Source organism: Ipomoea triloba, chromosome 1, assembly GCF_003576645.1.
Source record: "Ipomoea triloba cultivar NCNSP0323 chromosome 1, ASM357664v1".
NCBI classification, from domain to species: domain Eukaryota; kingdom Viridiplantae; phylum Streptophyta; class Magnoliopsida; order Solanales; family Convolvulaceae; genus Ipomoea; species Ipomoea triloba.
The window spans coordinates 24,853,802-24,925,890 of record NC_044916.1 but is presented as its reverse complement, the minus strand read 5'-3'; the positions used below and the strand labels follow the sequence as shown (position 1 = coordinate 24,925,890).

General features: G+C 35.1%; 6 protein-coding genes, 1 long non-coding RNA gene and 1 pseudogene across 8 annotated transcripts; 4 read left to right on the top strand and 4 right to left on the bottom strand.

The window, feature by feature from the left end:
- Positions 1-5,035: 5,035 nt before the first annotated feature.
- LOC116011045 (transcription factor MUTE-like) lies at positions 5,036-6,316 on the top strand. The gene is made up of 3 exons (XM_031250554.1): positions 5,036-5,163; positions 5,550-5,930; positions 6,215-6,316. Exons 1-3 carry the CDS (start codon positions 5,068-5,070, stop codon positions 6,314-6,316), a joined length of 579 nt encoding a protein of 192 aa, XP_031106414.1. The 5' UTR covers positions 5,036-5,067.
- Positions 6,317-14,778: 8,462 nt separating this feature from the next.
- On the bottom strand, positions 14,779-16,856 carry LOC116000977. Of its 2 annotated transcripts, none has more exons than XR_004094200.1 (3): positions 15,455-16,856; positions 14,960-15,217; positions 14,779-14,886 (listed from the first exon to the last, which is right to left on the bottom strand). XR_004094200.1 is itself a non-coding variant. In XM_031240859.1 (3 exons), exons 1-3 carry the CDS (start codon positions 15,474-15,476, stop codon positions 14,814-14,816), a joined length of 363 nt encoding a protein of 120 aa, XP_031096719.1. In that variant the 5' UTR covers positions 15,477-16,856; the 3' UTR covers positions 14,779-14,813. The 2 variants fall into 2 exon arrangements, 1 of the variants encoding a protein (XP_031096719.1); XM_031240859.1 differs by having other exon boundaries at positions 14,960-15,227.
- Positions 16,857-19,129: 2,273 nt separating this feature from the next.
- On the bottom strand, positions 19,130-20,739 carry LOC116011040 (uncharacterized protein At2g29880-like). Its single transcript, XM_031250543.1, has 3 exons — positions 20,404-20,739; positions 20,099-20,317; positions 19,130-19,159 (listed from the first exon to the last, which is right to left on the bottom strand). The coding sequence occupies exons 1-3, from the start codon at positions 20,737-20,739 to the stop codon at positions 19,130-19,132; spliced, it is 585 nt and encodes a 194-aa protein (XP_031106403.1).
- Positions 20,740-26,956: 6,217 nt separating this feature from the next.
- On the bottom strand, positions 26,957-29,208 carry LOC116011029 (annotated as a pseudogene).
- Positions 29,209-41,751: 12,543 nt separating this feature from the next.
- On the bottom strand, positions 41,752-42,655 carry LOC116010807. Its single transcript, XR_004096959.1, has 3 exons — positions 42,437-42,655; positions 42,003-42,233; positions 41,752-41,837 (listed from the first exon to the last, which is right to left on the bottom strand). It is a non-coding gene; the product is annotated as an uncharacterized LOC116010807 (long non-coding RNA).
- A 7,215-nt stretch (positions 42,656-49,870) lies between these two features.
- On the top strand, positions 49,871-50,560 carry LOC116011022. The gene has a single exon (XM_031250519.1). It carries the CDS (start codon positions 49,871-49,873, stop codon positions 50,558-50,560), a length of 690 nt encoding a protein of 229 aa, XP_031106379.1.
- Positions 50,561-58,565: 8,005 nt separating this feature from the next.
- LOC115998840 (heavy metal-associated isoprenylated plant protein 32-like) lies at positions 58,566-60,318 on the top strand. The gene is made up of 3 exons (XM_031238503.1): positions 58,566-58,852; positions 58,993-59,068; positions 59,158-60,318. The coding sequence occupies exons 1-3, from the start codon at positions 58,823-58,825 to the stop codon at positions 60,132-60,134; spliced, it is 1,083 nt and encodes a 360-aa protein (XP_031094363.1). The 5' UTR covers positions 58,566-58,822; the 3' UTR covers positions 60,135-60,318.
- Positions 60,319-65,000: 4,682 nt separating this feature from the next.
- Positions 65,001-68,216, top strand: LOC116011005. The gene is made up of 5 exons (XM_031250497.1): positions 65,001-65,075; positions 66,566-66,946; positions 67,051-67,344; positions 67,393-67,678; positions 67,837-68,216. Exons 1-5 carry the CDS (start codon positions 65,001-65,003, stop codon positions 68,214-68,216), a joined length of 1,416 nt encoding a protein of 471 aa, XP_031106357.1.
- Positions 68,217-72,089: the final 3,873 nt, after the last annotated feature.

Here is a 72,089-nt window from a genome sequence, read left to right as displayed (position 1 = left end):
ATGAGCACAAACATCATCACACAATACTTAATATTTAATAATCTCACAAATATACTTGATACAATTGTTTAACAAAACATAAACATAAGTTAATAATAATAAGGATAATGTTTAAACCAAACCAAGTTAGACGCACTCTTCTATGAAATATTGTGCCCACAACTCTCGAACTTCATCTATTTCGTTCATGGAGTAGGGTGTTACTTCAAATACCTATAAAATAATTAATTAATCAAATTAGTAAACATGCTAATTGATAAATTATAATATAATTTAGGCTAAACTGTCATCCGGCACCATGAACTATATCCGATTGTTCATGCCGCACCATGATCTTTCATAACTGCTGTTTCGATCCACAAACTATTATTTTTTGGTCTAGCATATTTCACAGGTCCAACATGTAACCGGTCATAATACGCTGACATGTAATTTTTTATTTATTTCTTATTTTTGTAAATAGCTGCTTCAATAGTTCAATCTGTTGCGTCGCTGGACGAGTGGAGCTGAGAGACCAACTTCCATCATCGCATCTCAGCCTGCAGGAGGAGAAGATCAGCTACCGGAGGGAGATTGCCGGAAGAGCTGTTGTCCACCGGAGTTCGCCACCTGTTGTCCGCCGTTTGCTCGGCTCGTCCGCTTTGCTGTGTCAGAGAAGGTGGTGGCCGGCTAAATGTGATAGAGAGTAAGAGAGAGAGTTTTACGTAGAGAGAGAGCGCCAAGAAGACAAAGAAGATGATGACTTTCTGGTTCGGTGCTCCTCCACATTTTCATCATAATTTTTTTTATTCCACCTATTGACATGGACATTTCTTGGCCATTCTTCACAGTTTGAGTAATTAATTTAGTTTATTGGCATGGAGTTGAAGACTTGATTAGCTCTGATGCAGTGGATCAGACTCTCATCGTTTTGAATATATATATATATATACTTGTTGTAAATACTCAGCGTACTCTATAGAGGAAAGTTGTAATTTTACCGTTAATACAATTTGCAGACATTTCAACTTTCACATTTGTTGATCCCAAAACTATAATGGGAATCGAGGAGAAGTTTTGCGTTTGTGTAAAGAAATTCTTTCCATGGTTGCGTTGATCATGGCCTGAGCGTATTGCGCATGAAAGTTCAAGCTCTTTGATCAATTCTTCAACTGCCCATCTCTCTTCATCATCAATATCATCATTACCATATAATCATCTCATCCTCATCCATTATCATATTCTTCCTCCATCATAATCATCCTCATCAACTCGTCATCTTCATCACTCAACAAGAATATCATTTTCAATTGTCAGCAGACATCAACAGCTCACCATCATCAACTTTGCCAGCCACCAACAACCACACCACCGAAGAAAAACCAGTGCAGGAAGAGGAGTCCTACTGTTTCGCCAGAGGATGCTTCGTCACTGCACTGGTACGCCGGAGGAGAAGCAGAGTCGCCAAGTTCACCGCCGACTTCCAGAACTTGCTGTCAACACCTGCGAGAGAAGAGGTGGGAACATGGTGGAGGCTGTTGCTGTTCTCGGTGCGGTGCTGCCATCGACGAAAACACTGGTTTGAATTGAGACATCCAACTCGGTGTCTCGCTGGCTCGCTGCTTCCGGACGGAGAGGTTTTTCCGTATTTGGGTCTATCCCGGAACTTCAACAGCATCGTTTTTTAGTTATTTAACATAAAAGAAGTCCACATCAGCATGTAAACACAAAATAAGGTCCACATCAGCACATTACCGGTGCCATGTCATCTCATGACTGGAAAACCTGTGAAAAATGCTAGATGAAAAAAAAATAGTTTGTGAATCGAAACAGCAGTTATGAAAGATCATGGTGCGGCATGAACAATCGGATATAGTTCATGGTGTCGGATGGCACTTTAGCCTATAATTTACTATACATATAGTTGTACTTAAATTACTTACATCATCTAAAGATTCAAGCATTGAGTACTTAGTAATAATGTCGAACATGTATCGGAATACATAGTATCCACATTCGAATCCCCCCGGTCGTTGAGGACACTACAAAAATCATATCATATCATATTAAAACAATAAATAAAAACTAAGGTTAATATAAAATTAAAACTTTAATATAACTTTAACTTCATACTTTGCATTCCGTCCAATTAATATTTCTAGTTGCTCGCCCATTAGTAGGAATTGATCGAAATGCCCTATATAAATAATAAACATTTATATCAATTTATAAATAACATAATAACATTTAAAAATACATATATTAGTAGTAAAGTTTTTACTTACATATTCACAAAAGTTTTGACTTCAATGGTACGCTGAGTTTTCATAGGATCAAACACATACACCGCTTTTAAAGGTGTACAAATCACAATCAACAACCAATGATTGCTATATTTACAAAACATATATATATATATATATATATATATATATAAATTAAAATTCTAATATCAAACATTACAAATAAAGTTATAAAGTAATATAAATTAGCAAAGTAAAAGACTTACTCTTCATGATACGGTGCGAATATGAATTCTTGATCCTTGTGTTCGTCCATAACATGAATTAGATATGATGTAACATTAGAACTATTGATGTTAACCATATTTGCTGAAATTTGGGTTGGCCATGCAAAACCGGTAGATGTAACTCCAAGTTGCTTACACAGCTTATTCAAAAACCTGAAAAATAACAAATAAGAATTTCAGTAAACATAAAAAGTAAATGTATATAAAAGACATGCACAATTTGAAACTTACAGCATAAACACTTGTATAATCGAGACATTGAGCTACTTCATTGTCAACATATCCTGTATATCCTCGATCATCACAAAAACACCATTCACGTTTCCGTGATGGAAGACTGTCGGATCTAAATCCAAATCAATGTACTCTTTTTCAACAGGAAATTATTCCAACGCTTTGACAAGCTTCTTACAGTATTTTCCCAAAAGCAAAAAGACATTCTCACCAACAATTGGAGGTCGTATAGGAGTACCAGATAGCTCAGCACTTAGGTCTCTCATTTGTTTTTTTTTTTGTTTTGGTGAACTTATTTTAACATTTTCCTACACACTCTTAGATAATTATTGTGGCTTTCTCTCATAACAAAAAAGTAACTATTTTTAGTTTGATAAGCTTTTTCTATTTTCCCAATTTCAATTTTCTACATTTTTTATTTAAAAAAAAAACTCTTTTTTTATTCCTCAAAATTTGATTTGTATTCTCCAAAAAGCCTGACTCCGGCTGCCTGAAAGGAAAAAACTGCTAAATTGGAAAAAAAAGTTTATTTTTTATTTTTGTTTTTCAACATTTTCAACTTTGTTTACCAAAACATGTTGTCAATTTTCCATTTTTTAAAAAATATATGTTGTGGGCACGGGAATCAATATAGGCTATTAGAATATTTTAGAATTGTTAATTAATTAGGATGATTATTTTAAATTATTTTAGATTTAATTTGTTAGAATTATATTATTATTAATGCTTATCTTAGTTTGTTGGTTAGGATATGATTAGTTTTTAATGCTTATCTTAGTTTGTTGGTTAGGATATGATTAGTTTAACTTATTCTTAATAACTATCTGGTTAGGATATGATTAGTTTAACTTATTCTTAATAACTATCCCATTCAAGTGGCTGTAATCTATTTGTAAATGGCTATTTAAGGTCATTGCATGCCAAATAAAATATATTGAGATACAGAATCTTTGAGATAGAAAACTGAGTGTTTTCTGGAACTCGGAATGAGTTCGGCCGTGATGCGTGGATCATGGCAAACCTGACTTATCAAGGAAATTACCATCCTTGTGGTGTCATCCCCGGCGGTTTTTATCGTTCTACAGCCGAACGTGGCAAACCGTTATACATTAAAATCCAAAAACAACCCTTTACCCAACCTAAATTAAACCTTCCAAATCAAACTCACCCAACCGAATAAATCATTTTAAAATCCTTTTTAAATTATAGTGTGAAGAACAGATCGGTGCAACCAGATTCGCATCATTTGGTATCAGAGCACACGGTTGTCTCTTCACGAAGACTCATGAAGCTTCAACGGTGCCTGGAACGTGGATTCGAGGACACACCAACCGTGCCTGGAACATGGATTCGAGGACGAATCCCTCTAAAGTGAGAGGGAATGTTGTGGGCACGGGAATCAATATAGGCTATTAGAATATTTTAGAATTGTTTAGGATGATTATTTTAAATTATTTTAGATTTAATTTGTTAGAATTATATTATTATTAATGCTTATCTTAGTTTGTTGGTTAGGATATGATTAGTTTAACTTATTCTTAATAACTATCTCATTCAAGTGGCTGTAATCTATTTGTAAATGGCTATTTAAGGCCATTGCATGCCAAATAAAATATATTGAGATACAGAATCTTTGAGATAGAAAACTGAGTGTTTTCTGGAACTCGGAATGAGTTCGGCCGTGATGCGTGGATCATGGCAAACCTGACTTATCAAGGAAATTACCATCCTTGTGGCGTCATCCCCGGCGGCTTTTATCGTTCTACAGCCGAACGTGGCAAACCGTTATACATTAAAATCCAAAAACAACCCTTTACCCAATCTAAATTAAACCTTCCAAATCAAACTCACCCAACCGAATAAATCATTTTAAAATCCTTTTTAAATTAGAGTGTGAAAAGAAGATCGGGCCAACCAGATTCGCGCAAGTAAAATGCATGACAATAACAAGATTACCCTCATATCTTTTATCTCACATGGGCAACGTAACTGATGTAGGTTAATAAGCGTGAGAATGTAACACATGCATGGTAGATGTTCTGAGAGAGAGAGAATATGCATATATATATATATATATATATATATATATATATTGGTTTGTGAGTATAGTAAAAACTACAATTAACAGTTTCACGGGAGAGCAGCAAGAGGCATTAAATAACACCAGATCAGATAGACAGATACTATGCTTTTAGGTATAGGGCTTTCCCCCACCCCACACACACATTCCATCTTTCTATAAACAGACAACGCTTTTAGGACCACTTTGTCAACCTTGTCAAAGGGCAGGAACTGAATGAATCTGCAAGCTAAGCTAAGCTAAGATGTCTCATATCGCTGTAGAGAGAAACCGGAGAAGACAGATGAACGAACATCTCAAGATCCTCCGCTCCTTAACCCCTTGTTTCTACATCAAACGGGTATTCAATCTACTCTTTTCTTTTGATCTATCTGTTAGATATCTATGCAGTCTAACACTGATTCAACTCAGTTTTAATTACAAGAAACCTAACCTCTTAATAGCAGAACCGGTGGTAATGTTAATCACCAATCATAGTCGATGTCCTCTCCTTTGTGTTGCTTATTGAACAATAAACCTGCAGAATCATGTTAACCATTTTGTCTCATACTTTAAATGGTATATTGGTATTATTGTGAGCCGTAAAAACTTCTAGTTATTGAGTCTAACCAAACTATACAACTTGCACCACATAATTAATTAAGGCCTTAATATTATACAGAAAAGTATTACATTTATTCCCTTGAATTTATAATTTTTATTGATTTATTGATTGAGATGGTGTAGGGAGATCAAGCATCCATAATAGGGGGAGTGGTTGAATTCATCAAGGAATTGCACCAGGTTGAACAATCACTGGAGGCCAAGAAACGAAGGAAGAGTTTAAGCCCTAGCCCCGTCCCAAGCCCTAGGCTGCCCGAAACTCCATTATTTCTCAACAATAATAATTTGAATAGCTTCAAAGAGGTGGGAGCCTGCTGCAACTCTCCGGTGGCCGACGTTGAGGCAAGGATATCCGGCACCAACGTCATTTTAAGGACGGTTTCTCGGCGAATTCCTGGGCAGATTGTCAGGATAATCACCGTCTTGGAGAGGCTTTCCTTTGAGATCCTTCACCTGAACATCAGCAGCATGGAGGACACTGTTCTCTACTCCTTTGTTGTTAAGGTACATAATAGCAAATTTGCCGATTCGAGTTCCAGCTTCAGGCCAAGTCCACCCATATCTTGTGGAGGGCTTGAGGCTCGAACCCACTCCCATCATCCATGTAAGAGTGTTAACTGGGACACCAGATGCACTAGACCACAAGATCTTTGGCAAATATTTTAAGTTGTGCTTATAAAAAATTGTGAAGAATTCTCATCACCACATTGACAATTCACTTAAAACGATCAAAATAGATATTTTGATTGTGGAGTATATCATTGTTGATATGATGACATGTTACACAGATTGGGCTGGAATGTCAACTCAGTGTGGAGGAGCTTGCACTTGAAGTTCAACAAAGCTTTCGCTCTGAATCCACAGCGTTTATCAAGGAGATGGAAAATTAGAGTTCAAGCACTTGATCCAAATACATTTCAATATAATAATAATAATTATTATTATTATTATTAAAACAAGTTTAAGAAACTAATATTGAAATATTAAGTAATTTCATATACTTATTTTCCCTTTCAAGAATTTTAAATTCTTAATCAGGTTTTTTTTTTTTTTTTTGTTGGTTTGTATGTTAAGTGTGAGGAGTTAACTTTCGAGAAAATATGTAAAATTATAGAAGCAAAAATTAATTATTACATGCAATCTTGCACTTCAATATAATAGCTTCTTTGTTTATTTATTTATTACCAAAGTTGTGAGACTAATCTTTGTATATATATTTACAAAATGCAATTATAGGGAGAATTAGCATTCTTTTCTCCCTCATCAATTGTGGTTATAATGTAGATTTAGTTTCCTCTTTTATTATTAAAATAATAATTCAGTCTTTTAGGGATCAACTTGACCACTAATATGCCACTAAATAAAGTGGTATTTTTTATTTTTTTTTTAAATCATAAAGTGGTATATTTAGTCATACTATTATTATAATTGAGAGAGTAAAAGTGTTGATTTCTCTAATATGAATGCCCCTTTAAAGGTGGTGAACATGTGAAGTATCGTTTATAAAAGATTAATTGAATGAAAAGGTGAATAATGAAAATGATTGATTCTGTTTAGCATACCTAGTTTATAATAACCTATTTTTGTTGGGGGAATAAGTCGATTTTACAAAATAATATATATATATATATATATATATATATATATATATATATATATATATGTATGTATGTATGTATCTATGTATGTATGTATGTATGTATGTATGTATATATATATATATATATATATATATATAGATGTATGTATGTATGTATGTATGTATGTATATATATATATATATATATATATATATAGATGTATGTATGTATGTATGTATGTATGTATATATATATATATATATATATATATATAGATGTATGTATGTATGTATGTATGTATGTATATATATATATATATATATATATATATAGATGTATGTATGTATGTATGTATGTATGTATATATATATATATATATATATATATATAGATGTATGTATGTATGTATGTATGTATGTATATATATATATATATATATATATATATAGATGTATGTATGTATGTATGTATGTATGTATATATATATATATATATATATATATATACATACATACATACATACATACATACATACATACATACATACATACATACATACATACATATATATATATATATATATATATATATATATATAGATGTATGTACAAAATATATATACATAACGGAAATAGGGATTTATAATCTTGCGAAAATAATCCCAACAAACATATATAAATATATAAACAAAGGGATTTAAATTTATAAATAATCTCACAAACCAAAGAACCGAAAAACAAAAAGAAAAGGGATCCAAGTCGTGTGATACTCAGACTTTCATTAAAACCGATTCGCTACCTCCCGGGGATGCTAGGAGTATTGTAGTGTCAATCTCACAGGATAAAATGGATCAACGATACTATAGTTTAAGCATTCAAACTATGGTACGCTCAGCAAACTAGAACAAATAGACTTGACACAGAAGCTTTTTCAAGAATGTATGGACAGAGTTTAATTTTGGGAACAAGACAACGTAGGAGTAGAGAAAAAAAAAATTGTAGCTTTAAAATTCTGCCCAAACACAAGATAATGAGGTATATATAGGGGATGAATTAAACCTTAAGTATTAATAGGCGCATAAATCCAATTTAATAATCGGATTATAACATTTGAAACGATTATACTTAATATTAAAAATAATATTTACGTTTATGAAATTATTATCCAATTAATTCGAACCGACAATTAATAACGTGTTTCAAAAACACTTGATGGCCAAGAAGTCACTCAGCCATCTTTTTCTGGAAAAAAATATTTTGTACTAAATAAATGTAATATGCTAGCTTAAAAAGTTACAGTATTATTTTCAAGTATATTTATTTTATAAATAGAAAATAAATCACATATAAATATTCAATTAATCTTTAAAGTAGGTAAGTTATTTATTATTTTCAATGACAAACTGTGGCCATAGAATTATCAAAGCCATGCATGCATTTAAAATGTTTATTAATAAGACCATCTTGTTCTCATTGATGAACGAACACACTTTCCTACTTGTATATAGAAAAAGCAAATAGATTGAAATGGGTAATAAACAAACGGAGAAACAAATAATAAATTTGAAGTTACATTTTTCATTAAAGTTGTTCATAGGTTATAACGCAATAAAGCTTGATGGATTTAATTAACCCGGGGTGTTGTTGGTACGTCCAAAAAGTAAACAACCTTTCTAACATTTCGGAATTAACCGAACAGTCACATTATGCACTCTTCGAAGTGCAGCCACCTACACTCTTCGAAGTGCATTAGAGTCATAGTGCATGATATGCACTTTACTCTTCAGACATTAGTGTACTCTCCGTATAAAAGCACCACACCACAGGGTGCTTAATTACGCCATTACATAGTGCATTTTGAGCCAATATTGCCACCTCTGAGGCTTGAACCCACCACCTTCCGTATAAAGGAAAGGGTTTGATGCCATTGGACCACAAGGTCCTTAGCAATAACATTACTAATTTGCAGCCTCGAAGATTCATTACATAGTGCATTAAAGCACCAAACGATGCTTTGTTTTAATAAGCACCGGATAGATCAGAGCTAATTCACCAAGCACCACCAAAGAGAATTTTACAATCATCTTTTTGACTTCACTTAAATAGGTTTATTTTAAGAATCAATTTTTCATTTACTTATTACCCATTTTAAGCATACAATATATCAATTTTTCGTTTGAATACAAAGAAACCGAATCCACTTTAACCCAACTCAAATCAAAAGTGAATCCCACATATATTTGTACTACAAAATAGCCACTTAAAATTATCATTTTAGTTAAAATTTTCAACAATTTTAAAGCTAAAAGATTAAAAGCTAGTATCTAATAGCTTATTTTAAAACGCTACCCTAAGTAGCGTTTCAAAATAAGCTATTATTTTAAACTTTTATGTTTTATCAAACAAAAATTATTGTTTATTTGTAATTTAAAATAAGTTATAAGCTAAACTCCACCAATTCATTATCTAAGTTATTGGAATGCTTCTGTGACTTAACTGTTTTTTTGCTATTTCAATGAGTGGGAGTGACAGACGTGTCAACTCCGAGCTCTTAGCTGTTAGAGGTAGTGTTTAAGTTCAGTTATAAAGAAGTCATGGAATACAGTTAGCATTATCCTAACATTAAGAGATCTCTACTTAAGGCATGCTTTTAAGGATTTTAGAGATCATACTGTTGTTTGGATGGTTTCTTCTCTTCAGTTGTGCACATAATATATATTTTGAGAAACATCCCTTAAGTTACCGAGAATAAACATTGGGTTTGTTCATGAGGGGCCTAAGTTGGAGAATTAAAATGCATGTGACCATAATGGATACTACTCTGATTTATAAATAGAGGACATATCATTATGATTCGTGTGTTTTGTTCTTTGATGAGGGTTGTGCTAATACTTGCACCAAGTGGGAGAATGTGAGATTTTCCCTAAATAATATATACCACATATTATATTAAGGCCTTAATTTAAGTGGTGCAAGTTAATTAGGCTTATTAAGAAATCTGATTGGACTAAATAACTAAGAGTTGTTATCCAATCAGACTCTGTGCCTATATAAACCTGGATTGATGGGATACAAGATTATTCATTATATAGCACATACAGTCACGGTACTCATACTGCTCAGTAAACACCAATAGACCATCTAGGGTTCTGAGTCAAGTATGAGCCAAATATGGCTGACGGTCTACCGTCAAAAGATGTTTTGCTTCCGCTACTACAAACAGTCCGCTACTACAAACAGTCCAGGGCATTTGATTAAGAGCTACGGTTAGAGGTTAGTACGGTCCTGTTTATTGCATATTATATATTATGTGATAAATTGAGTCTAACAAAAATGACTAGACAGGTAATGTACATCTTTCTTAAATGGTGTGGCTCTTAGAAATTTAGGAACTTGAATATTGATTTTGTTTAACGCTATAATAGAATTTATATATCACAAGATGAAACTAATCTCTAAACGAAACTCAATTTTACTTTTTTAATTTTGCCCACAGCATTTTACCATTCTTGTGAAGAACTCAACCTCGAGTTGCCATGGAGTATAGTGGAGTGACATATGAGTTAATTCCAGAAATGAGTAAATTGCACTTTTGGTCCTCTGACTATAGCACCTCTATTAATTTCAACACTTGACTTTTAAAAGTAACGAATTGATCATTTAACTATGCGTTTTTTAACGAATTTGGTCCTTCCAGCCAAATCAGAGGCCAAATGCCGCCGGAAAGTTGCAATTCATTTTAATTTATTTTAAAAGGAGGGCAGTTTGGTCTTTTCACCAGCCTATGCTCTTCTTCTCCCTTTAGTCGCCGGAAATGGAGAACGCCGCCGTCAGGTCATCATTATGAATATGTTGTTCATCAGGAATATGTCGCGCTGGGTCGGATCGCGGTATAGCGTTGATTTTGTTTGTAGATTTGCGTCCAGGAGGTCCATGACGGTGACGATCTGGATTGAAAATGGAGTTTCGTCGGTTTCTGCAGGTTCGGTGCCCTGTGATTGTTGATCTGGCTTGGAGTTTTTTCTGGAAAATGTGCTCCAGGGTGTCTTTGTATTCGAAGGCGTATTCTAGGTAGTTCATGATGTAGCGCGTGAGCGGGTGAACTGCTCCGCCTGGGACCGGAATTCTCGCGGTGTCGTTACGGATTGAGCTCTCCAGATCTGAGAATACGCTCACCACTGCTTCTCCGATTCTGTCTCCCACGGCGGCGATCTCGTGTTTGATCTCGTTCCGGCAGACGTCCAGCTGTATGCTCTTGAATGTGCACTCTTAGGAAGCATGACCCTGATTCCCTGAATGCTGTTTGAAATTCATTGCTTCAAATGCAATTTCTGAGTATGGACTTCAAAACTAAACTATTTTTATTATTCATTTACCCTTTCTTCTCCCTCTTCCTAGCTTATTTCTATTTTTAAATTTCTTTTCCTTTCTTCTTGGGCATTCATGGAGTTAAGATGGAACCTTGCATCATCAACGTAATGATTTTTTATGTTCAGATTTGCTTGATGCTGTTCAGGATTTTAAGGTTCCTCGACATGTTCTGGTATGTCAAGGATGAATTTCCCAACTTGGTGTATTGTTCTCTGCTGCTTCCAGAGTTGCCGGCGAGCAGGTGCAAGAAAGGAGAAGACTCAATGAAATGACCGTTTTACCCTCACTAAATTGTAACCGGAAAGGGGTTATCATTTTCCGGCCTAATTTAGCCTCTGATTTGGCCGGAAGGACCAAATTCGTTAAAAAAATTATAGTTAAAGGATCAATTCGTTACTTTTAAAAGTCAAGTGTTGAAATTAATAGAGGTGCTATAGTCAGAGGACCAAAAGTGCAATTTACTCTTCCAGAAATGGTCCTTCAACTATTGACTTTTATCAAATTTTTGAGTTTTTTGCATTTTTAGTCTCATGACTATAGTGGCACTTGTAGGATTGGTCCACGACTTTCAAACTTTGCATTTTTAGTCCATGACTATTGTTTTTTTTTTTTTTTTTTTTTGCAAAAATGGTCGGAAAAAAAAATTGACATATTTTCCGTCAATTTATCACCGGAAAAAATTCTCTTTTCAAGTAAGATTAAAACTGGCATTTCTAAAAAATTAATGTATTTTACTTTTTATTCAAAATTGACATTTCTAAATTATTATTTTTTTAGTTTAAATTTAATCTTAATAATATTATTTTTTATCTTGAATTTGTATTAATAATTTTGAATTTGTACTTAATTGGCTAAAAAGTAAATATAATTTAAATTTAAACGAAAAAGTAAAAATAATTTAAATTTTAAAAACGAAAAAGTAAAAATAATTTTGAATTTATATTTAATTTACTAAGATTAACTTGGCTACGTATGCTTTTAGAAATGAATTAGTTTTAACTTTAATTAATTTACCAAAATAAAAAATAATTAAATTGACTACATATGTTTTTAGAAATGAATTTGTTTTAACTTAAATTAATTGAATAGAAATGTCAATTTTAATCTTACTTGAAAGGAGAATTTTTTTTCCGGTGAGAAATTGACAAAAAATATGTCAATTTTTTTTCCGGCGAAAAATTGTCGGGAAATTCGCCGGTTTTTGTTTTCCGGCGCCGAAAGGACCATTTTTGCAAAAAAAAAAAAAAAAAATCATAGACCAAAATTACAAAGTTTGAAAGTCGTGGACCAATCTTACAAGTGTCACTATAGTCGTGGGACTAAATATGCAAAAAACTCTCAAATTTTTGTTCTCGATTTTTAATTTGACCAATGTTGGTCCCTTAACTATTGATTTTGTACCAATTTTAGTCCTTCTATTAAATTTATGTTAAATAGGTGTTAAAATTGAGGGCAAAAATGTAAAACCAAATATTTTGGCATTTTATATATTACTGCAAAACCAATGTAAAACCAATTTTGGTCCTTCTATTAAATCACATGGATCCAGTTTATTGATTCCTTATCATGGACTCTATGTAAATAAACCATAAAGATACGCAAATCACTACAAAAAAAACACGAAAATAGCGATGGACAAATTCCGTCTCTAAATAAAGAAAATCCGTCGCTAAAGCATTTAGCGACGGAATTAGTCCTTCACAAAAACCCGCGTCGTAAAATTTTGCGACAAAATTTTTTTCTATCGCTAATTTTAGCAACGAATATTTCCCTTGCTAAACGAAAACAGTACGTCGCTAAATTTCTTCCGGTGACGAATTTGAGGATGAAATTTGTGAGGCAACAGCGACAAAATTTTTCGTCGCTAGATCAAGCGATGAAAATTCCGTCGCTTCACCAACAAATTTTCCGTCGCTAATTTCCCACTACAACGATTTTTGAACAACATTTGCAAGGGAATATCGACAGATATTCCGTCGCTAGATACCGTCGTTACATGTTGCGACAAATACTATGGTCGCTACTTTATTTTTTTTTTAAATTTGAATTGAATTTCATGTAGCTTGAACTTAGTGACAGAAATATCCGTCGCTAAATTTAAAAAAAAAATTACCCTCTAATTAATATCATGTACCTGCATTAAATCTATTATATAGTACTTGAATGATATAATTGTAAAATATGTTATATTAAAATATTCATACTCAATAACAATAACAAAAGTATAGCAGTCTAAGGTTACATAGCTCAATAACAATAACAAAAGTCTAGCAATATAATATTACATCATTAGAAATAGTACCAAATATATTAAAAAACATAATCTAATCATCTCCTCACTATATTAAAAAACATAATCTATATATAATATATATAATATAATATATGACATACACCCACACACATGCATTATTTTTTTGGTTTTATAGGTTGTCGCCTAGGTACCGCCTAGGCACCGCCTAGACCTCTTAGGCGCTAGTCTACCGCCTGACTAGCGCCTATTACAAGCATGCATTTCTAAGTTTTCATCATTTGAATTAACAGAATGTTCAGCTTCAGTAGTTGGAGGTCATGGCAATCTGAGGCTGCATTTGAGATCTTTCAGCTTGTAGTTTAGCCTCCGTCTCAGCTCGCATGCTCTCTAACTGTTGGTTCACCATCTCCTTCGTTACAGCTTGATGAAATTGTTAAGTAGCAAATGAACTACAACTATTTTCACTGATAAACGAGGATGCCTTGGTCGCTAAGCCATAAATACGTTGTTTTTTACCCCACCAACAACAGTCACCACATACGACTGTGACATGTTTATAATTGGTGCCTCAGTTGACCCTTCTGCCTCTTGCATTACAGTATCATGTCGTGCTTGTATTTCTTCTTACAATTTAAAACATATACAAAATAAAAGAAGTATACAAAAGCATAGATTCTTTTTGTGCATATGCTCAAAGCGCTCAAACATATTAGGCTACTTTTGAAGTTCATCTAGCTATTAAACAAGCACAAACAATAAAATGATACTTAATTTGTAAAGAATATATATAAATAATAAAATTTTAAGTTAAGTGTATTACCAATTTGTGATAGTGCTCAATAGCATATCTAGATCCTCTGGTATGCCGAGAACATCCCGTGCCAGGTCCTGCCACCTCACTCATCCTATTTTTGCGTTGTTCAGATTTAGCTTTCATGTCAGGCCTATCCCAATATGTCTCCCAAATGCGCCATGTTTCTTCATGTACACAAGTTGGCCTCCCAATTGAAGTTCATTTCGCCTTTCATCAAATATAAGGAAAATAAATACATTACAGTAACACCATCCATAAGATGCATTGACAGAAATTTAATAACATTCTAGATTCAAGAATTAAACACTATTTTCCAAATCATATCGTGAATTTACCTTAAATTCCTCAAAGTATGATTCCTTGTATTCATTAGATACATTCTTCAAGTATACCCATCAGGGTAGATCCTTTGCTAACTGAACATGCATGAGAATGTATCAACCTGTACATATATAAGAGATGAATAAAGATAAAATAATATACACATAAATGTAAACATAATAACACATTTTTACCTCCTATCATCTACATTAATAATAGGCAAATCACAACCAACAGATCCTGCAACTGATGAGGATGTGAGTGGAGCAGTAGAGTCTGATGGTGATAAAATCGGCAAGTCAGTTGGTGAACCAATAGAAGCAGGTGCCACAATAGGTGGAAACACCACAGTAGGAAGAGGTGCCACAAGAGAAGGAAGTGCAGACGAGGATGGGCTAGAACTCGAAGGTGTAATCGATACACCTTGTCCACGTCCTCTTATGCGTCCAGTTCTACCACCACCTCGTATTTATAAATAACATATAAATATAACATACCATTTACTTTTTTTGAAGTACGAAACTAATTCATTAATCATAATAAGTTGAAACGTGTACAATGAAGATCAATAGAACAATTAAATATTCTCTACAGCCAGACATTGAAACAACTTTTCTAGCAATGCTACATAAAACTTGTTTCGCGGACTGTTTCACAAATTTGATGTTGTAATCGTTGAAAGAACTTACAGCTTCTTTGATATTGATGCATATCACCTGGGTATCAAATTTCATTCTTCTTTTCATTAACAATATCTCCATCGGGTTGAACTGCACATCATAGTTCAGAGGAGTCTCTTCTACATTGTCATCTTCGGTGTCCAGGATGAGATTCACATACGACATAACCAAATAAATTGTTTCACACTTTATGAAAAAGGAACTCGCCAATAAAACGAGAGAAAGAAGCTCGCCAAAACAACGAGAGATAAACATAAACTACTAGCAGATTTAAACTCTAGTAAACAAAGCAAATGGAGAAAGGAAATACACTGCTGGCAAAATTAAAAACCATAAACATAGCAAAAGGGAAATCAACCGGAAACAGGGGAAACAAAGAAGCTGCAAGTCAAAATTAAACCAAAATTAGCAGTGTGAAAAGGAGGTGGATGGAAGGAGGGAGAAGTGACCGGTGGCGATGGAGATGGATGAGCAACCGATGGGCGGGGTGAAAATCAAGAGACCACGCGATGGAGGCGGACCGTCTGCGATGGAGATGGTTGCAGAGGGAGTTACTGGTGGCGAATGGGAGGAGGAAGATGGAAGAATCGGTCGCCGCCTCCGCGAAGCAAGCGGAGGCGGCGGCCTTGTGGATGAGAGCGGCGCAAGCACAAAACCTGGAGAGAAGACAAGGAACCCTTAACATACCATTTACTATTTAAACTATGCACTAACTATTAGTATCATTATCACTATCTCCTATTATTGAATCTCTACTTGAGTCATCTATTTCTTCCTCTAACTCAAAGTCATCTTCAATGTCACCATGTTCGCCATCAAGTTCTATCACTCCACCCTTTGGGTCATCTAAATGTAATGGGTCTTTCATCTATTTGCATGAGATCATGATTGTCGGTAATTTCTTCTTGAAATGGTGCAGGTATTAAATTCAGGAACTTCTACTTCAGATCTCACTTTAATTTTGCAAATAGCCCACCAGTCAAACTTGTCGCGACGCAAACTTGGGTATGTACAATAATAAATCTGAGCAGCTTGCATTGCTAGATTGAATCTACGCTTATGATTAAGTTCAACAAGTTTATACCCGGAATGAACCTTCATGCCCACACTTGTTAGGTCAAACCACTCACACTTGAATTATATTGTCCTTGACTAGTAAGCCAGGGTACTCAACTTGTACAACTTCTACCAATCGGCCATAATAATCACTTTTATCTATACTATAGTTTATACCTTTTTATGCAAACTCCACTATTCATTGTTTCTTTAGCTCCACCATAACCAATGGTGTGAAATTTAAAACCATTCAAATAATATCCTGAATAGGTATTATCACATCTCAGCGGCCCTTTTGCAAGATACTTTATAAATTTATTTGAAATATTGTTTGAAGGATCATGTGTCTGTATAATACATAATATAAGTGTTAAAGTTTATTAACAATTTGAAGTTCAATATACATTTAGGAATCTACTATATAGTAGTACATGTTCTTTTTTTTTTTTTTGGTGAAGAATAGTACATGTTCTTAAAACTATTGTACTAGCATTTGAGACTGGTCAGTTAAAGTGGTGATTTATCACATTCACCGATCTCTAAGGGAGGAGTGGTGAAGAATATAACACTCAATTATGTAATGAGTCTATCTTTTACATGAGATGAACAGTGAACTATATTACACTGTTCACAAATGTATGTGTATCATAACACCAGACCACATAATGTAATGATTAAATTATCTTATTACATATATGAAGGGCAACTCAATTATGGCCTACCACTTACTAGTCTACACCACTTTTTTTTCATCGACAAAAAGGGTGCATTCCCATAATTTAAAGGGGGACCATAAACCAAAAATTGGACTAATTGGGCTGTTACATTTGACTTAGCTTAGAGGGCATCCTACCAAGAAAAAAAAAAGATTAAAAATCAATTATGGTCATTAGCTAGAATAGTCATTATCATTCATAGTTGATTGTAAGATGCAAAGACCAATCTGATAAATGGTATTAGACTATTGGAGGGTTGTGGGCATCTAGAAATTGCAGCCCAATAGTTGGGGTAAGGATTGAAGCATATAGGCAAGTTGAGGAGATGATAAAATTTCAAGTTCAACATCATTATTATTTCAGACCAACTTAAATTCAATCCTTTCACAATTCCACGTGCAATTTAGGTTCGAGGTAGTTAGCATTGGAAAGAATCAAATTAATTAAGTTCACATTCTTATCTAAATCTAAGTATGAGCATCTTTTAAAAACAATAATAAGTTCATATCTTGATAATGTATGACTATCATTTAAAACTCTAGGTTAAGTTTGAATAAGTTCATATATGTCAAAGATCTTTGGTGTGTTGCAGTCACATTATACTTGAATTAATAAAAGAAATTAAATTATTGCCAAACTCTATATTTTTGATTTACTAGCTCTTATCCCTCTAATCACAAAGTTCACATTTGTAGCTTACAACTCATTAGCAAACCAAACACCTCTTAGTAAATTCATTAGCAACTCTATATTATAACAGTGAAATAAATAAACAAACATTACTTACTATTGTGGATTACAGAGTAGTATTATAGGAATTTAAAAAGAAAAGGCAATGAGGTTTTGATATATATTTTAGGGAAAATGACACTTTTTCCCCCATGTTAGGTGCATATAGCACTTTTTTTCCCTGTGTTATTAAAGTGGCTATTTTTCCCCCTGAAATGTTAAATTGGCATTTTTACCCTTAAAATAATTATTTCATTTATTTTTCTTCTCCAACAAATTATTACTTATATGTATGGATGATTACGATTCGGTTCGAACCTAACCGAACACTGTAGCAATCATACCGAAATAGTATGGACGGTTCTGGTTACGGTTCTGGAACTGAACCACAATAATATATAGTGAAAATGATCAAACACTTATTTTGATAAATCAGTACGGTTCGATTCCAATTTCGATTTTGAACCGCCAATCAAAACTTATTTATTTATTTATTTATTTTTAAATTTCATTTATTATTTAAAAATAGTGTAAATTCAACAATTATTTTATTTTATTTTTTCGGTTCTGAATCGTAACCGTAACCGTCCATACTATTTAAGTTCAATTGTTACAGTGTTCGATTAGGTTCGTATCGAACCGTGATCTTCCATACATATTAGTAATACTTGGTTGGAGAATAAAAATAAATGAAATAATTATTTAAGGGTAAAAATGTCAATTTAACATTACAGGGGGAAAAACTACCACTTTTAAAATAACTGAGGGGGGAAAACTGCCACTTTAATAACACAGGGGGGAAAAGTGCTATATGCGTATAACACAAGGGGAAAAAGTGCCATTTTCCCTATATTTTATATCATGAAAAGCAATAGCATGAAAACATTAACACACAGATTTTAAAAATTTCGCTAGGTTTTTAAAAAAATTTCCCCTCCCGTATTAAAAATTTAGAATAAGCCCGATCAAAACTCTAGCGACGGAAAGGAGCATCAGTCGCTATATATAGCGACAGATGCTCCTATCCGTTGCTAGTTTATATACAATTAAGAATTTAAAATTATCCCGGTCAAAAAACTAGTGACGGATAGATATATTAGTTTCAAGCCAATAATCCGTCACTAGGTTATGTATACAAAAAAATCGGGGTTTTAATGTTAGCGACAGACACTAATATCCGTCGCTATCCAGCAACGGACAATATTGTCCATCGCTACAGAGTAAAAACAAATCATTCACGTTATTAAAGCTAGCGACACATTATAAAATCTGTCGCTAGCTAGCAACAGATCATATTCGTCGCTAAGGCGTACACACGAATACATTGGCTTGAAACTAATCTGCAGCAATTAAAATTATTGAATTAGCCCGCGAAAATTTCGTCCCAAATTTGTCTCAAAATTTTACGCGAAAACTTAGCGCTAATATTACGTATTTAATGACAAAACACTTCCGTCGCTAATTGTCAATCGAACGCAAAACATTAAATCTGTCACTAAATTGTAGCTATTTCGTCATTATATAAGCAATGGAATATGTCCATCGCTAAATGCGTCATTCTATCCACGTTTTTTGTAGTGAATGGTGGTGATATAACACTTGGACTGCACACTAAGGGGGGTGTATTCAATCACGACTTTCATGAACTTTTAAATACTTTTAAAGTAATGGATTTTAATTGACTTTTGTAGAGTTTTTTGTAAACTTTCCTAGAATCTTTTAAACTTTTATAAACTTTGTAAGAATTTATAAATATCCATAGAACAAACATTTATAAACTTTTAAAAACTTTTTCATATTAAAAAGTTTACAAAAGTCATTAAAACTCTAAATTGATACACCCTCACAAACATTCCATAACTTCTATTAATATATTATCTATAAATTAGTGCATTGTAAAAATTAAAAATAAAATATTGATGTCACAAAAATAGAGTATATTATTCATAAAGAAAATATAATCAATTTTTATAAATATAACCAATAAAAATATTTCTCGAACTAATGAAACAACTAATGCTGAGTAATATAATTATCAGAATGTTTAGAATGAAAAAGTACAGATTTTCCTTCAAAAAAAAAATACGAATTAAAATATTCATCTTGTTAGTACAATTATCAATCGTGGTAATCGTGGATCTTGAGAATCTACTTGTATATCATTTTGTGTAAATCCATCATTAACAAAATCAAAATGTAGTTGATCAATTCTATGTTGATTATCTTCTTCAACATTATAGATTCTTGCATCAGTTTCATCACCCAATCCGATAGAGTTTTTTCCTACGGCAGTAGTACTTCCAAATACAAATGCTAAATCTTCATAGTCAGCAACTATATCGGTCCGTAGGTGTTTATGAGTAGGATGAGACTAGAAAAGAAAAAGAAAATAGTTAATGAATGATTTAAAAAAAAAAAAAAAACTAAGCAGCATCTATGTTAATTAAAGGATATAACAATCTCACCTTCAAACCTCTTTGTTATTGGATCCCAACCAAATCCAGAACTATGACGCATAAGCTCAGAAAAGTTGTTAAAACGATTCTTGAACCATTTCAATCTGCTTTGGTATTGTGCATACGATCTTTGACACCCAAGCTTTTCATTCAGAGCAGGAAGTATCATCTTCTCCACAGTTAACTTGCTTAAACCTCCACTACTATCACGCCATCCATTTTTTATGGCATCAACCATGAGTTGTAACAACTCGTTACTCTCATCAGTTGCCCATAATACATAATTTCCATTAACTTTATTTTTACCTTTACTCTTTTCTTGATGAGTATCTCTCATTTATAATTACTATAAAATAAATAAAGAATCTCTTAAAAAATTCAACTTAATACAATATATATATATATATATATATATATATATATATATATATATATATATATATAATTAATAACTAATAAACATACAATTATATAAAATTATAAACATATTAATTAAATAAAATTTAAAAATTATAAATTTAAAAATTTGCTGAAACTTGCTGGTTGCAGCAAATATTGTTGCTGCACAGCAGCAATCTTGCTGCTGTTCGCAGCAAATATTTGCTACGATGCTGCTGTTCGCATGAATCTGCTGCGAACAGTAGTAGCTGCGATCGCAACAATTTTTTTAGCTGTGATCGCAACAATTATTTTGTTGCGATGGCAACAAAAAAATTGCTTGAACATAAAAAAAAAAATTATAAAAGATTTGAAATGTACCGTAAAATTGATGGAAAATTTGCCTAGTTTAGATAGAGGAAAAAAAGTTTGTAGAGAATATTGAAAAGTTTGGGGTTGGAGGGTTGGATTTCATCTATTTATATTAATGAAGAGAAAGTCTACAAAAATCCTATTCTGACAGAGTTTGTGAAAGTCAGTAACTTTTTGAATACCAGTAGACTTTTAATAACTCTATAAAAGTCTGAATCGAATACATGTATACTTTTAAAGAGTTTTGAAAAGTTTGAATTGAATACAGGTAAACTTTTAAAGAGTTTATAAAAGTCTAAATTGAATACCACCAAACTTTTAAAGTTGATAAAAGTATTTAAAAATTCATGAAAATCGTTATTGAATACACCATCCTAAAAATAGGAACACAGAATGGGAAATGGTTTACACGTACTAAGTTAATGGGGGATTTGATACTGATATGTAGTGAGCTAGATTTGAGTTAAAAATATATCAAGTATGATGTCCCCTAACACCATCAACACCTGTTTGGGTCTTATCACAACATTTTGACAAACCAAATGATAATCACAATTAAAATCAAAGTTAGGTTGTGACCTCACTCGTCCAACCATCCGCCGCATCCTTTTACCATAGCGAAGTTATCTTCGACTTTTTCACCAGGATAACAATTCACTTCATAATGGCTACTCACCTTCTTCACATGACGATTAGGCTCCTGCTTGCTTTTCTCTTGATTATGGTTGGAAAAATTAACACTACAATAATCCTCAGTTCATGTAGTAATCACACCACTATGTGATTCATTAATTCCAACATCGCCGTTTTTGGACAATGGCGAGTAGTCACTCAAAACATCGCCGTTTATGGACAATGGCGAGTAATCAATCGACATTTCTGTAGGACTTTTGTCTTGATTGAAAAGAGACGGTACGGTCTGTTCTGAGGGCCGGCCTTTCATCCCTTTCCTTTGCCTCTTGCTTGCTATACAGCTGGAACAATTGGCCCTCCAAGTCATGCTAGTTCAGGCAACCGTCCAACCCTCGTTCTTGTTTTGAATAAGTCCTTTTTTAGATATTATCTTCGAATTTTGATGAATCCATTTTTTTTAACAGAATGAAACTAAAGTAGAAATGATATCCCTTCCTTTTAATAGAGGCACCCCTATTTATACATTTTCAATGATCATTATTTCAAAAAATCTTAATGATTCTTACCAATTCTATTTCTATAAATTATAATATAAATCATAATAAAAATCCTATTAAATCATGATAGAATTGGTAAGAATCATTAAGATTTTTGAAAATAATGATCATTGAAAATGTATAAATAAGGGTGCCTTGCTTAAAGAAAGGGATATCATTTCTACTCTAGCTTCATTCTGTTTAAAAACAATGGAGTCATCAAAAGTCGAAGATAATATCTCAAAAATAACTTATTCAAAACCAAGAATGAGAGTTGGACGGTTGTCATGCTAGTTCAGGCAAGCATCCAACCCTCGTTCTTGGTTTTGAATAAGTCTTTTTTTAGATATTATCTTCGACTTTTGATGACTCCATTACGGAGCTAGAGTAGAAATATATCCCTTCCTTTTAATGGAGACGCCCCTATTTATACATTTTCAATGAGCATTTTCTCCAAAAATCTTAATTATTTTTACCAATTCTATTTCTATAAATCATATTAAAAGTCCTATTAAATCATAATAGAATTGGTAAGAATCATTAAGATTTTTGGAAATAATGCTCATTGAAAATGTATGAATAAGGGTGCATTGCTTAAAAAAGAGATATCATTTCTACCCTAGCTTCATTCTGTTAAAAAACAATGGAGTCATCAAAAGTCGTAGATAATATCTCAAAAATAACTTATTCAAAACCAAGAATGAGAGTTGGACGGTTGTCATGCTAGTTCAGGCAAGCATCCAACCCTCGTTCTTGGTTTTCATGCTAGTTCAGGCAAGCATCCAACCCTCGTTCTTGGTTTTGAATAAGTCTTAGGCAAGCATCCAACCCTCGTTCTTGGTTTTGAATAAGTCTTCTTTTTAGATATTATCTCCGATTTTTTATGACTCCATTATGGAGCTAGAGTAGAAATGATATCCCTTCCTTTTAATGGAGGCACCCCTATTTATACATTTTCAATGAGCATCATTTTCAAAAATCTTATTGATTCTTACAGATTATATATTTCTATAAATCATAATAAAAATCCTATTAAATCATAATAGAATTGGTAAGAATCATTAAGATTTTTGGAAATAATAGTCATTGAAAATGTATAAATAGGGGTGACTTGTTTAAGAAAGAAATATCATTTCTACTCTAGCTTTTGTTAAAAAAAATAGAGTCATCAAAAGTCGGAGATAATATCTCAAAAATGAGTTATTCAAAACCAAGAATGAGAGTTGGACGGTTGCCATGCTAGTTCATGCAACCATCCAACCCTCGTTCTTGGTTTTGAATAAGTCTTCTTTTTAGATATTATCTCCGATTTTTTATGACTCCATTATGGAGCTAGAGTAGAAATGATATTTCTTTCTTAAACAAGTCACCCCAATTTATACATTTTCAATGAGCATCATTTTCAAAAATTTTATTGATTCTTACAGATTATATATTTCTATAAATCATAATAAAAATCCTATTAAATCATAATAGAATTGGTAAGAATCATTAAGATTTTTGGAAATAATAGTCATTGAAAATGTATAAATTGGGGTGACTTGTTTAAGAAAGGAATATCATTTCTACTCTAGCTTTTGTTAAAAAAATAGAGTCATCAAAAGTCGGAGATAATATCTCAAAAATGAGTTATTCAAAACCAAGAATGAGAGTTGGACGGTTGCCATGCTAGTTCATGCAACCATCCAACCCTCGTTCTTGGTTTTGAATAAGTCTTCTTTTTAGATATTATCTCCGATTTTTTATAACTCCATTATGGAGCTAGAGTAGAAATGATATCCCTTCCTTTTAATGGAGACGCCCCTATTTATACATTTTCAATGAGCATCATTTTCAAAAATTTTATTGATTCTTACAGATTATATATTTCTATAAATCATAATAAAAATCCTATTAAATCATAATAGAATTGGTAAGAATCATTAAGATTTTTGGAAATAATACTCATTGAAAATGTATAAATAGGGGTGACTTGTTTAAGAAAGGGATATCATTTCTACTCTAGCTTCATTCTGTTAAAAGAATGGAGTCATCAAAAGTCGGAGATAATATCTCAAAAATGACTTATTCAAAACCAAGAATGAGGGTTGGACGGTTGCTTGAACCAACATGGCCCGGAGTCTCAATTGTTCCAACCATACATGAAGCAAGAGGAAAAGGAAAAGGATGAAAGGCCGGCTCAGAAGAGACCGTATCGTTTCCTTTCAATCAAGACAAAAGTCCTACAGAAATGTCAATTGATTACTCACCATTGTCCATAAACGGCGACATTTTAAGTGATTACTCGCCATTGCCATAAACGGCGACGTTGGAATTAATGAATCACACAGTGGTGTGATTACTACATGGACTGAGGATTATTGTAATGTTAACAATTTTTCCAACCATAATCAAGAGAAAAGCAAGCAGGAACCTAATAGTCAAGAAGATTATGTGAAGAAGGTGAGCAACCACTATGAAGTGAACCGTCATCCTGGTGAAAACGTCGAAGATAACTTCGCTATGGTAAAAGAATGTGACGAATGGTTGGACGAGTGAGGTCACAACTTAACTTTGATTTTAATTTTGAATAATAGGATGTAATCCAATATGCTCATAAATTTGATCATTTCCAATAAAAAAAATATTGTCAATATGTTCATGATAGAATGATCTATGATATGTGCTCCAAATGAAATGGAAATGAGTCTAAAATAAATTTCCACATGAATCAATGAACCACAAAATTTGAGTCCACAATAAAATATGCCCAAAAAGATATATGCATTCTCAAATGTATAACCTTTATACTAGGCTGTCATATAAAATATTTTTCACCCATATTGGGCTAGACCCGGCCCAAATATGAAGGTCATCATAGTTGGCTAAAGGCAAAAGAAAACAAAAAAAAAAAAACCTAACAACCAAATAACTGTTTAAAAAAACGCTAGAGATACCGGAGAAAAAAAATGGAAGAGATAGAGAGATGCGCAAGTGGCCCGCCTTCGCTGACCATCACGCAACTCCGTTTCTCCGATCATTTCGAACCGTCGAATAGCGACACCGCCGATGCTCGCCACCGTTGACGCTCGTTGCTACTGACGCCAATAGAGAGAGAGACGACAACCGCCTGCCATCTTGGCCGTCCGCCTGCAACCGCGCCCCTCGCCGCCGGTTGCCAAAAACGACGACCACCGCTGTATCATGCCACGGAGAGGGAGACGGACAGAGAATGCGATGAGGGAATCTACTAAGTTCGTTTGGCTTGGATTTTTTTATAAGTTTTCTTTTTGAGATGAAGATTTAGGAAAAAAATGTTTGAAGAAGATGAAGGTTTCAAACAAATATGGATGCATATACTATAATTTTTAGGATTGGAAAAAAAATTCCAATTTTCTATGCTGGGTAAACAAAAATACTATTGATAGAAGGAGGATGAAAGATTCTGGAAAAAAAAACTGATTTGTATATAATTAATATACAAATTTGTATATGAGATAGGGGATATGACATTTCAGTTTAAACATAAATATTGTACAAAGTAGAAACAAAATCAAATATTGAAAGAAACATAAATATTGTACAAAGTAGAAACAAAATCAAATATTGAAAGAATCAAATATTGCAGGGCATATATTTTCAATATATAGAGAATTATGCATAAAATAGGAACAAATATGTCTTAACAAAACAATTGCAATAATATCAGAAAAAATATTCAATATTCATATTCTACAGATATGGTGAATCATAAAAAGAATGTAGGCAATTGTAAAATACCGTCCACCATGGGAGCGTGCTGATAACATGTTAGAATGGGTTTGTTGTGCTTGTTGGCCTTTAGCTCCTAACTGGTGAATAGTGAATTGCAGAGTTATGAACAAACTAATATAATAGCTAGAGAGAATAGAGACAAGGAGAAGGGAGAGCATTCTTATTCACTGATCATCAACATTACATCATAGGAATACAATATATATAATACTAGTAACTAGTAATAAACACCAACATTAATGATGATCGTTATATAACTTCCAACCGTTACAATGCCTTTAATAATGGCCACAAATATTATTTATAACAATAACAATATTATTACAACAGGCTACCACAATCAACTCAAATATAAAAAGAGATATGACGCGAGTTGGTCCATCACATGAACATTGAAGAGGCCAATGCTCTCAAAGATAAGGCTTCTTGGTTCTATTGATAAATGGTTAAGAATGTTATTGTATTAGATTTTGATGATGTTAACATGTAGTGTATATCATGGTTGAAAAAGTCACTAGGCGTTCCTCAGTGCCCGGGGGTGACTAGCGCCTAGGGCGCTTAGGCGGCAATTAATTGGTGCCTAGATGCCCGTGGATTAATCGGTGCCTAGGCAGCAATTATTCCATAGTAACATTGAACCATGTGTGTTGTCTTGTACCAAAATGGATTTTGTTTTTGGATGCGACTAAATGCGAAAGTAGAGGGCATATGACAATGACAAGTTGGCCACATTTGCTACACATCAACTTTGAGAAGTACATGGATTTCTTAGATTTTGTCAAAAGATTCATAATTTACATTGGTGTGGATAATGAGCCAAAGACCGACGTCAAGGTTTGATGCTTTAGTGAAACAAAATCTGGACTGGGTTAGGCCCTGTATTCATGAATGGCATTATTTTCAAAATTTTGTAGAGAAAAACAGGGTGTGGTGGGTGCACTCACCAGCCAATAAGTAGAAGCTTTAAAAGAGCCATTCTAATGTAGAGGCCATTCTTGGCTTGTCTGAAGTACGCAGCCCTTGGATCTCCATCCACGTCAACAGTTATCTACAAAGACGACGCTGATTTTAGAATTTAACAAACAAATGGATTCTAAAGTTTTCTTCTTTCAAAAGAAGGAGAAGGCTAACCTCGTCTAGCCTTACCAAAGGATGCATGACAACAGCATGTTTCTCCATTGCCCTCATAACCTCTAGATCCACTATGTACTTGCCTTGGGCTTCTTCATATAAATCAATTCGCTCCCCAAACCTTTCTCATTGGATACGGGTTTGATAAAGCACATCACATTTGGAAGCCACCTCCAGTAAATCAGCACTTTCCTCCCAATCAACTCCTTGTGACACAAGATAATCCTTTATGTCATCCTGGAAAAAATAATTAAGCACATGTGTTACTACTCCTTTCATAAACTGTGTTTTTTTAATCTATGGGTAAGATAGAAATAATTAGACTGCACCTTGGTATGATCGTTTCATGCATTAATTTATTAAATGTTTTATCTCAAAGTAAAAAGATAAAATTGTTAACCACGCACTCTATACCCTCCTACCTTCATTTTTACCACATCAGGGAGACAAAGTAAATCTTCACATCCTGGTATTTAGCAAGTAGAAAAGCAAGTGACCTAACTGTCCTTCCATAAGCAAAATCACCAACAAGGGCAACTTTTATCCCGTCAAAGTTTTCCTATCTCCCTTTGAATGGTGTATACATCTAGTAAGGCCTGCTCGTGGAAAAAATGAGAAACTATTATGCCCAATTAAAAGTGAACAACATAAATAATTTAAATTAATTATTAGATTCATATTGACAGAAATGGTAAAATAGTTGTGTGCACTACATAATGCATGCAGTGGGTTCTATTTATAGGTTCCTGTTTAGACAGCATGCGAGACAAGATTTACATCAGACTTTTCCAATACAAGGAAACAGTGATTAAGGATAGCAATGCCATGTTTGCATTCTAGAGTAATTGGTTCCTAATAATTTAACTACTAAAATACATCATCTAATATTCTAATCAAATCCAGCTTCCAAGGATTCTACCTAAAGTTCCTTAAATTTCACAATGAAACAAGAAGAACCAGATTCAGGGGTTTTGTCTGAACAGAAAAACTATTAATCAATGATGACCCACAAACTTGATCAGTATGACTATATACCGGTTTTTTTCAATAAGGTCTTCTATCTAAGTTAGGTATTTATGAAATTGGAAATCATGCATCGTGAGAATAACAGCACCTCAAAAATATGCATATGCTTGTACTAACCATATAGTTAATACAATTGCATGCAAACATTAGAAACAACGTTCGAACTCTATTAAGATAATATAAAAATATATTTAACAATATTGAATGACCAAGACAAATGCAAACCTAAGTTGGGTGTTGACCAGGACCATCTCCTGCATTAATAATGGGAATGTTGGTTGTGGCTGCTGCTCTTCTGGCAGCACCACTTTCAAAGTGCCTCATGACAATTATATCAGAGTAACCTTCAACTGTTCTTATTGTGTCTGCAAATTAAATCCAAATATCAGAAGTTAAGAATTTTCTCACACAGCATTTAAGGCTAACCAACTAAAGCTACCTTCAAGCGTTTCCCCTTTTGCTGCAGATGAAAACTCACGCCCATTTTCCGTTGTCAAAACTTCCCCACCGAGACACTTCATGGCAGACTCAAATGAAGCCTAGTCCTAGTGGAAGGTTCATAGAAAAGGGTAGCCATCAGATACCCCTTAAGCATCTGGCTTCCAGGTGATCCTTTCTCAACATTCTCCATTTCACGTGCCACTTCAAATATAGCATTAAGTGTATCTCTATCAAATTGTTGAGCTTAAATTACATCACCAAGTAGGAATTTATTTCCCTCTGTAAACCAAGGTTTTCTTTCAATCTCTACTGCTCTACACTCTACAGAGGATACTACTATTCTTTCTCAAGTCCCTTGCAACTAGTTGCTTTTTGACCTATTTCCTGCTAGATAACAGTGAATTTTGCGTATCGACAGATGTAGATATGGACTTCATGTTACAAGTTTGTAAAACTTCATTATAACTACTCCTATCTCTAGACCCAAATACAATACCATAAAAGCTACTTGTAGAAAAAGTAGCCGAAGAAGCCATCACAATATATAAAAAGTACCCACCTTGCATGTAACAAGTGTCCATCAAGAACATGGAAATTTTTATACATTATAAATTTCAATTATGTTTCTGCATTTGCACTTTGCAAAAATTTTAAATGGAAACAAATTCATATCTAAAAAATATAGAAATATGTATAAATTTCAATTATGTTCTGCATTTGCACTTTGCAAAAATTTTAAATGGAAACAAATTCATATCTAAAAAATATAGAAATGTGTAAATTTCAATTATGTTCTGCATTTGCACTTTGCAAAAATTTTAAATGGAAGAAAATTCATATCTAAAAAATATAGAAATATATGCATGTATATATTTAAATACGGGAATGAATTCACATATATATATCATAGAGCATAAACATATATCATATCAATCAATATCTAAAATGCATATAAACTGTAAACATATATGTTTACTTCCGGTCGGTTGCAGCGGCAACGGTTTTTCGTTCGTTTACCAGTGGTGGTCGGCGTTCGGGCCGTGGGCAGCGGCGACGACTGGAGTGGTTGTCACGGTTTGGCTGGCTGCGTTCCGGCAGAGGACGGCGACGGCAGCAGTCGATCGACTTTTTTATTTGTATGCTGTTGTTCGGTCTTTTTGGCGCTGCGCCTCTGATCTGCAATTTGCAGACAATACGTTTGTACAGTAGGGTTTTTATCTTCACCAAAAAAAAAAAAAAAAGTAGGGGTTTTACTCTTTTCTTTTAAGAGTTGGACCTATGTTTGTTTGGGCCTTTTGGCCCGGTCAGATTTGTTACAATCGTTATACCCTGCACCACGGTGCACATCGCAATGTGCACCACGTACGTAAAACGACGTCGTTTCGGTGTTAGTAGACGCGGACGCAAATGACTCAGGGAATTCATTATCTATAATACACACAGAATGTTTGCCTAGAATACACAGAATGTTTGCCCAGAATACACAGGATATTGACACAAAATACACAGATGTTAGTGGACGCGAATGACTCCAGGGAATTCATTATCTATAATACACATAATCATTATATAGAATACACAGAATGTTTGCCTAGAATACACAGAATGTTTGCCCATAATACACAGAATATTGACGCAAAATACACAGAACTCATCCTCCTAACATTCGAATGCACAAACACATCATAACTTGTGTTAATAACATGAATACACATAATATTTACACAAAATACACAGAACTCATCCTCCTAAACATTCGAATGCACAAACACATCACAACATGTATTACTAACATGAAATCACAACATGTGTTACTAACATGAATACACATAACGGTTGCATATAATACACAGAATGGTTGCCTAAAATACATAGAATGATTGCCTGGAATACACAGAATATTAACATAAATACATAGACCGGCCGAAACGGGAAACGTGATTTCCAAAAAAAAACGGACGATTAGTTTACAATACTCAAAACGACGTCGTTTAGGTACGTGGTGCACTGTATAATTTGTCGATTTGTTATTAAAAATAAAAGGAGTTTTGGGCTTTAATTTCATCTGGGTTTGTGCTTATTTAAATTTAGGAGGGTGTATTCAATCATGACTTTCATACAATTTTAAAGACTTTTATGAACTTCAAAAGTTTGGAGATATTCAATTCAAACTTTTAGAGAGTATTTAAAAGTCATGCGGTATTCGATCAAGATTTTTAAAGAGTTTTTAAAAGTCATGTGATATTCAATTAAAATTTTTAAAGAATTTTTAAAAGTCATGTGGTATTCAAAAAGTTATGAATTTGTAAGGACTTTTTAATTTTAGAACTTCTGTAGACTTTTATATACTTTTCCTTCTCAAATATAAATAGTTGAAATCCAACCCCTAAACACAAGATTTCAAAATTTTATTTCTACCAACACTGAGCATTTTTTCTCTCTCTCTCTCTTTATTTAAACTTTATTTTTTTCTCCTTATTTAAAATTTTTAAATTTATAAACCTTATACCTAAATTCAATAAATTATTTTTTTCTTCATTATCCTATATTTTCTACATACCTAAACTCTACCAATTTTTTTCTCTCTCCTAAACTTTACAATTTTCCTCTAAAAATTTAAAATAATATTATTTTTATTTCATTGTTGCTTGTATATTTTGATTTTTTTCTATGAACTTTTTATCCCTAACTTCTAAACTTTTTCTCCTAAATACATGAACAGAGTAAATTTTTTATCTATCACCGTCAACTTTTACTATATGTTTCACAATATTCATATGTTTTTTCGTAATATATTTTTTCTTTTTTCTTTTTAACAACATGCTATTACGAAACGAATAGTGAACTATTGTTCGCAATAGCAATTTAAGGCTACAAAGAGAAACACATTGTTGTTGTTAGCAGTCTCATATTGTTATTGCAAATAATAGCTCTTTGCTTGATACGTAGCAGTATATCAAATATAATTTTTTATATATATACTAGTTTTATACGCGCAAAGCGCGAATGAGTTAATGCCCAATGTTTATATTTAAATAAATATTTGAAAGTATATCAATGCAAGATTATATAGGAGAAGTTTATACATGGGTAATTGAATGTCACATTTTTTTATTTAAATATTTAACTCAAAGTATATGAATCCAAGATAATATAGAAAATTCATTATAATTATTACTAAAATAAATGTTTGCAACCTTGTAAAATCGATAGTCTAAATATTTGGTCTAAAAATGATAGTCTAAATAAATACTACTTTTAATTTGAATTTTTCTAAGTGTTCTTAATTCTCTTTTGAGTAACATTGTCATTGTCTTCATCTTTACTATTTGTTCTCTTCCTTTTTGTTGGTAGTGTGTTATTTGCAATTCGGTTATTGTTGGTAGCATAGATGACAACGTCATGCAATAAGATTATGATATATGAACTATGAACTTTTCATTATGTGTTCTGCTTGGGGTTCATTTGGTTCAACCATTATTGTTGAATGAGTTATTGTAGATAAAGAAATTCCTAGTTTAAGAAAAAAGATTAAATAAATTAATAAAAATTTGAAAATTTAAAATATTATGTATTCCAAAATATTAAAAGGTAGTTTCTAGCTTCAATTTGCTGGGTAATGGGTCATTTGAGTACTTTTATTGTCAACAAATCCCCCAAGTAGTTAATATGATTGGTTTCAAACTATTCTTTTTTATTTTTTTTCATGGTATTAAAGAAATACATATGTATCATTTTTTGTGTAACTACTAATTTATTTAATTCAATAAGAGTAAAACAGAGTGATTCCGCTTCAATTTGTTGAGTTATTATTTGAGTATTCTCTTTGTCAACCAATCCCCAAGTAGTTAATATAATTAGTTTCAAATTATTTCAAAAAAAATTCATAGTATTAATAAAATACTTGGTAAATAAATATATAACATTATTTTATACTATAACTAACTTTGATATTTAATTACAAGATATTGTAAAAAATAAGATAATGGACAATGTAATGAATATCAATTGATAAATTTGAATGTAAAGAATCTTTGCATGAGAGAAAATAAAAACAATATAACTAATGGAATTATTTTTCTTATTTAATTTAATTTTTTGGTAATGAATAATTTTTTTCAAATAAAGGTATTGTACACACATGATTCTAAATTAAAGAAATACATATGTATCATTTTTTGTTGTAGCTACTAATTTATTTAATTTAATAAGAGTAAAATAGAGTGAGAAACTTAATTATGTTAAATTTGATTGAGATGAGGTTCGAACCTAAGACCTTTCTTAGATAAATTAATGGGTAAGTTAAAAGTTAACGGAATATTAACGGATAAGAGAATATTTAACGGAAAACTTAACGGATAATCATAAAAGTAAGGTTAAATTAGGTAATCTCTATTAATAATATCAATCTGAATTATCTTAACCATCTATTTGATTAAATAATTCATCTGAACCATTCATTTGATTAAATAATTTGACCGCTATTTTTTCTACCCATTTTAGGTCTAACTCTCTTTGGCTCTTATTAGTATAGTAGATAGATTATTAATTTTTTTTTTATTTTATGCAACTAGTAATTATATTTTTTTAAAATATTAATTTCTTAAGAAAAAGTAATTATATTTTTAAATATTTTATTTGAACAATTCTATAACTATAAATTTTGGTGTTTAATATTGTTATGAATTGCTTATGAAAGTTTGTAAGGATGTATTCAATTTAGAATTTTAATGACTTTTGTAGACTTTTTAAAATAAAAGAGTTGATAAAAGTTTATGCAAGTTTTTTATACAGACTTTTATAGAGTCTTACAAAGTTTTAAAAAGTTTTGAACGACTCTATAAAAGTCAATACAAGTTTATTAAAATCTATCATTTTAAAAGTTTTTAAAAATCTACAAAAGTCATGATTGAATACACCCCCTTAGAACTTCTGTAGACTTTTATATACTTTTCCTTCTCAAATATAAATAGTTGAAATCCAACCCCTAAACCCAAGATTTCAAAATTTTCTTTCTACCAACACTGAACATTTTATTTTCTCTCTTTATTTAAACTCTATTTTTTTCTCCTTATTTAAAATTTTTAAATTTATAAACCTTATACCTAAATTCAATACATTATTTTTTCTTCATTATCCTATATTTTCTACATACCTAAACTCTACCAATTTTTTTCTCTCTCCTAAACTTTACAATTTTCCTCTAAAAATTTTAAAATAATATTATTTTTATTTCATTGTTGCTTGTATATTTTGATTTTTTTTCTATGAACTTTTTATCCCTAACTTCTAAACTTTTTCTCCTAAATACATGAACAGAGTAAATTTTTTATCTATCACCGTCAACTTTTACTATATGTTTCACAATATTCATATGTTTTTTCGTAATATATTTTTTCTTTTTTCTTTTTAACAACATGCTATTACGAAACGAATAGTGAACTATTGTTCGCAATAGCAATTTAACAAAGAGAAACACATTGTTGTTGTTAGCAGTCTCATATTGTTATTGCAAATAATAGCTCTTTGCTTGATACCTAACAGTATATCAAATATAATTTATATATATATATTATTAATTTTTTTTTTATTTTATGCAACTAGTAATTATATTTTTTTAAAATATTAATTTCTCATGAAAAAGTAATTATATTTTTAAATATTTTATTTGAACAATTCTATAACTATAAATTTTGGTGTTTAATATTGTTATGAATTGCTTATGAAAGTTTGTAAGGATGTATTCAATTTAGAATTTTAATGACTTTTTAAAATAAAAAAGTTGATAAAAGTTTATGCAAGTTTTTTATACAGACTTTTATAGAGTCTTACAAAGTTTTAAAAAGTTTTGAACGACTCTATGAAAGTCAATAAAAGTTTATTAAAATCTATCATTTTAAAAGTTTTTAAAAATCTACTAAAGTCATGATTGAATACACCCCCCTTAAATCGTAAATTATTCTGTGGACCCGAATACAAAATACACAATTTACATACTAAATGTTTATAATTTATATACTGAATGACACAATTTACATACTAAATATTCACAATTCAAATTGCGAACATTCAAAGAATCCCCATATAGAGAAGAAACCTCGATAGAGGGGTGTGGTAATTCGCCTAGGGGGAGTTATCATCCATTGGGAGGTCACTAATGTTGATGGAATCCAAAATCTCATAGGGAGAATCAAGACTAAAGTGCATGCAAAAGGGGTACAAAAGGAGCAAGAGGAGGACAAGAGGCCTTTTGGTCGAGGGAGAAGAATTCGAAAAAAAAAATGGTGTATGGCATGAGGAAGAGACACTACAAGAAAAATGCTCATAGACAACGGTTAAAAACCGTTGTCTTTGAGGTAACATTTCTATTGTTGAAGCCGGTGTTGTTGTAAAAGACAACGGTTTTTAAATATAAGGATAAAAAAATACCTAAATAGTGAGTCCAATACGCCAACCCTAATTCTACCCCATCCCAGCGAATATTGTAAAACATTTAGTTTTTATTATTATTATACACTAATTACAAATTATTATTAATTACATTAAATTTTCCTCATTATTATGTAATAATTAGTACATTCTAATTAACTAACTACTATGCATTATAAATGATTAAGGATTTAATGAGGTTAACAACAATACTATTTTTTCCCATTATACGTATATACTACAATACTGTACTAATACACATATAATACCATAATTTTGTACCTTTTAACTAATTTTTTTGGGAAAAGCTAACATGCATTCTCAGAATGCATTTTTTAGTTAATCAAACATGCATTCCGTGGAAGTACTTTTCATATCTTTGTTCCCTTTTAAAAAGTGGCCTATTTTTATATCCCACAAAAGAAAATCCACCTAACCGTGTTTATGACTCATGCAAACAACGGCCATGGCGGAGCAACAGTTGATGGCGGCGTCGGAATTTCTATGATAAATGACCGTGCACGTGTGGCTCATGTGATGTCGCCGAAAAGGACGACCGTGAAAGCTGCTCCAGGGGGTAATGTGGGGCCAACGGGGTATGCCCATTCCCTAAAGGGGTAATCAAGTGGGTCACATCCCCAATTTCCAAATTCCTACTCCCCAAGACATCCCAGCTAACGCCGTGCATGTTGGTGGCACCGGTGCGTGGAGCAACCGTGCAAGTTCGTGGAGCCTCCGTGCATGCTGGGTATTATCCTAAGGCTCCGGCCAGGAAGCCCGGCCTCCAACCCCAGCAGCTCGTCGTAGCTAATTCCTATTCTCAACCGGCCATGTATCTCCGGCCATTGCTAGCCGTCGACTATATCCCTCCACCCTAGCCCCATAGTTTTCAAATAAGTAGGAACCACACTACGCCCCACACGAACTCATCTTAGAGTCTTTAATGGAGTTGAGGTGATCACATGTTGCCATTGTTTTGATTGTATCCACTTCATTCCTTATCCGCTAGCATTACCTACCACACAATATTAGTCAGTATCATCTACCTTTCTTCTCTTATTTTCTAAATTAAAGTTCTCCTTCATTATATTTTGGCATTCCTCTAAACGTTCATTAATTTTTCTTTCTTTACTCCTCTAAACGTCCATTAATATTTTTTTTCTTTACTCCTCTTTAACTTGTTGACATTATCATAAAAGTATTTAATTTTAATTTTATATTAATTATTTTTTACAATCTTTAGTCATGGGAGTCATTTCTAATTTATATTAATTCATCACCTTAATGGACCGTGGGGATTTAATAAATCACAAATATAAGAAAGTGCGTTCGATCCTCAGTGGAGGCGACTGTTGACTCTTTGTACTTCAGTAGGTTGAGAAAGTAATTAGGAACATATACTACATTGTAACAGAGTCAGTAGTACTTGAAAAAAAAAACAACCACTACAAGAAAATAGTATAGAGTAAAATACTAACACAACTAGCAATAGATTAACTAGTTACAACTTAAATATCTACGATTTTAGTATTTTTCAAACGAGTTCTATTAGTAAATTAAATACCTACGAATTTTAGTAATTTACTTAGAAAATTTTTAATTTATTTTACAATTTTTTTTACATGATATTAATATAATAATTTTTTAATTATTATTTGAAGACCAAGGTCCACACAGCGTTGTGTGACCCGTGGTCATCAAATAAAATTGTAGTAAAATTAAAATGATACTTTAGCATTGTTATAATGAAACTAGTACAGTGTACGTGAAAAAATGAAACTAAACAACAAAGTCCATTCAATAACATATATTTTCAAATGAAAATGTAATATAATTGAAATGATATTTTAGTGTTGTTATAATAAAACGTGTGTGGAAAAATAAACTAAAATCTAGAGTCATACAATAACAATATAACATATATTGTTAGATGAACCTGAAGTATATCTAAAACAATACTTCAACATTACTATAATTAAACTAGTGTGTGGATAATGAAACTAAAAAAAATAGAACTCATGCAATAATATATATTGCCAAATAAACTATACTAGAATTAAAATAATACTTTGGTATTCATATAAAGAAACTAGAGTGTGTACCGTATTATTTTAAAACTCGACCCATTTTGCGAGCTTAATTGACCCACCTTGCAATCTCACAATCATTATTGTATGGACCATGGTCCACACAGCTGTGTGGACCAAAAATAAAAAGTACATTATTTTTATACTAAAGATACATTATGTTTATACTGTAGGTACATTATTTTAGGATACATTATTTTTGTGCTGAAGGTACATTATTTGATATATACTGTCAAATAATGTACCTACAGTACAAAAATAATGTACTTTCAGTATAAAAATAATGTTCTTTTTATTTTTGGTCCACACAGCTGTGGACCATGGTCCATGCAATAATTTGCCGCAATCTCAAAGTATCCTAGTGACTATAATATAGTATTGGACATTGGCCGACTAAATTAACTATATTACTATACACATCCGTGTTGACATGGGATTAAACATATATCACTATCGATAATAATTTTAATTTGAGTAATTTAATTTCTCGACCTAGAATGTATTTACTTTTAACCTAGAATGTATTTACTTTTAAATTTTTATTACTATTTGAAGTTTTTCATAAGATTCCATCTTTTTCATATTAAGAAATCAGTTATGAAAAACAACACGTATAAACTTAACATGTTACGTTGAGTCAGATTCATAAATTATTTGTTCTCAAAAGTAAAGGTGCTTTCTAAAATTTTGTATATATTTCTTTAAACCATTTAACAATTGTAATACATAAGTAATACAGTTTAAAAATAAGTAGGGACCACACTACGCCCCACACGGACTCATCTTAGAGTCTCTGATCTAATGGAGTTGAGGTGATCACATGTTGTCGTTGTTTTTATCGGACTCACTTCTTTCCTTATCCGCTAGCATTGCCTACCGTACAATATTAGTATCATCTACATTTTTACTCTTATTTTCAAAACTTCACCTCCATTATATTTTGGCATTCCTCCAAAAGGTCCATTAATTTTTTTTTCTTTACTCCTCTTTAACTTGTTTACATTATCATGAAATTATTTAATTTTAATTTTATATTAAATATTACTCCCTCAGTCCCGTATTCTTTGTATGATTTCATTTTTGCACGGATTTTAAGGAAACAAAGTAAAAGTTGTTTGCCTTCCCAATTTTGCCCCTCCTTTTTTCTCTCACCAGCCATTCAAGAAAAACCCACTAGAACACACTATACACTTCTTCTCTCTTATTCCGATTTCTATGGTTCTACTTTTCTCTCCGGTGAAGAATTCTAAAATTCTTTCTTCCATGAAAATTTGAGATCAACATCTCCATACTCATATGGGAAAATATTTAAGATTTGCAATGCCTAATTTTGTAGAGATTTCAACACATTAATAGTGAGCCGAGATGAAACGCGAAAATGCAGATCTTCATGAATCCTTTCATTTCATTGAAGATATTGAATATCTGCATCGTCAAACTTCTACTTTCATTTCATTGAAGATATTGTTTTGGATTAAGTTTTGCAACTCTGGCTTTTTTCCCCAAAAAAAAAAGAAAAAAAAAACAATGAAAATGGAGTTTTGGTATCGGACTGTTTGCCTTGCTGGAGCAACTCCGAACCATGGTTTGGTCCATACCCAGTGTGGGACGCCGGCGCTGGAGGTGTTGAGATGGAATGGGTACTAATGCGCCCGAAAGTATGGGATAAATTGGAAGAACATGATAATAAATTGGGATATTGTATAAATTCATAGGGGTAAATTGGGAAAAGAGAATAATAATGATGTTCAATTTTGGAAAGTTGACAATATTTTGGGACAGACTAAAATAGAAAGTAAGACAGGTAAAATGGGAAGGAAGGAGTATTTTTTACAATCTTTAGCCTTGGGAGACATTTCTAATTTATACTAATTCATCACCTTGTAATACATGCGTCCACTTGGGTCTGGCCTCTTTAAAAAAAAAAAAAAAACTACGAAAACTTAAATTTGTAGGAGGAAAACTTTTCAAAAAACCAATGCCTACATTTGTCAAAAACTAATTCACCTAGATTTTACTGTTCCAAAATGAATACAAGAACTACTATTGGGGAGGGACTAAGGCAACATTAGCTATTCCCGCATTCTATTACTTTTTATTCTTACTTTGAATTTAAAAATTTAGCCAACATGAGATTATTTATATGATGAATCTTGAAAGTTTGACCATATAATTTTTATGAGTCGGTTTGATATTGTTGGATTTTATTGGGTAGTTTATCTTTTAATTAGTAAACTATTTCAACCAACTCTAAAAACTATTTAAATAAATTGCAAAATGTTGTGAAAATTTGATGTATTCTTGCACGTATCTTGTGTAAGAATACACTATAATTATCCAGAAAAGGGAAAAGGAAAGAAGATCAAGTTGAACTCCTTCAAAACCCACATTCTCATTAGCTTCCTCTCAATCTCCAATACAACATCGGCTTAAACATAAAACAATTATTGATCCGAGAAAAAGGGGTAATGGCCACATAATTATGTGTTAGATATATTAAATATAATATATCTAAATATATAATATCTAAATATATATAAATATATATATTTATACGAGAGAGAGAGAGAGAGAAATAGAGAGAAGAATGCCTTTTGAATTGATGATTAAAATGGCTTGTAACATAATGTATTTATACTAAGTTAATATGCCTAGAAACTAGGAAATGTAATCCCATGTACTACATGATCTATCCTAGTACACAGCTGCCACATTCCCATTACCATGATGATGCTATGCCACACCACCCATTTATTTATTTATTTTTTGATAATAATCTCTCGAGACTAATTCATTGAATCATAAGTGGAAACGTTTACAAGAAAGATTAATGGAATGGACGAACATTCCTTACAGTCAGACATAGAAACAAATTTCCTAACAATGTTATCGAAAACTTGAATCGCAGACTGTTTCACAAATTTGAAGCTGAAGTCGACAGGAGCACTCCAAGCTTCTTTACTGTCAATAGTAATTTGGTCAAACATAACGAAGGCATACTCTAGTTCAAAAGTAGTTGACACCACCCGAGTATCAATCTTCATTCTTTTGTGGTTCACATACGCCATTGACCAATTATCGTTCTACGTACGCCTATAACAAGAACTCGCCAAAAAACGAGAGGGAATAAACTCGCAAAAGAAGCGAGAGGGAATAAACTTGCTAAAGATGCGAGAAGCAACAAATTCGATAAATAAACGAAAGGTATAATAGCAACAAAACTTACTAATAAAAAAACAACACTGTTTTGAATCAAGAAAAAACCACTCCTTCCTACTTCACCTTTTGCAAAACCCAAAACCTTCTTTTCCTTATTCAATGGTGATGTACTTCTTGACAGATTCGAAGCTGGGGAAGAGGAATAACGTCGGAAGGGAAGGAAAAGGGGCGGCGATAACCGAAGAACACGGGGACAGTGCGAGATGGTAGGTGTGGTGGACGGCGATGGGGGAGGCGAAAATAGAGAGGAGAGGCAGAGAGAAAAGAGCAAAAGAAGATGACAATCGTGAAGAGGAGAAGACGCCGCCTCCGCTAAGCATGCAGAGGCGGCGGCTGCCGAACCAAGAAAAAGAAAAAGCAAAGAGTTATCACCCATTTATTAATAACTTCCTAACAAACTAATCACTACTTGGTTTATAGTAATTATAATAATACTATTATAACATTGTCCCCTTTAAACCAAGTTGGATATATTAGTCATCCCAATATCCTTTTTCAATTTGAGAAATGTCTCTATCTTTAACGGCTTCGTAAAAATATCTGCAACTTGACACTCACTTGAACAGTACTCAATGTTAATTTGTTTTTCAGCAACCAACTCTCTGATTTTGTGATACTTGATATCAATATGTTTGTTGCGACCATGAAATACATGATTCTTGGACAACGAAATTGCAGACTTGTTGTCACAGAAAATAGTTGTAGGTGCTTCCTACTTGTGTTGTAAAAACTCTAAAATTCTTCTTAGCCAAATTGCTTGAGTAGCACAATTTGCTGTTGTAATATATTCTTCTTCTGCAGTTGAAAGTGCTACAATCTGTTGCTTCTTTGAAGACTAAGAAAATATGGTTGAACCAAGATAGAAGGCATATCCTAATGTGCTTTTTCTGGTCTCAACACCTCCAGCCAAATCACTGTCTGTGTATCCATCAAGTTCCACAATTTCATTAGTAAAGTAAAAAATAGCATCATTACTCGAACCTTTGGCATATCTCAAAATTCACTTTGCTGCAGCCCAATGTGATTCTTTTGGTTCCTCCATGAATCTACTAAGTATTCCAACTCCAAAAGAAATATCCGGCCTTGTTACCACTAGATACCTCAAACTCCCAATCAAGCTTTTATAAGCTGTAACATTCACATTCTTACCAGACTCATCTTTGGACACCTTTAACTTTTCAGTTACCGAAGTAGAAACTTCAAGTTATTTCCAGTAAAAACCAAATCATCAACATACAGACAAATTATAACATCACCAGAATCATTGCATTTGACATACAAAGTATGTTCATGAGGACATCTCATAAAACCACTTTCAATAAAATATGTGTGAATGCAACCATACCATGCTCTAGGCGCCTGCTTTAAGCCGCCATATAAAGCTTTTCTCAACCTGTACACTTTATTTTCTTCCCCTTTCTTCACAAACCCTGCAGGTTGCTCAACATATATTTCTTCTTCAAGAAAACCATTAAAAAAAGCAAACTTGGCATCCATTTGATGCAATTTCCAATCATTTTGAGCAGCAAGAGAAATAATCATTCAAACTGTATCAAGTCTACTTACTAGAGAAAAAATCTCAAAATAATCAATACCTGGTTTCTACTTGTAGCCCTTTGCTACCAACCGTGCTTTAAAACAGTCAATTTCTCCATTTGATTTGTACTTCGTTCTGTAGACCCACTTTACTCCAATTGGCTTCTTTCCAGGTGGTAAATCTATTGACTCCCATGTACCATTCTTTTCAATGGCACAGATCTCCTCATCCATCGCCTTAAGCCAATGAGTTTTTGTAGCAGCCTCCTCAACGGATAGAGGGTTACAATCTGCAAAAAGAGCAAATTAAATAATCTTTTCATCAGACAGGTCATTATCATGACCCAAAACATAATCCTGCAAGCGAGTTGGTAATTGGCGCTCGCGTTGAGATCGTCGAACAGATGACTCTAGTTGTGAAGGAGACTACTGGACATTATCTAGAATCAGTTGCTTATCAACAATATTTTCAACAACAGGAACAACAACTGACCTTTCATCTTTAGCTGACCAATCCCAAGCACCATATTCATCAAAAGTGACATCACGACTTATAACAACCTTTTTAGTTTCAGGGTTGTATAGTTTATAAGCCTTTGAAGCATCACTATAACCAATGAATATACACTTATCACCGTTATCATCCAACTTCTTTCTCAGTTGATCTGGCACATGTGCATATGCCAAACATCCAAAAATCTTGAGATTTCTTATAGATGGTTTTCTCCCACTACAAGTTTCCTCAGGTGTCTTATCACGAACACTCTTAGTTGGACACCTATTCAACACATAAACAGCACAAGCAACAGTTTCTGCCCAAAAAGGCTTAGTCAGATTTTTAGATTTTAACATGCACCTCAACATATCCATGATAGATCTATTCATCCTCTCAGCCACTCCGTTTTGTTGTGGAGTGTATCTAGCTGTCATCTGGTGCTGAATACCATTCTCCTTCAGAAAATCATCACAAGCAATATATTCTGTACCTCTATCAAATCTCAAGATTTTAATTTCAAAGCCACTTTGCTTTTCAACAAAAGTCTTGAATTGTTTGAAAACATCACATGCATCAGACTTTTGCTTCAGAAAGTAAACCCATGTTTTCCTACTGAAATCATCAATGAAAGTAACAAAGTACTTACAACCTCAATGTGAGGGAACCTCCAATGAACACATGTCTGAGTGAATAATCTCCAACTGTTTTGCGGCTCTCCTTGACTTGCCCACAGGGAAGGGATCTCTATGCTTCCTCCCAATCAAACAAATCTCACAAATACGATCAGGAACATTCACAACAAGTAAATCAGAAACAAGCTCCTTTTTCGCTAGATAGTTTAATCCAGAGAAATGGAAATGTCCAAATCGCATATCTCATAACCAATTATGATCACAAATTTCAGAATTAAAGCAAGCAAGAAGTGCATGATTGATTTTCAAAGGAATTAGTCGATTTTGTGACATATTTACCTTTGCAACCAAAATTCCCTTAGCATCTACAATGGTACAACACCTCTGTGTAATATTTATCTTATATCCTTTTTCTAACAACTGCCCCATACTCAACAAATTTTGGTGCAGTTCAGGAACATAGAACACATCAGATGTAAAATTGTGAGTACCATCCTTCAATTGAATAGAGATTTTACCTTTTCCCAAAATTGGCACTTCTTACTTATTGCCAAATGTCACTTCAGACCGAACTGATTCATCTAGTTTGGAAAACAATTCTTTCGTCCCACACATATGGTTACTACACCAGTATCCAAGAACCATATGTTTTCGTCTGCAGAAAAATTATTACTGGCCAATAGTAAGGTTTTAGAACTCTCACGAGACTTTTCAGCAATGTTTGCTTGATTTCCACGATTGTCCTCATTGTATCAGCAATCTACAATCTTGTGTCCATACTTGCCACAATTGTAGCAATGAAATGGAAATTTACCTTGTTTGGTATTACCTCCACCTCTTCCTTGGTTGGAGTTACCATGTCCTCCTCCTTGATTGGAGTTACCACGTCCTCTTCCTCTACCAGATCCTCCACCTCTTTCGTTAGGGACAATCATATTAAGACTTAAGAGTGACTTGGCTCTTCAAAGCTTCTTCTGCAAGTGGTTTCGATTTTGACTCAATCCTATCAATATGACTTTCTACAATCCTATCAATATGACTTTCTATCATACCTTTCAGCTCTGCAACTGATAAGAGCTCGATGTTGTGTGACTCTATTATTGAAGCCACCACATGATCATACTTCATCGACAGAGTTCGAATAACTTTTTCAACCACTACACCATCTTCAATCGTATCTCCATATAACCTCATCTTATTCACCTGATCAATAAGACGAGTGAAATACGTATCTACTGTTTCTATAGAGGTTATCTCACAAGGATCATACAACTTGCTCAACGACGGCAACTTCGACTTCTGTGCCCGATCAACTCCTTTGTGTGACACCATTAGGATGTCCCAAGCTTGCTTTGTTGTTTGAGCACGAGCTAATTGCCCAAAAATTGAGTATTCAACACCTTGGTGAATCTGTCCCAAGGCTAATTAATCTCGCCGTATAGCGGCTGCATCAGCTCCTTCTTGTAGACCGGGATCAACATAGCTCCAAAGATTCTAGGCTTTCAAATGTGTGGTCATCATAATTTGCCAATAATTGTAATCGAGTTTCTCATCTAATTTGGGACCCGACCATACAATATTGAAATTTGTGGTCATATTTCACTAGGGAAATATCTTGGGATTGAAAGGTTGGACTGGACATTATCTAGAATCGGTTGCTCATCAATATTTAAAAAACCTTGCTAGAAGAACTAGAAACAGTCCCCTTGGCCATTATACTTCTCACTATTTTCATGCTTCATTAAAAAACCTTGCTAGAAAAACTTTGTGGGGACAAAAAAAACTAGCCAATGAAAACACTACATGATATATGACAGATTATATGTTGCACGGGTTGCCTCATTAAAAACCTTAGGCTAAGAAAACCTAGTGGGAAAAAACTTAGCTAAGGGGAAAAAGAGTACAACGATAAATCAATCATATAACTTCAAGGCATAATCTTCAGGATTTTCAGGTTTGCCTATTTAAGTATTTATTTGTAAATTTCTCCTTTTGACATTATTATACCATACTCATGCCTCATTAAAAACCTTAGGTTAAGGAAAAATCCCTTAGGAAAAAAACTTAAGGGAAAAAGAGTACAATTGTTGGTCTTTAAGACCCAATCATCAGGATTGATTCACGTAAGATGATACTCTCCATAAGATAATAATCTTCAAATCCCATACAAAGAATATTTCCAATAAGTGTAGAAAAGGGATTTTGTGAATAAATCTATTAGAGTGTTATAAGGGTGAATATTTCATATAATAATCGTGTGACTCTTCTGGAGCTCACATGCATTGAACCATGACATTATACATGTGTGTCTTGTAAAAATAGCTAGTACTAAAATAGCCTATCAATATTATATATTAGTTTCTTGTATAGATGTCAAGATCTTTGTATCTTGAAGATACCGGAGGATATGTTAGCCATATTCCAACGTACATTTCATTGTAGGAGGAGTGCTAAATATTGCTAGCAATTTCATTAAAAAAAAAAGGCATGTTGCGATGATAGATTGAACTTCTGGTCCTAAAATGGTGCTTCAACGACAATGAAGTAATTGACTTTGGTCCCAAAATATCCTTATTATACTCTTTGAGTCTAAACAATTCCTTATCTATTTCGAGAGATTGAACAACCATTAGTGTTACAAGTAAATGTACTTATCCATATAAAAATCTTTAAGACATTTTCAAGTAGGCTAATTGGTGTATAAAACTCCTTCAAGGAGAAGCTCGATCTTCAGGTCGAGACAATACTTGGGTTTCCCAAGTCTTTCATTTCAAACTTCGTCTTAGGCATGAGTTAACATCATTAAGTTATTTATATATTTCATTGATGTTTACATCATCAATATTGACTGAGATAAAAAATAAGTTCATTAGCAACCTTTTATTGAGCACATAATGGTACATATCATTCTTTCTTCATGGGGATAATAACTCCACTCACAGCCCTTTAAAGAGTACATAATGACACATATTTGTATTTACATATTCTTACTTCAAGAGGAAATCACTCACTCTAATGATCCATAATTATGTGGTCATGACGTTCATCAACTGCATATCTAAGTTTATTGTTCTGCCAATGATATTATATAGCAGAACTTAATGTCATTTATTGTGGGAGAATGTATTTGATTAAAATCAATCAAGGGTTTCTGCGTGAACCCTTGGCTACAAAACTCGCTTCAACACACCTCATTATCCTTATTCATCTTACGTACAAACACCCATTTGTAACCAACGGGGTTAATGTTCAAAGGTGTATGTGTTATAAAGAGTTATTTTAGCGAGTTGAGATACACCTTAATTAATTGCTTATTTATATGTTAAATAGTTATGACACTTCTGGTGCCTAACTCTGGATCCATATTATTGTCATATAACGAGAGCAATTGTAAAGGTAGATATGTTGTTGACAACTATAATATTTTTATCATGATTTTCTCCCACATTATAAAATTCATGGCAATTTCTGAATCAACCAGATTCTAGACATTTCCCAAAGATACTCAGATTTGGTCGTTCCGCATCCCTAGTATTATGTCTGTTTGGTGCACCTATAAATTTACTAGGATTTTTTGCCATTTGGACGAACGTCTCCAGGACATAATTATTTAAGGTATTCCAAGAGTGACAATGTTTTTTTACTAGATCTAGTACTATGATTTTTATTACTTACACGATAGATCTCCTATACTTCTGGCGTCAAGGGGTATCTGTAGATATATCTGGTCCAAGTTGGGAAGGTATACGAGACCTAGTCACTCTGTTATGATCAGTACGATTAATAGATATATTTGGTAGATTGATTATCTCCTGTACTTCCAGTTCAGTCTAATTAACTAGTACGTGGATTTAAATAATGAAGATCTTTTTCGGCATTCCATTGAATTTGGGTTTCTTATCTCGCCCTTAGGCAGAAAAACAATCATCATTAAGTATGCAGCCAACGTACTTAATTATATATTGATCCCCTATCATGGGCTCTATGTATTTAAACAACGATTTATAACCAATATATATTACCTGGTTTCTTTGATAGCTCTTAGAGGTACGCTATGATGGTGACATATGAAAATAGACTGCACACTAAAAATAATGTAGATTGGGAAATGTTTGTTTTGAAAAACAAATACTAGGTGTAAAGGGGGTATAATTGTGATTTGCAGTGAATCAGATTTTGGTAAAAATATTAGTATCTAAAATCTGACTCATAGTAAAGTTAGAGCTCTTAATAATTTACCTTCTGGATGGGTAAATTTAAATATCCAAGACTCATGTTTAATAGTTTCTATAGGAAAACTAGCACTATAAATGGGCTTAAATTTGGACAAATAATAATCATTGACCTTTGAGCCATGATCAAGTCAATTTGATACTAGCTAGAGTCATATAAATTGTCCTAGTGCTCTTATCATATGACAAAACCATGTTATTATTATTTTTGTATGAAACCAAAGAATAAGATACCACATACCATGCTCTAAACAATATATACTAGAAGCTCACTTCATGGCCTATAGCAAATTTGAGTAAATAGATATTCTCAAGATTTGAACAAAGGGATGAGCATTATGCAATATGCTTATTATATTGCATATTATCATTAACAATAATCCATTAGGCAATAACATGAAGCGCATAGTTAATCAACTAAGCATAAATAATGTGGCTCTAGTATCACATGTTAGATATGAATTAAACATGATCTAACATAAAGTTGATGACATGACTAACCTTTTATAGCAGCAATAAAGGGAGCTCTCACTATTTAGTACATAAGTAGATCTAGATGGCGTGTCATTTGGAGATGCAAATTTTCATTGAACTTGGGACTTCCATCTCCTGCGCCCAGATTCATCTTTTGCAACAAAAAATCCATTACAACGTTTGCAACTGAACTAAAATTCCATTGCAATGGAAATGCAACGAGCATTTTATCACCATTTTAAATTCCGTTGCAAATTGTAATTTGCAGTGGAATTTGAGCACTTTGCAACGGAACTCTATCCATTGTAAATGAGATTTTTTCTTATAGTGTATAAAGCTTTTTAGTCTATGAGAAATGAATAACTAGAATTATTTGTAAACTGATATTTGCATTGCTGCTTTTTGATTATACTCTCTTAGCCAAATAAATAAACTTCTTGGACTCATAGTCATCACTCTAACAAATTTTAAAAAGTAAAAAATATCTATAATATTAAAATATTAAATTAAATTGAAGATTTCAATCCAATATCTATAGGTATTTTTAATTTTGTTTTTTATATGTTCTATTAAAACAGAATAAAAAATTGCAATCGTCAATAGGTATGTTGACTTTTAATTGAATACTTTGATTTAATTGAATACTTTGATATTATAGATATTGTAATATTATAGATATTTTTTAATATTATTTTTTATCTGTTTTGAATTCAGTTCAAAAAATTAAAAATAATTGTTATAATTTTATACTCAAAATATCTGAAAATATGTTAATACAGTTTAAATGTTAACACTACTTTACCCAAAAAAATAATAATAGAATAAGCAAATAATATAAACAGTTTAAAAAGCTTACCAATCAGCTCCTTCTCATTTAAAGATGGGTTACCTTTTAGAGAAGGGAAGGACTTTAGTCTGTACATATGCCAAGGAAATTTTGTCTGACCTTATTTCTTTTAAAATTGTCTCATGGTTGAACTGCAACATATATTCATGCAAACTGGTCTTGTATATATGATAATTAGAGATTACAAAGAAATTTTTCATAGCATACACTTTGCATTTTTCAAATTTGTTAATGAATTTGTCTAGAACAGATTTTGGTATATGAGCATGAATGACAGTGCCCTGTTCATATTGATGGATAATACACTAGACATGGGCTACATGGACCAGCCCAAGAAAGCAAGTATACTTTCTAGAGACTTCGTATCCACAAAGTCCCAAGAAAGTGGGGGACTGGATGATGGATAATACACTAGGCCTGGACTACATGGACCGGCCCAAGAAAGCAATTGGATCAAGAAAGCCCAAGAAGGACCATCAACTCAAAGCGACAAAAGAGTTCGATAAGGATTAAACTTAACACTTGTGATATTAGCAAGTTTAGGGTCTATTAGTTAGAATGTAACAGGGACTCCCAATATGGGGCGATCCAGGACTCCTATTCCTTGTAGGGCTCTGGGCCCAAAATATGTATAAATAGACCCTCCACACATGGAGAGAGGGACAAGCAATTCTGAGCAATACAATACCTATATTCTCTCGCTATATTTTCCTACATATTTCCTATATTCTCGTCTAACAGGTAGTGTTGGCCTGCCTTTGACTACCCAGAAGTTATAAAACCAACATAAAACCAACATTGGCGCCGTCTGTGGGGTTTAGGGTTTGTACTTTCCTCTGAACTTGAGAAAATCTGATACTGAAAAGCTCCGTACTTTCCTCCAAACTCGAGAAACAGGGTGACTACACAACCGGAGAAGGAACCAGGCCTGCCAGCGGGAAATTCGCAGGAAAATCCCACCATGCACGAGCTACCCAACCAAGAGGACCCTCACAAAGGGGAGAGAATCGGTCCGGGGGAGCATTTTCTGGGCGACGAAGTCCCTCAGACCCAGCCGAACGAATTCCTGAAATGAGGCCGGACGATCGGGGGAAAACCATCGAAAGATGAGCCACGAAAGAAAGAGGCCCCCGCCGGACAAGAAGGCGTAGGCGAAAACTATGATCCAACCTCGAGTCAGGATCGGGAACATCGAGATGTAAAAATAAGTAACCTCGCCAGGGAACTAAAAGACCTCCAGAAAAAGATGGAGGGAGGAAGGGATCAGCCGATGGCACGTTCCCTCCTATCCGCCAATCCGTTCACTTTAGAGATACAGGAATATTGCGCCCCTAAAAACTTTCAATGCCCGGTAATGCCCACATACGATGGAACAGAGGATCCCAATGACCACCTGATTGACTTCCAAGCAAAAATGATGATATTAGGAGCAGAAGACCCAATGTATTGTAGGGTATTCTTTTCGACACTGAAGGGGGCAGCACAGCGATGGTTTTTATCACTACCACCTCGGACTATTGATTGTTTCGAAACCCTGGGCGAGCAATTCTTGACATACTTTGCGGGGAGCATAAAGACTAAAAGGCACTTCACAGCCTTAACCGCCGTACAACAAGGGGAGACGGAGACCCTAAAGGAATTCCTCGGAAGGTGGAAGAAAGAAATACAAACGGTGAAAGGTCTGGATGACCGGACAACCATAACATTATTTATGGAGGCCTTAAAAGCTGGCGATCTGTTCGCAAGTCTCCGAACTGATACCCCAGAGACATACGCTCAGGCCATACAAAGAGCAAACAGATACCCGAAACAGAGGAGGCCGTACGACAAAAACAGAGACGGCGAGAGAAACGCCCGTTGGAGGAAACGAGAACGCGTCCAGTGGATCGATCGTCGAAACGAAGGGATAGGATCAATCCTAGCCACCCGCCGGTAGCCCACCGACCCCGGGTCATCCCTACCCTGGGGGCAAGGGCGGTACAGGAGATACACCCGCCTCGGGTAAGGGAGGATCCCCCACCACAAAACCCCGCGACAGTAGTCAACCACATACCGGTAAGACAGGGGAAGTACTGCAGATTCCACGAATCCCCAACCCATAGCACGGAGGAGTGCACCACCTTGCAGAAAGAACTAGAGGGATTGATAGAAAAGAGAATAGCCCTCAAACGAAACATGGGACAACCGCCCCAGGGAGGCCGACAGCCTCGAGGGCCGAATCAGTGGTAAAGACAAACGGAGAGACCCAAGCAGGAGAGAAGGCCCGTGGGACGGGAGGCCGAAGCGCAACCCGAGACCCCTAGGATGGCAAGGGAGCCCCAAGAAGAGCAAGACGATCGTAGCAGAAAACACAACAAACTCGTAATCCACATGGTTTGCGGGGGACCAATCGGTGGGGACAGCGCTCGGGAAAGGAAACGCTGGGCTAGACAACTATACATAGGGGCAGTACAGCATAAAGCACCGCCCAAAAAGGGCCGGAGGGACCCCATTATCTTCTCAGATGACGACTTACCCGAGGGGCCAACCCCGCACAGGGACGCCATCCTGATTGCAATGGACGTCAACGAGGCCACAGTTCGAAGGGTATTCGTAGACACGGGCAGCAGCGTCAATGTCATGTATCTCGAAACCTTCACCAAGCTGGGAATAACCAAGGAGAACCTGCACCAAGTGAGAACACCTCTTGCATGATTCACAGGAGATAACATAGAGCCAGAAGGATGCATCACCCTGCCTATAGAGATCGGAGAATACCCTAGGGTGCGAGCTATAAACATGGAATTTGTGGTGGTGGACTTGAAATCAGCACACAACGTGATATTGGGAAGACCGGGTTTGGAGGACCTAGGAGCCGTAGTATCGCTCGAGCACATATGTCTGAAATTCCGAACACCAGAACGAGTGAGGATCGCTAGATGTGATCGCCAAGCAGCACGATCCTGTTATCTCCTCACATGTCGCCAGATAGGAAGCCGAGATCTACAAGTGCAAACCATCACAGAAAGGACCACAAAGGAAGAAGCCAGGGACAGGCCAGAACCCGCCGTAGAATTAGAAGAAGTAGCCTTAGAAAGCTTGAAGCCCGATCAAAGGGTCCGGATAGGAAAGGGGTTAACGGAAGAAACCAGATCTGATATCTTACGGACATTACAAGAATATAGGGTCTTGTTCGCATGGGGGCCGAAAGATATGCCCGGGATAGATCGCTCAGTTATTACCCACCGCCTATCAGTAGACCCAGCCGTCCGGCCAATAGTACAACGAAAAAGGCACCTGGCAGCAAATCGGAGGGAGTTTGTGAAAAAAGAAGTAGCAACCCTATTAGAGATTGGACACCTCAGGGAGGTGGTATACCCGGCTTGGTTGGCAAATGTCGTATTGGTGCCAAAACCACCTGCATGGAGGATGTGTGTGGATTACACCAACCTCAACAAGGCATGCCCCAAAGACCCCTTTCCCTTACCCAGGATAGACTAGTTAGTAGATCAAACGGCTGGATGTGCGCTACTCAATTTCATGGACGCTTTCAGAGGCTACCACCAGATATTTATGGACGATAAGGATGAAGAGAAAACAATCTTCCTCACCCCAGACGGGGTTTACTACTACAAAGTGATGCCGTTCGGCTTAAAAAATGCAGGGGCCACGTTCACTCGAATGGTAGCTAAGGTGTTTCATAGCCTACTCGGGAAAACCATGGAAGCTTACATGGATGACTTATTGGTAAAAAGCAAGGAAGAGACTGAGCACGCAATGGATTTAAGAGCCTGCTTCGAACTCATGAAGAAATACAACCTCCGATTAAATCCCAAGAAATGCGCCTTCGGGGTCCGAGGAGGTAAATTCTTAGGTTACATGGTAACTCAAAGGGGAATAGAGCCCAACCCCGAGAAGGTAAGGGCCATTCTAGACATGCAACCACCCACCAGTGTGCTGGAGATACAAAAGCTAACAGGACGCTTAGCAGCCTTAAGCCAATTCCTGTCTAGGTCAGCGGAGCGATCCTTACCCTTCTTCCAAGTAATTAAAAGAAGAGAAGGATTCGAATGGACTCAAGAATGCCAAAACTCCTTTGAAGAATTAAAGACATATTTGCTATCCCCCCCTTTGCTGGCCAAACCTCAAGGGGGAGAAACCCTGTACCTTTACATGGCAGTCAGCGAGCGAGCCCTGAGCTCTGTCCTAGTACGAGAAGAGGGAACTCAACACCCGGTTTACTACGTGAGCAAGCTTCTGAGAGGAGCAGAAACTCGATACACGCCATTAGAAAAGATGGCATACGCCCTAGTTACCACCGCGCGGAAGTTGGTCCCATACTTCCAAGCCCACCCAATAGAAGTACTCACCGACCAACTGCTCGCGGGAATACTGAGAAACCCAATGTCCTTGGGGCGAATGATGAAATGGGCCATAGAATTAACACAATACGGAATCGAGTACAGGCCCCGACCTTCCATCAAGGCACAAGCACTAGTAGACTTCATAGTAGAATGCACGGCGCAGGACCGGAGAGAAAAAACAAATAACGACGCCCTAAATGAGTGGTGGGAACTAAATGCAGATGGGGCAGCCAGCGCCAAGCACTGCGGAGGGGGAATAATGTTAACCACACCAGAAGGGTTCAAGGTGTATTACTCCCTGGAATACCAATTCAAGGTGTCCAACAACGAGGCAGAGTATGAGGTAGTAATCGGGGGCATAAGACTGGCAGTCGCGCTAGGAGCGCGCAACCTGCGCATCAAGACAGACTCGCGGCTAGTGGTAGGGCAAATCAAAGGCACATGTGAAACCAGAGGGGAAAATTTAAAGATGTACAAAGACGTTACAGAAGGCTTATTGGAAAAATTAAAGGCGCATGAAATACAACACGTGCCCCGAACAGAGAACGTAGAAGCATATTTAATGTCCAAAATATCCCTGGGAGGAGTCCCAAGGCACTTGTCACAGGTTTGCAGAAAGGAGATCATCTACGCACCTAGTACAGAATCCCTCCTAGTAGCCTTCGTCACCTCAACAGGCGTGCCTCCCTTACCCAAATGGATGGAGAAATTAACAAACTACATCACCAAAGGAGAACTTCCGCTGGACCCCACGCAGGCGGCCAAAATCAAACGAAGAGCTCCAGCTTACCGGCTGGAAGGTAGCCAGTTGTATAAAAGGTCTTTCGGTGGCCCGCTACTGAAATGCTTACAGCCCAACGAAGCCGAACAAGTAATAGAAGAGGCCCACAAAGGCATATGCGCCGCTCACCAAGGAGCCAATACCTTAGCAAGGAAATTACTGATCCAAGGCTATTACTGGCCCAACATGGTCCACGATTGCATTCAAAAGGTCCAGAATTGCCAAACCTGTCAGAAGTTTGCAGAAAAGTAAGGTAGGCCGGCAACCTTCTACACCCCCGTCACCATGGCGATACCCTTCGCTAAATGGGGAGTAGATCTTTTGGGATCACTACCACAAGCCCCAAGACACCACAAGTACTGCATAGTCGCCATTGACTATTTCACTAAGTAGATGGAGGTTGAGCCGCTGGTAACGATCACAGAATACCAATGTCGCCGATTTTTATGGAAAAGGATAATTTGCCGTTTTGGCATCCCCGAACACCTCTTCACAGATAACGGGCGTCAATTCGATAGCAAGGATTTCTCAGAATTTTGCAAGTATTATGGCATTCAGCACACTAAAGTATCGGTGGCATATCCCCAAGCAAATGGGCAGGTACAAAATGCCAACAGAACCATCATGGATGGATTAAAGAAACGAATAGAAGAGGAAGGAGGTGCATGGGTCGACCAGCTAGACTACATCCTTTGGGCCTAAGGTGCATGGGTCGACCAGCTAGACTACATCCTTTGGGCCTACGGTGCATGGGTCGACCAGCTAGACTACATCCTTTGGGCCTACCGAACTACTCCCCGTCGAGCAACAGGAGAAACCCCGTTCAGCCTCACATATGGTTTCGAGGCTAAAGTCCCTATAGAAGTCCTGAGCCCCACGGACAGGACATTGCATTACGAAGATCAAGCGAACGAGCAGATGATGCAGCTGGAAAATTACGAAGATCAAGCGAACGAGCAGATGATGCAGCTGGAAAATTACGAAGATCAAGCGAACGAGCAGATGATGCAGCTGGAAAAGAACTTCCTCGAAGAACGAAGAGATGTGGCCCAGTGCCGAATGGACTTCCTCGAAGAACGAAGAGATGTGGCCCAGTGCCGAATGGCGGAATACCAACGGGCAGTAAAAAGGTACCAGTGCCGAATGGCGGAATACCAACGGGCAGTAAAAAGGTACCATGACGCTCGAGTAAAGCCTAAGTACTTTGACTTAGGCGACTTGGTACTCAGGGATACGCAAGCATCACAGCCAAACCAAGGAGGAAAGGTTGCCAAAAACTAGGAAGGTCCATACAGGATTGCAGCAATTGTAAGACCCGACACCTACAAATTGGAAACAATGGAGGGCAAGGATGAAACCAATAGACTAGAAATCTGAAAACAGCAAGTATAAGCAAGCAAGTTGAAAAAAAAAAAAAAAAAAAAAAAAAAACTTCAGCCCCTGGCTGACTGCCGGCGATCGGCGGTCGCCGGCCGCCACACGAAAGGCAATCAGCTGGGCATTTTTTCCAACGGTTCAAAAAAAAATGATGATGAATGAATGAAGGATAAAGAAATGAATAGCAGAAAAGAGGATGGAGGGAAAGGAAGAGGCAAAAAAGCACAAAACATACCAGTGGAGCACGAAGGAGGAAAAGGATGGAGGGAAAGGAAGGAGGGGAGATGTTAGAGAGAGAAAGGATAAGTGGAAAATGAGGGGGGAGTAAGGTATTTATAGCGGTGGAAGTAAAAAAAAAAAGAGTAAAATTTTGCAGACCAAACAAAACAGGAAAACACAATTATACTTTCCCGAGACTTTGTATTTACAAAATCCCAAGAAAGTGGAGGACTGGATGATGGATAATACACTAGGCATGGGCTACATGGGCCAGCCCAAGAAAGCAAGTATACTTTCTAGAGACTTCATATCCACAAAGTCTCAAGAAAGTGGGGGACTGGATAATGGATAATACACTAGGCCTGGACTACATGGACCGGCCCAAGAAAGCAATTGGATCAAGAAAGCCCAAGAAGGACCATCAACTCAAAGCGACAGAAGAGTTCGATAAGGATTAAACTTAACACTTGTGATATTAGCAAGTTTAGGGCCTATTAGTTAGAATGTAACAGGGACTCCCAATATGGGGCGATCCAGGACTCCTATTTCTTGTAGGGCTCTGGGCCCAAAATATGTATAAATAGACCCTCTACACATGGAGAGAGGGACAAGCAATTCTGAGCAATACAATACCTATATTCTCTCGCTATATTTTCCTACATATTTCCTATATTCTCGCTATTCTAACAGGTAGTGTTGGCCTGCCTTTGACTACCCAGAAGTCATAAAACCAACACATATATAAAAAGGTTAGGATTTAAATATAGAATTACATTTTCATGGTTCTATAATTTCATGAAAATACTAATTTCTATACAGACTCATGGAGCAAAGCAGGCTTACCTCTGAGTCGTGAAATACGATCTCCTTGCTTTTTATTTCATTCGATCCTTTCCGTAATGGAACCAAATATGTAGGGATTACCCTTAACTTCATAGCACTTGTCTTCTTGAAGGTAGACAACTCGGTGGCCAGACAGTACATACCGATAGTAGAATGCAAGTATATGAGAATGAAAAAAAAATATCTAGGTTTGAGACTGTTTCAATGCGTTATCAAATGTAATCCTGATGAATTGACATGTCTACTATATATAGCTGTAATTTTTTTTCATTCCCGGAAGGTATGTATCGATTCACGAATCGTTTTAACCGATTCGATTCCCTAAACATATTTCGGCTGTTAAATTAACTCATGACTCTGAATAACAATAAATATGTATACTTAATGATTGTTAAGCTTTTATTTTGCGCCATTTTTTTAACCTACATAAGAAGTGGAATTGTGACTAAGGCGCCTAAACCACTAATTCTAACAGAACACGAAACGACGACGTTTAGTACTGGGTGGCAAATATCCTAAGTTGCATTTACTGCACTTGCTACGGCTTTTTTTTTATAATAGAAGATAAGTAAATCTAGATGGCGTGTCATTTGCAGATGCAAATTTTCATTGAACTAGGGACTTCCATCCTGCGCCCAGATTCATCTTTTGCAACAAAAAATCCATTACAACGTTTGCAACTGAACTAAAATTTCGTTGCAATGGAAACGCAACGAGCGTTTTATCATCATTTTAAATTCCGTTGCAAATTGTATTTTGCAGTGAAATTTGTGCACTTTGCAACGGAACTCTGTCCATTGCAAATGAGATTTGTTCTTCTAGTGTATAAAGCTTTTTAGTCTATGAGAAATGAATAACTAGAATTATTTGTAAACTGATATTTGTGTTGTTGCTTGTTGATTATATTCTCTTAGCCAAATAAATAAACCTCTTGGACTCATAGTCATGACTCTAACAAATTTTAAAAAGGAGCAAATTGCCATTTTGGTCCACTGGCTATAGGGGTATTTTTAATTGCAGTCCACGACTTTCAAAACTGTTAATTGCATACCATGACTATTCAATTTTTATCAATTTTGGTCACTCTGGCCAAATTACCGGCCAAATGTCGCCGGAAAATTCTAAACCCTAAAATAATGAGGGTATTTTAGTCATTTCATGTCTGTTGTCTTCTTCTCCGGCGACTTCTTCTTTTCCGGCGGACATGCTCTACTTCTCCGGCGTCTTTAAGCAACCAAGCAAAAATATTTTGAACTAAAGTTATGAAATTCCAGATCTACTTGTATCAAATCCAACTGAAATCAAAACCCCCCTAAAATACCACTGTTTGTTCGGTTTTTTGTACAAAGCTTTAAGCTTTGGTTTTTTGTACAAAACCCCTAAGCAGATAATTTGCCGGCTCTCATTAAAACTTCAACCATTTTTGCCGTGCTGTGAAAGGATTGGCATCCCAATTTGCTACTGTACAAAAAGTAGCAGATAAGAAGGAGCAATTGGCTACTTTTGATAACCACTCTCCTATTTTGCAGTAGCAGATAAGAGTCGTTCATCCCCATTCTTAAGCTCTGTACAAAAATTCATGGATGCTTAGTCCCCCGGAGAAGAAGGAGGAAAAGTTGGTTTGCCGGAGAAGAAAGGAAAAATGTGAAATGACTAAAATGCCCCCATTATTTTAACTTCCGGCGATATTTGGCTGGCAATTTGGCCGGAGTGACCAAAATTGATAAAAATTAAATAGTCATGGTATGCAATTAACAGTTTTGAAAGTCGTGAACTGCAATTAAAAGGACTCCTATAGTCAGTGGACCAAAATGGCAATTTGCTCTTTTAAAAAGTAAAAAATATCTATAATATTAAAATATTAAATTAAATTGAAAATTTCAATCCAATATCTATAGATATTTTTAATTTTTTTTTATATGTTCTATTAAAACAGAATAAATAATTACAATCGTCAATAGGTATGTTGACTTTTAATTGAATACTTTAATTTAATTGAATACTTGATATTACAGATATTATAGATATTGTAATATTATAGATATTTTTTAATATTATTTTTTATCCGTTTTGAATTCATTTCAAAAAATTAAAAATAATTGTTATAATTTTATACTCAAAATATCTGAAAATAACTAAAGCTATATATATAGATATATACTAGTATACTACTGCCCCAAAGTTCCATTGAGAAATATACTACTAAATTGGATTTACGGGGATGGGTAATAGTAAATAATTTTCTACTGCCCAAAGCCTATAATAAGACCCTTCCATGAGTTCCATCTCCTCAATCCTCACTCTCAACAATTACATACCCTGTAGCAATTAGCCCTCTCTCACCCACTCTCCCTCTCTGAAATACAAGAGAAAGCAGACTTCTGAACTCTCAATTTCTCTCTCTTCTCTCTCTCGCCTGTTTCCTTTTCCTTTAAAGATTGAAACTTTTGCTTCTGCGTAGCCGGCTCTAGTTGTCACTACTCTCGAAGATCTTTTACTTTGTTAACAGATAACAAAGTCAGGAAGCTCTTTTCCCCCTCATCAGTTCAATTCCATTTTTGTTCAAACAAAAACACCCATTTCTCCATCTGTTCTTGTCAATTTGTGTTTTTTTGTTTCAACTGAAAAAGAAAAAATGAGTCAAGTAGAGTTATTGAAGATCCAGGTATGTTCTTGGCAAACTCCGTGCGCCATTGTTGATCAATTTTTCTTTCTTTCTTTTCTGCTTTTGTTTTTTATTTTTTTATTTTCAATTATATATTGGGGTTTGATTTGAGTTTTGACTGGGTTGGCATGCTCATGCAGACTTGTACCCTAAAAGTGAACATTCACTGTAAAGGCTGTGAGCAAAAAGTGAAGAAAATCTTGCAAAAGATTGATGGTAATATATTACCCAAAACTTTTATGGAATTGTTTTTATTTCTTGACAATCACTTTGATTTCTTTGCGTTTTTTGTTATGTATGGGTAGGCGTGTACATCGTAAAATTCGAAGAGGAGATGGGCAAGGTCACCGTCTCCGGTGATTTGGAGCCGGAGACGTTGATCAGAAAGCTGAACAAGAACGGCAAGCATGCTGAGCTAATCGGTGACACAAAGGAAAATAATGGCGAGCGGGTTGAGGACAGCAAAGGTGCGAAAAGGAACAAGGGCGGAGGTCAAAAGGGTAATAATACCAATCTTCCGCCGCCGCCGCCGCTGCAGCCCAAATGTATAAACCTTCCTCCACCGGCGGCTATGCTTAATCCTCAGCAGATGAAGGCTCTACAAGATCTTATGACTAAGATTCCGCCTCGATACAACGTCCCCGTCAACGGTGACGGTGCGCAGGTTCCGATCCCGAAATCTGTCAAGCTCGACTTGCCGGAGAGTGATGACGTCGTTGAAGGCTATGAGGAGGAGGAGGAAGGCGGGATGGACGATGTGGTGCCAGTAAACAAGACGAATCAGCCGCCTATGGTGGGTAATGGTGGCGGCGCCGGAATTTCTATGATAAATGACCGTGCACGTGCGGCTCATGTGACGCCGCCGAACAGGATGGCCTTGAAAGCTGCTCCAGGGGGTAATGTGGGGCCAACGGGGGGTATGCCCATTCCCCCTCAAGTGGGCCCCATCCCCAATTTCCAAATCCCTACTCCCCAACACATCCCAGCTACCGCCGTGCATGCTGGGTATTATCCTGAGACTCCGGCCAGGAACCCCCTCCAACCCCAACAACCCGCCGTGGCGGCCAATTCCTATCCTATCCCTACATCCCTCCATCCCCTCTCTATTCATCCTACCCCTACCCTCCTCCACAGGACAATTATTACAGTGAAGATGAGAACACTACCGGATGCAGTGTCATGTGAAGATGGCGGCGGAGGAGGTGGCGGTCGGTGGCGGCGGAGGCGGTTACAAGCTATACATGTAAAAGAAAAGAAAAAGAAATTGAAAACAGTTGAATGACAAGCTAGTTTGGTGCTAGAGGAAACCAATTAATCAACCTAATGGCATACACTTAAGATTTAATTTAAAGTGTAACTTTTTTTAGTTTAGTTGTTTAATTATACTTTGCCCTATAGTTAAAGTGTTTATTTGACTTTTACCGCTAATTTTGATTATAGTTGTGGTAAAGATAAGTTTACCTATTATTCCAATCATACACTTAAAAATTATTATTAAATTGCTAACAAAGTGAACAACGGCTGAATTAATCATAATTTATTAACATTGTAATTGTAAATTATATAAATAAAAATTGTTTTCCATAATTTATTTTTTTTTATAGAAAAAGAAAAAAGAAGGAGAGTCATTTGCGGGTTTAAAAAAAAAAAAAAAGCTTAAATTTACTTTCAGAAAATTTACAAGTTAAATTATTCCAAGTGAAATTATCTCTGAATTTAAAAAAAAAAAATGCACCAGGAGAAGAGAACAACAATAAATCTCAATTTCCCATCAAATTTAAATATAATTATTAATAAAAAAAAACAAATATGCATGCAAAGACTGAGAAATGAGAATATTGGATAGACTTGAGTGGTGGCATATTCGTGTTTGGAAATTTATATAGTAATGGAGATCAATGTTTCTAGATGTACTACCATTAAAATTTAAATAATATTTAGCGTTTTGGGGTTATAAATATTATTTAGGTTTGGTAGAAAGTTAATTGGTATACATATTATTTAAGTTTGATAGAAAGTTAATTGGGAAAAAATAGATTATGCGGAAAAAAATCAGTTTCGAAACTGGAAAAATTAATTTCTAAAATGTTGATTTCGAACCGTTGATTCTAAAAGGTTAAAATCAACCTTTCAGATACTTTGCTTGAACCATTCAAAGGAAATTAACATAATTTTTCGGTGGCTGCTCCCGCTCCCGCCCCACTCCACCCCTTTATATCCTTTTTTTTTTTTTTTTTTTTTCTCTTTTCATAACTACTTTCTCAACCTAGGAACAAGAGTTAGTATTGCCTCGACTGAGGCTCGAACCCACCATTTCCCGTATAAAGGAAAGGATTTGATGCCATTGGACTACAAGTTTTATTAACTATTAATTTTTTAGATTCCTGCTTTCAACTAACTTTTCAGCTAGGTGTGTTGAAGAAAGCGGTTTCTGATATTTATTTTGTAACATTGCACTACAAAATCAATTTTTAACTCATAATAAAATTAAGGCAAAAACTTGTGTGAGACCGTCTCACCGTGAGACTGGTCGGGTCGGATTGGGTTAAGATGTAAGCGTAATACTTATATGCACAAATGTCATACTTATATGCTCAAATGTAATACTAATCAGGAAAAAAAATTTGTTACTTATAAGGGTAAATGTAATATTTTTAAGTGAAAATACAATACTTTTACATTTCGATTTAAAAGTATTACATTTTTCCTCAAAAGTATTATATTTGCCCTTATAAGTAAGGGGCACTTGTCAACATTACTTATTATGAAAAATGTATTACTTTTTCTCTTATAAGTAACAAATTAAAAATTGTATTCTTAGTTATTATTATATTTGAGCATATAAGTATGACATTTGCACATATAAGTACGACATTTGCATGGTGCTTCGACCCGACCCGACCCGTCTCACGAATAAAGATCCGTGAGACGGTCTCATACAACTGTAACCCTAAAATTAATTAATTCACATATCATTTTTCTTGTTTCTCGTTCCTTTTCTTCTTTTCTTTTCTTTTCTCATTTTTTTTGGTTACTTAAGTTACGTAGTGAGATTAGGGTGGAATAGTAGGGGGGAATAAGTGACAAAGGGCTAAGGGCACTATTGGCAGGCAGGCAAGAGTATCTATAAATTCTGTAAAATGCTCTTAATCCAAGGAGAACAACTGAGTTAGGAGACAACTTATGCTACAATGTCATTTGATGTTTCACAAGTAGTGTAGGAATTTGCAGTGCTTAAAAGTTTTGGTTCTTTGCCTGAACATTGATAACATCAATCATTCTTGAATTTATAACCCTTCCTTTTTTTTTTTTTTGGAAAATACATTTGCTCTTATGTTCATTCCATCAAACTCCCCATTTTCTTTTTCCTTGGATGCTCAATTATAGCATGCAAAATAATTGATTTACCCGAAATTAAAATTAAAAGTACCTTACTGTGTAGGGTTTTTATTTTTAATTTTACATTATAGATTAGAAAAGTGAGATTGAAATCATATATTTTAATTTACGGAAAACCCCTCCGTTGTTATCTAAAGGTACGCTCTGGATGAATCTTGTATTATAACAGTAGCTAGCAGAGGATCACAAGAAGGTACTGCAAAACAGCTTAGGTTACCCATAGTTGATTGGTTCAAACCGAAAGAACAAATAGACAGCTCCCGCAAGAGTCTAACTTGGTCAATCATATACTCCCCCACGTCCATTTGTAAAATAAAAAATAAAAATAAAGATAAATAAAAATAGTTGTATTTAACACAATTTTATTTATTTTTTATATAACATATGTTATCTTTACTACTATGAAATTAATTTGAATTTGGCTCGAGTCAATTTCAAAGTTTCAGTCTTACTCAAAAGAATGTCCGGTCCAAAGCTATTTAATATGACACGACCTTACAAAAGTCGAACCTACATAATTTGTAAGTAAACAAATAAAATGTGATACTATTTTTAATTTATTTTTCCAATCAGGCTCACTTAGTTAAATTAATTTTAAAAGTAAAAAATTAATCGTGTTTAAATTAGGAAAGTATACATTGTTTGGAACGGGCTAAAAACGAAAGTATGTAGTACAAATAAAGTGGAAAGGGGTTTTCAAAAAAAAAAAATAATAAAGTGGAAAGGGATTTTTTTATATTTTTTTTAAAATATTCATTGTTAAGTTAAATGATTCTATAAGTCAATATTCCATTTCTAGTAGTTCTAGAGATTATGCAATAATTTAATTTAATAACCCCCCCCCCCCCCCCCNAACCCCCCCCCCCCCCAAAAAAAATATTTTTACACGTGTAATAGAGTAACATTTGACCAAATTAAAGTATAGGAATTTTCTCTTTCAATAATATAGATTTTGAGATAATATCTTTTTAGTTTTTCGATCACATAAAGTGATAATTTTGTTTTTATTTTTTATTTATCAATTTGAATTTTTTTCGTCTCTTAGGTTTTTAAAATTGACAAGTAGTGTTAGATTAAATTGTCTCAAATGTACACTCACTTTCATCGAATTACAAATTTCAAATATTTTGAAATGATTTTGCTATCTTTGAAAAAGTCAAAAAAAAAAAAACAAAACAAAAAAAACTAATTAAATTAATAGTTAAGGATTAAAAATAAAAATGGCATTGTATTCCGCTATTAAAAAAAAAAAAAAGAGCTAATTACACCATTTGAGTGATTGTGAGTTTTCCTCGGCACTTAAAAATATAGAATTAATTCATCTATAAATTTATATACGACTAAAACAGTGGTGTTCGCTCTCTTATTATTATTATTATTATTATCATTTTTTTCATCTCTTTAATTTTGAAAACTTTTCATATCTTTAATGGTTATAGGAGAAGAATAATTGAGGCCATGTCATTCATGGAGAGGAATATTGTTCCGCTAGGCTATTGATACAAGTATAGACAAAGGATGATAGGAATATGCTAGGTTTTAGATATATAATTGCTTGGAAAAATTTTACAATTACATACCATGGGTTACAAAGTTACAATAACATGTACATATTTTTACAATTACGTAACATGAGTTGCATTTACTTGGAAAAATGTTTTAATTACACATATTTTGTTTATTTGATGGTTTAATTTTACATTTTTTTTTAAAAAAAATTCAATAACCCAATTGCACAAAAGGTATATGCCCAGCTGGTAGTTGTTAGCAGATTGGGTTAGATGGTATGATTGGTCGATAACATTAGTTGATTATAAAAATGTGTTTGGTATAATTTCTTTCCTAAAAAAGATAATTGGAAAAAATTATTTTGAGTATCTTTTTGAATTTTAGCATTTTTGAGTTACAAAAAGCTGATTAATCAAACACTTATATTGATTTTTTAACCAAGTCAAATAGCTAATAGTGGTCAAATAAGTCAAAATTGACTAATAAGCTAATTATTTTACCAAACATGCCATAATTTCAATGGCCTATTCGACACTTATTTCAAAATTATATTATGTACTTTATAAATTATATTTTGTTTATATGTACCTCTGTGTGGCAGCCGATCGAGGGAGTCCAAGTAACTAAGCTTCAACCAAACTTGTTTCTGTTCGTCTTCTACCACGTCATGAGTACTATTAGTTGGAATTGTCGTGACTTGGGCAATCCACGTACAGTTCGAGAGATTGTGGACCTTGTGTCTTGTAAGAAGCCTGAGTTCCTATACCTGATGGAGACCAAGGTGGGACGGGTACACGCAGAGCGTCTCCATGTCAAGCTTGGTTCTGAAGGACTGTTTTACGTTGATTCTGTTGGTTTGAGTGAGGGTCTGGCTCTGTTTTGGAGGAAGAAATGCACGACCAGGGTGTTGAGTTATTCACAAAATCATATTGATGTGGAGGTTAGCCTAGTGAGCTCCGCATGTTGGCAGATGACGTGTTTTTATGGGTTTCCGGAGCGGGGATGGAGGAAAGACTCTTGGGATTTGCTTAGGTCTTTGGCTGATAGGTCCTCTTTGCCATGGGTGGTCTTAGGAGATTTCGATGATCTCTCATACCAGATTGAGAAGATAGGAGGAAACCCACACCCAGCTGCTCTTCTTTAAGGGTTTGGGGAAGCAGTGGATAGTTGTAGGTTGGCGCAACTGCCTATGCAGGACTACCAGTTCATTTGGGAGAGAGGTAAGGGGACTGCAGGGTAGATGGAGGAAAGATTGGACAAGGTTATGGCCACCACAGACTGGTGCAATTTACTTGACAAAGCTTATGTGGAGAATGTCTTGACTCGCACGTGATTATAACATATTTTATAACAAACAAATACCCTGAGTATCGGGTTATCGATCCACAGGGAAGCGGGGCGTGTCAAACAGTAGTTACTAATATGTTCTTATGAAGCTAATCCTAACAAAATTGATGTTTGAATGATTGCAAATTTAGTAGTAAAAGAGAATAATTAAAGCTTAGTTGATGAAAACAATAGAGAGAGAGTGGGATTTTCGGGATTTAAGTGTTTAATCTCCTAATGTCAAACTAAGGTGAAATATCTAATTTGGGTTAGACAAGTGTTTAAGATGCATTCAGGAGCGGAATTATTCCCATAACTCCTACAAGACAAGAAATAAAACAAGCATCTTAAACTACTTAATTAAATACACTTTTCCAAGAAGTAAAAGCCAAGTGCAATTGTGGGTGCCCTAGTTTATATCCTAACTCCCATCAAGACATAAATTTAGCAATTGAAACAAGCAATTGGATCCTTAATCACAAACATCAACAATATTAAATACAAGTCATCAAACCCAAATGTAAATATATCATTAAAACATGAAGAACAAGGCAAAATAAGGTTCATAAACACTTTTCACCCAAAAATCCCAAAGTTACTTTAGCTAATCATAGCTAGTATTGAATTTAAAGCTCAAATGCTAAAGAGTTTACAAAGACTAAGAAAGTAAAGGAAAGGAAAGGAAAAGAAATTCTCCCAAATGTAGCTTTCCAAGCTTTCCTTCTTCCTCCCAAAGCATTTATATCTCCTTGAGGTGACAATCTTCTCCCCAAAAGTGGTGGATCCCTCATTTACTTCCTTGAAGAGACAACACCCTTACACTCACTCCTTTTTGCCTAAAAAATGCAGCTTCCTTTTTTTTTTTTTAGGGTTTTGGGAAGATGAGCCTTTTATAGTAGGAGCTAAATAGGGGCAAAATAGAGAATTCTGCAGAGCTGGATTCTGTACTGCGCAGGATTCTCGACGCGTCGAGACAGGGGCTCAACGTGTCGAGCCTTGGATTTTCGAAATAGTAGGCTCACTGGAACTTCTCGACGGGTCGAGCACTGGTCTCTGCTCAAAAATTTTACACATTGGAAATTTTGGACGCGTCAAATCTGATCCTGGACGCGTCGAGGCCTCAATGTAAGCATTCTTCATCCATTTTGACACCAAGTATGCCTTCAAATGTTCCCTTGCTTTTGCTTTTGATCTAAAATGGTTTCAAAACACTAACAAACACCATAAAACACTCAAATGAAGCATTAAACCATATCTATATGAGAAAGCAAGGAAAAAGGCATTGTTGATGACAATTTAATACACCAAGGCTCAAAAGTAGATTCAAATCAAGTAGAAAAATATGCACAAATGAGATTATATCAGCACGTTTGATAATTCAGATATCTTTTTGTGTGTTAAACCGGCTAATCTACGGATTAATGGGGCCTCCAGGGGGTTCAAATTTGATATTGCCTAGCTACTTAATAAAAGGTGCAGGGGGTGGTGGAAGATGCCTTGAAGGATAGGAAGGCGGAAGGGCTCATAAGCTGCTTACATCTATGTGGAGAGAGGTTGAGGAGGTGGGGAGAAGATCACTTTCACAAGTTTGGTGAGCGCATAAGACTTCTTCGCAGGAAACAACTGTCCTTGCGTAGGGTGAGGGACCCAACCTTCTTGGCTGAGTTCCAGCTTTTGGAGGATCAGTTGGCCCGGCTAGAGGCCCAGGAGGATGCTATTTGGAAGCAGCGAGCCAAACAACATTGGTTGAGGGGAGCGGACACGAACACATGGTTTTTCCACAGGTATGCCTCTGCCCAAAAGAAGAAAAACTCTTTGTCTAGACTTAAGAATGATTCTGGGGTGTGGGTTGAGGGTGAGGTTATGAGGCCTATTGTATTATCCTATTTTGAGAATATCTTCCAGTTAGGTGGCTCTACCCCTATGGAGTCATTTTTTAGCTCTATCACTCCATGGGTCTCTAGAGGGATAATGAACTTTTATTGCCCCCATTTGCTTATGATGAGGTTAAAGCAACCCTGTTTTCTATGTTTCCTGATAAAGCCTCGGGGCCCAATGGGATGAACCCTGGGTTTTATCAGCATTATTGGGATGTAGTAGGTGAGGATGTGTTGGCCTTTGTGGTTAATTGCCTGAGTTCTTGTTTTGGTCTCAATGACACTAACGTGGTGTTGATTCCTAAGAAGAGTATTCCTGAGTCTGTGTCAGACTTAAGGCCTATTGCGTTGTGTAATGTTGTTTACAAGATTATGGCTAAGGTTCTGGCAAATAGAATAAAGCATCTCTTCGGTGGCCTGATTTCTTAGTCTCAAAGTGTGCTCATTCTGAATAGGCTCATTACTGACAATATCCTAGTGGCAGTAGAGGTGGGGTATTTTCTGAATAGGAAGCAATGTGGTATGGTTGGGTGGGGAGCATTGAAATTGGATATGGAAAAATCTTATGATTGTATGAAGTGGCCCTTTCTGCGGAAAATGATGCTGGCTTTGGGCTTTGCTGAAAAATGGGTTGAGCTAATTATGCTTCATGTTACCACTGTCTCCTATAATTTCTTGATTAATGAAGCTAGTAGTGGGCAGGTTGTGTCAACCTGTAGGTTGCGCTAGGGAGACCCCCTTTCCCCATATCTATTCATCATCTGTGCGGAGGGACTCTCTTTGCTGCTCCAGAAGGCTTAGGCAGAAGGATCCATACATGGTTGTAAGGTTGCTAGGGGTGCTCCTCTTATCTCGCACCTCTTTTTTTTGCAGATAATAGGCTTTTGTTCTTTAAGGCAAATGTCCACGAAGCTGGGGCGATTAAACATTGTTTGGATGTATATGAAGGTATGTCTAGTCAGGCCGTGAACTACCACAAGTCTAGTATTTGTTTTAGTAGGAACACTTCTAAGAGTGATAGAGAAGAGGTGGCTGGTGTGCTAGGTGTTGCTCAAGCAACAAACTTTGGTAAGTATTTGGGACTGCCAAGCTTTGTGGGGAGGAATAAGAGAGCTGCCTTTTCATACATTGAAGATAAGATCAGGCGAAGAATCTGTTCATGGAATAAGAGATTATTGTCCCAGGCTGGCAAAGAAATCTTGTTGAAAAGTGTGGCCCAAGCAATGCCCACTTTTTCAATGCGTGTACTATGAATAAATACTGGTGGGGTACTAGCATGGAGAGGGGGATACATTAGAAGGCCTAGGATCGATTATGTGTGCCTAAGAAGTTTGGGGGTTTGGGTTTCAAGGAGCTCCGTGCTTTCAACTTGGCAATGTTGGGTAAGCAGGCCTGACGGTTCTTAACGATGCCTCAGTCCCTTGTGGCGAGAGTTTACAAAGCAAGGTATTACCCGATGTCCTCCTTTTTTTATGCTACATTGGGAAATTGTCCAAGTTATTGTTGGAGAAGTATTATGGCTGCTCAGGATCTTGTGTGTGGTGGTGTTAGGCAGAGAATTTATAATGGCAAATCAACTTTAATTTGGGGCCACCCTTGGCTGCCTGATGATGCTTGCCCAATGATTCATACGCCCATGCCTCCTCAGTTGAGTGGTTCACTTGTTTCGAGTTTGATTGACAAATGGACTAATTCATGGGATCACTGTATTCTAACAGATATTTTTTGCTTTCTGATGTGGACCGTATCTTGAGAATCCCTATACCCCTGGACTATGAGGACTTATGGTTTTGGTACGGTGACCCAAGAGGCTGTTATACAGTCAGGGGTGGTTATAGATGCATTGTTGGGGACTATGCCAATTCCCCAAACAATTTTGATAGGTGGATTCCCTTGTGGAAAATTAAAGTCCCCCCTAAGTGGAAAACATTTATGTGGAGAGCGTTTACTGGTATTCTCCCTGTGACTACAAATTTGCTTATAAAGCGGGTAGAGGTGGAACCTGCATTTCCAATGTGTTGGATAGTTCATGAAGATACAATGCATGCTCTTGTTTTGTGTGACTTTACTCAACTTGTTTGGCATAAGTCACACTTATCTATCTCTAACATTATGGGCAACACTTTTATTATGTGGTTTACAAACCTATTGAGCTCCTTGTTTGAAGATGACGATTGCTTGGCAGTGGCAGTTCTCTATCACGTGTGGCGAGCAAGAAACAATGCAGTGTGGGACGGTTTTCTTCCGGCTCCAACAAAAGTGGTGGCGTCGACGGTGGCTGCATTACAGGTGTGGAGGGCAGTCAATTATGGCCAACAGTCGGCTGGGCAGTCCATAGTGGCGGATGGTGCGGCGTTGCTCGTTCACACTGCTCAGGAGCCGGAGGGCCTTCGACCAACGTGCTTCTTCGGTGCCAGCTTCAATCCGGCCACCTTGAGGGCTGCTTTCAGGGCTATTTTGTTGGCGCCAGATGGAGGTTTCGTGGTTGCATGCGCCGGCCTATTGCTCGACTGTTTTTCCCGCTGATGGTGGAGACTGTGGCGTGCAAAGAGGTCCTGTCCTAGCTCAAGGGTAGGGGCGTGGTTTCTGTTCAGTTATACACGGATTGCTCTCAGCTCTGCAGTGGTCTAGGCAGGGCATATTCTTCATTTTATTCCTATGTTGGTTTATTTATTGATGCATGTAGGAGTGCTATAGCCTCTTTTTTATATTGTCATATTAGTTTAGTTTCTAGATCAACAAATGTTATTGCTCATACTTTTGCTACTGTGGCGGTTCATTACGCTAGCATTCTGTACTGAGACTCTGTCCCTCCTGACTCTATTTCTTCTCTCTTATAGTAATCTACATTGCACGGTTTTATATATATATATATATATATATATATATATATATATATATATATATATATATATAGAGAGAGAGAGAGAGAGAAGTCGGGAAGGGTATTCTACACATACTCTCAATTTATAGTCCATATTTTACTCCTTAATTACTCATGCAATGCCTTTTTTTTTTAGTGCTACTGACTTTGTTACAATGCAGTATCTGTTCATAATTACTTTCTTAACCTACTGAAGCGCAAAAAGTCAATACATACAATGTCTTTTGATTCATCCAAAAAAAAAAAAAAAAACTCACAGTTTTTATTTTCTTTTTTCTCTTCTATCAATAATAATACGTGACAGAAATTTTACTGTTTAGAATTTTGAATATCATTTTCCTTATATATAAAACAAATTAACAGTAAAATAATGCAGCTATGTTTATTTCAGTCAGTGTCTATTGGCCTCCTACCCACCCAGCTTACAAGTGTGCTCCCTCCACTATTCTCTCCTCCTGCCTCTCCTTAACCTATCTGACTGGAGCTTTATGCAGTCATATTGATAGGGCATCTGTCTACAATCTATTCTGTATCCATATCATCCACTCTCCTTTTTTTTATTTATTTTAATTATTATTATTATTATTATTATTATTATTATTATTATTATTATTATTAATGTATTCATCTGTTATGCATTTAATACTGTTCTTTTATTTCTTGTCAAGAATTTCTTATTTAAAGAAATTTATTTTGAAGAATATTACTTCACTCCTAAATTTACTTTGTAACGTGGTAATAAAATTCTATACATTTGTGGTAATAAAATTCATACATTTATTGTATTGCGCATTGTATTAAGAATATTTTATTTATATTAGAAAAAATTACACTTTTCGTCCCTAAGTTATAACGTAATTATAGAATTCGTCCATAAGTGTATGTTGGTCATACTCATTTTTTGTCTCTAAGTTATCATTAGCGTTGCACTTTTAATTTCGTCATTTTACTAATAAAACATTAGAGATGAAATTTACAATTTTAGTATAACTTAGGGACGAAAAGTGCAACGTCAATGATAACTTAAGGACAAAAAGTGAGTATGACCCACACTCAGAGACGTATTCTATAGGTTATTTTTATTAGGTAGTTTTGTCAATTTCCGGGTTTAAAGGCAAAGTTCTCTTCGCACAGTCTGGATCAGCGCCAGTGAGCAGTCTAGTGGGCAGTTTTATTCAAACCAGATTTAGCCTTCATGATCCACTATTTTTGCTCAGATCTATACTTCTGGTTGAAGCTTATTATGAGTGGATTTCAGCTGCAAAAATTGAGGAAAGTTTGGTTAATGGTTTGGCTATAAATAGAGCTCAAACTCATGGGATTCATTACACTTTTAACAACAATATTTATCCCGATTTGATCACTTTATTATTCAAGAATTTACAAGAGACTCCATACTGGTTTCTTACATTGCTTCACGTGTTCTTATCAGCTGGGTTGCTTAGTTGAAGGTTCGGCCGTGTTGGTGAATCTTGATGACTTGCACAGTGTCAGCTTGAAGATGAGGAAGGCTTAGCTAAGAGTACTTTTTGTAACCATTAGTGTAGGATGGTTGTTGTGTGACTCCTTGTAACCCTTGTGATCATCTAGTGGATTGGGCTGACGTGAAGTGCCCCGCAGACGTAGGAGTGGAGCTCCGAACTGCGTAAACAATTCTGGTGTCTGGTTCCTTTTTTATTGCTTTATTGTTTTTATGCTTTTATTTATCTGTTTCTAGTTGATTAATTTTTCAGATAAATAATTCTTTTAAAATAAAGTTGGAACCTTTAACTAAATTGTACATTCAAGACCCACAATACAATTTCAATTGGTATCAGAGCCCGGGGACTTAAGTTATCAGTCTAACCGATCTAGCTACGGAATTGTGTTCCTTGAACTTACAATTGTTAGACATGTATGCCCTAGGAGCCAAGCATTTATTGTTTTGGGTATTAATTTCTTATTAAATAAATATAATAAATAATTATTTTATTTATTTTATTAAGGCTTAAATAGTACTTGATATTATTCCGTACAATCTTCACTACAAGAAAATTGATCATTAGTGAGAGGTAAAACCGTCACTAAAAATCCAAAAACCATCATAAATGACTTATAATGACGGGAAATTTACCGTCACCACCCATCGTTATTTCTTCCGTAGATAAAAACAAATAGTGACGGGATATGATACCATCATTAATAAGAATATAGTGATGGTATGTTTACTGTCACTAAAACTTTCTTTTTGTGACAAAAAATC

What these genes read in the sequence shown, in the direction of transcription:
- LOC116011022 (XM_031250519.1), top strand. Translation starts at nt 49,871, where the DNA reads ATGGAGGGAGGAAGGGATCAGCCGATGGCACGTTCCCTCCTATCCGCC.
- LOC116011005 (XM_031250497.1), top strand. Translation starts at nt 65,001, where the DNA reads ATGGAGGAAAGATTGGACAAGGTTATGGCCACCACAGACTGGTGCAAT. An exon ending in ACAAAGCTTATGTGGAGAAT is followed by an intron (nt 65,076 to 66,565) that starts GTCTTGACTCGC and finishes TAAAAGGTGCAG; the next exon opens with GGGGTGGTGGAAGATGCCTT. An exon ending in TTTACAAGATTATGGCTAAG is followed by an intron (nt 67,345 to 67,392) that starts GTTCTGGCAAAT and finishes CTGATTTCTTAG; the next exon opens with TCTCAAAGTGTGCTCATTCT.
- LOC116011040 (XM_031250543.1), bottom strand. Translation starts at nt 20,739, where the DNA reads ATGAGAGATACTCATCAAGAAAAGAGTAAAGGTAAAAATAAAGTTAAT. An exon ending in AGAGGTTTGAAGGTGAGATT is followed by an intron (nt 20,318 to 20,403) that starts GTTATATCCTTT and finishes TTTCTTTTCTAG; the next exon opens with TCTCATCCTACTCATAAACA. An exon ending in TTACACAAAATGATATACAA is followed by an intron (nt 19,160 to 20,098) that starts GTAGATTCTCAA and finishes TTTACTCTGTAG; the next exon opens with CGATGGACAATATTGTCCGT.
- LOC115998840 (XM_031238503.1), top strand. Translation starts at nt 58,823, where the DNA reads ATGAGTCAAGTAGAGTTATTGAAGATCCAG. An exon ending in TAGAGTTATTGAAGATCCAG is followed by an intron (nt 58,853 to 58,992) that starts GTATGTTCTTGG and finishes ATGCTCATGCAG; the next exon opens with ACTTGTACCCTAAAAGTGAA. An exon ending in AATCTTGCAAAAGATTGATG is followed by an intron (nt 59,069 to 59,157) that starts GTAATATATTAC and finishes ATGTATGGGTAG; the next exon opens with GCGTGTACATCGTAAAATTC.
- LOC116000977 (XM_031240859.1), bottom strand. Translation starts at nt 15,476, where the DNA reads ATGCATCAATATCAAAGAAGCT. An exon ending in GCATCAATATCAAAGAAGCT is followed by an intron (nt 15,228 to 15,454) that starts GTAAGTTCTTTC and finishes TATAAATACGAG; the next exon opens with GTGGTGGTAGAACTGGACGC. An exon ending in ATTAATGTAGATGATAGGAG is followed by an intron (nt 14,887 to 14,959) that starts GTAAAAATGTGT and finishes ATATATGTACAG; the next exon opens with GTTGATACATTCTCATGCAT.
- LOC116011045 (XM_031250554.1), top strand. Translation starts at nt 5,068, where the DNA reads ATGTCTCATATCGCTGTAGAGAGAAACCGGAGAAGACAGATGAACGAA. An exon ending in CTTGTTTCTACATCAAACGG is followed by an intron (nt 5,164 to 5,549) that starts GTATTCAATCTA and finishes GAGATGGTGTAG; the next exon opens with GGAGATCAAGCATCCATAAT. An exon ending in TCTACTCCTTTGTTGTTAAG is followed by an intron (nt 5,931 to 6,214) that starts GTACATAATAGC and finishes CATGTTACACAG; the next exon opens with ATTGGGCTGGAATGTCAACT.